This window comes from Scardinius erythrophthalmus, assembly GCF_964197995.2.
Source record: "Scardinius erythrophthalmus genome assembly, chromosome: 14".
Classification (NCBI taxonomy): domain Eukaryota; kingdom Metazoa; phylum Chordata; class Actinopteri; order Cypriniformes; family Leuciscidae; genus Scardinius; species Scardinius erythrophthalmus.
In genome coordinates, this window is record NC_138234.1 from 18,735,081 (window position 1) to 18,807,169 (window position 72,089).

Here is a 72,089-nt window from a genome sequence, read left to right on the forward strand (position 1 = left end):
TAGGAAGGTTTCCATACAAAGCAGGACTACAAAATGGAGGAATTGAGAGGCAGAAACCTGTAGGGATTTTTAGTGGAAGATTAATGTCTGACATCTTCAGGTCAATCTTTTTCAATTCCATTAACTTTAACAAGTAACATTGTCAATATGAAACCAAAATTGACTATATTTGCTGTTTTAATACATGCACTTGGTATTTTGAACAATTTAGTTTGGCACATCATTCCAAAGGAAAAAGAAAATATTGTCTTGTAATTTAAAAAAAAATAAAAAAAAGCAAGCCCTCTTATTTTTCAGGGGTCTCGGTTCACTTGTTTGGTGTGCACCAGGATTCATGAACCGCACTAACAGAGCAATCGCACCAGAGTTCATTATAATTTAACCAAACCTGCCAAGTGTGAACACACCCTTAGACTTTTCATGTGGTGACATTTTTCCTGTCATCTTGGGAAATCCCTCTGCAGGCCATTTCCATTCATTGAAACGCAGCCCCTATATGAGTAGGAAAAGATAAAAAACAACCAAATTTATGATCAAGAATACATTGATATAACATACATCAGAAACCAATCAAATTGACCTTGACTTACTGTTTTACTGCTAATGAAGGGCCATTAGTTTCTTCCCAGACCTCCACGTTGAAGAGAATGACAAAGGAGCCAAGGTTGCCCTTGAAATTCTGTTCATCAGCGAAGCTCACTTTCAATCATCTGTATCCGTGCATTCTCAGTCGGTGAAACAATCACAGTCTGTGAGTTTTAATTTCTAACATCCCTCACTGTCTAAGACTCGCAGAGTGAGCGGAGAGATCTATAATAAAAACTTTATTGCTCGTTGCCGAGGAAGGAAAGTAATTACAGGCTTTATAAGGTTATCAATTCCTTGGACCTGATCTTCATCGATCGCTCCAAGGAACATTTTACACGTCAGACAGATAATGGGCAGGGCCTCAAGGGTGTGTGTTTGCGAGTGTGTGTGTGTGTGTGCAGACATTTTCTTGCTGAGAAATAAAGAACTCTTGGCTTTAATCTTCTTTTCTTGACACAGCACTTTTCCTAAGCAGGTGTTACAAATCTCAACCGTTAATGATTCCAGAGCAGATCTAAAAATGTCTGGAACTCTTTAGATGATTATTTCTCAATTAGATCACTGTGATTCAACATCATTCATACAGAAACCTGTACAACTCATTGCAAATGAGTCTCACCCAATGTTAATAGATGGATGTTTTACCTTAAACGCATACCTCGGGTCTTTAGTGACCCGGGATGTCATCCACTCTCCCCTTCATTCATTTTTTAAAGTTAGACATCAACCTTCTTAGTGTTCCTCGATCAATTAATTATAAACAATATAACAAGAAAAAAAATGATAAAATTATAAAAGAATGCCTGTTTTCCCATTCATTTTATGTAAAAAATGTATAGGGTCGCTAACGACCCAAGGGTGTAACAGTGTAAGTATATTTTTCTGCACAACAATAATTGAATCTTTGATGAGTGAATAAGAACAATTCACCTTTATTCCACAAGGGGGCAATGTCTGATACACAATGATGAAGTGACGTTTCACTCATTGTTACCGCAGGCAGAAAACAAAAGAATAGGAAGTATCATCAGCAAAACTTGAAATGGCTCAGCGATTTACTGCAGAGCAAGTACTGAACACAATCCAATATTAGTGTCACTGTCACTTGGTGGATCTGGTGAAGAAGCTGTCAGCGATCAAAATATTGATTTTAAAGATAGTGAAAATTACAGTTTTGAGAATGTTTAAGATTGCGAATATGAGCCAGATGCTGAATGAACTGGGAAATGAGCTCTGACAAGGACAGCGATAATGGTATTGGTAACATCTGCTCAAACTGAAACCTTCCAAGCTCCAAAAGGTAACAAATATGCTTTATTTTATTCCTGTGTAATTGTTACTCTAATCAGGACAGTTATATATAATCGTGGCAGGTGGAGATCCATCCGTGTTAGATACAGTCGCTGGAGACCCAAATATGTAATAAGGATTGGCGAAACATTCATGCATTTAAAGCTGAGGTCACAACAGACTTAATGCTTGTGAATTGTCTTTGGACCTCGCAACAATTACGGAAAAGAAGATTGGATGTCACATGCTAGGAAATTTTATATGATTAAAAAGATAAAAAAGTTCAAATTGGTAATACAATCAGACCTGTAAAAGCATATGTAACTTCATGACCTACACAGGAGAACAAGTGCAGAGCCATAGTCTTTATACTGACACTCACATTCAATTTTTTCCCCTCTGACATATCTTTTCAATAACTATGATTTCTGAGATGGAAAAGAAAGACTCTTCTTTGAATTGTGCCATAGACATGGTGGTACTTTCGAGCAGTAATAAAAGACTTTTAAACCCCAGAGAGTTTTTTTTTTTTTTGCATTATGAAGGTATACGCACTGTACTCAAAGGCCAGGGGAGAAAAGGGAACGCGTTGTTCTTTCAAACTGCACACCACCTTTCCATTTCAAATGACATTTTGAAAATCCCATAAAGGGATCGAAGGCAAATAATTTCTGTGACACAAAGCACTGCATGTGGGGAATTTATGTTTTTTCCTCCAAAAAAGTTGAACTGGTTAACACAAAGTAGAAAAACTTGCTTTCTAATATTGCCATCATAAGTTTTTACAAGACTTTAACATAATTTTGGGGGGCATGTCATAAAAAGTTTGCCAGAAAGAGGTAAACCTGAATTTTCGTCACATCAGAGCGCCGCCAGAGTCCCGTCAGCGATCCTGAAGGTTCCTCTGGAGATCAATGGGATTTGACGTGCTGTCAGCGGAATCAAACGCTCATGATGGATTGCTCCGTTCGGTTTATTGTCTCCAGCTGACGTAACGCTGAGCGGCTCTCCTCTAGCCCACTTCTTCAAACCCTTAGGGGAACCAAGAATATGAAACAGAAATTTTATCTTGTCTCTTTTTTCACCTTATGATATGTGTAGTTCTGTTAGAAGAGTCGGGTTCTATAAAGACGATAGTCCCTGAAGACTTGAAGCTGTTTAAAGAAAATTTTGCATTATACCTCAGTCATTTAAGTCAGCCTGAACTGTACAAAATGCATATATATGATGTATAATGAAAGCACTTTTATAGTTCACATTTTGTATAGTTCAGGCTGACTTAAATGACTGAGGTTTAATGCAAAAATTAGCTTCAAATCTATACAAATTTAAGTTAGTAATAACATTGAGAAATGTTTTGTATTATAAAAAAAAGAAAAAGGTTATATAAATAGGCTACATAAAAACTTTGTGGTGAAATGTGGCCTGGAAATGTTCTTGCAGTTGCCAGGCATCTTTTCATAGCTAGCTAATAATTTTCAATCAATGTCCTCACTTTTCTCAGAATTTGTCAAGGGCTTATAAAACATGGTCTAGTTGGACAGTGTTAAAAAAAAAAAAAAAGTCTGGAAATAGCATCATTTTCACAAAGCAGCTAAGCAGTTTCCATGGTGGCCTACGCTAATGCTTTATCGCTAATTCTGACTATCCCATTTAGAAGAGGATATGTGGCCCGCTCGACCCCGGAGTGGGAATGAGGACGGAGGAAATTCAGGAGCATGGGAATACCAATGGCATCGATCAGATGATGAAACAATGATGGGATTAACACATTTTTCCTCACATCCAACCTGTGTTAATTTCTGATTAGCATAAACTCCCATGCCATTAGGAAGAGAATATTTTGGGGTGAATTACAGCTGGCTCCGCAGTGCTGGAGATGGAGAAATTGGATTAAATTCATGCCACTCACAACTGCCCTCTGGACTTATAAACACACACACGCAACTCTGGCATCATGAAAATAGAAAAGACTCAAATCCATGCTAAGCTGCTTTGCTAAATCACATTAACACATTATTTAAGGCTAAAAACCTTTACCCTTATCAACAGCTCAAACATCCAGATGCTCTGACGAATAAACTAACTTCTTTCCTTAGTAAAATTAAAATTTAAAGACAGTTGCAGGTTCTAATGAATGAATTGTGCTACTTAAGCTAAACAACACCTAGCACAGTAAACAAACAAATGTTTTACAACATAAAGCTATTCTAAAATAATATCTGTAATAATTGAGCAATGAGGTTGTTCCAAATCTGTTCTGTGATTATTTACTCACTCTCATGTCGATTCAGACCTGTTTGGGGTTATGGGGAGGTCACACTGCACTTTTCTTTCCATTGAATTCAGTTAATTCGCATGCGAACGAGTCAGACCGGAAAGTCCAAAGTTCACGTTTGGTAAACTCCGAGGTACTAATTCGACCATTAGAAGATCAATCGCGGCAGAATCGGACCTCTTGGCTGAATTAATAGAATATTTTTGCAGTTAAAGTCAAGTAGATTGTATATCTTTTACATTTTTGATTGTATTACTATATGTTGAATTCATCATGTTTATTAAAAAGACGAGAGTGTGACGTCATTTCACGACCGTTGCAGTGTCCGAAGAAATTTCGCTTGCTCAAAGTCTAGTGTGACTGCGGCTTATTCGCAAAATGTGGTGTCTAAAAGTTTGCCTGAAAATCCCCCAAAAAATTAGCTGTGCAGTCAGGGGCGTCGCGTCGGACTGGGAGGATAAAGGGTACCGAGGGCCCGAGGCAGGGGGGGGGGGGGGGGGGGGCCTTAGAAGTCAGTTTTCTATACATACATATACATGCACTAACATTTGTATAGCATTTATGTACAAATAAAACATTTCCTGTGCAAAACTAAACTTGTAGTTAGGCACTGGTTTGGTATAAAAAAGTCATTTTCATGCTGTGCAGGGCCCCACCACCCCTCTCGAATCAATGTAAATGGTACGACCCGCAGGTCAGGTGCTTCTGCTACGGACCCGCGGTTAATCAGTTGATGAGAGACAGGAGGAGCTGGAGTGATCCATGATAGGAACTAGGAAGACAGGGGAAGAGACATGTCTTTCCTTAAGAAAGGAAAATAAGGGGCTCAAAAACGAAAAGAAAAGAAGATTAAAGAGAGAAAGGCAAATGAGGGCAAGCAGTTGCTCACTCAGTTTTTTGAAAAGAAAGGTCCAAATGCATCATCGAGCATTGACATTGTTTTAACATAAATATCTACTCCAGGTAGAATAGCACACATTTATGTTCATACTCTGTTTGAATAATAGACCAATACTTTATAGTATCACACCCTACATACAGGGATGCAAATAGCGCGCTTTTCGGCGCCTCGCGCTTTTTTTCACGTCAGTTTGGGTGACAAAGTCATCTGAAGCCATTCCATAGCTTAATGTGAGGGACAGACGTCTATCTACATCATTAAAGTTTACGGAAACTCGTTTTCCCTCCTCTGCGACTGTCAATCTCCATTCAGTAACAGCTAACTAACGTTATTCAAACAGCGCGCGCGCCTCTGCCGGTTACAGCAGGATGCACGGTAAAACTCTCTCCAATATGATATATTAACATTATAATGCTTGATCTGTAGAGAAAAGGCTGTGGATTTGCATAAAATGACTTATGCAAATGCAAATGTTTTTTTGCATAAAAACTCCAACTTTGTTGGAGTTTGTTGCTGTTTTTAAACGACTCGCTACCGTGTGCCTGTTAGATCACAAACAGCACAAGGACTATGAATCGGCATCAAACGCACAATAACTGGAATTTAAAACTGAAGAAACAAATGATCAATAAACTGTTGGACAGATAAACATTTGTATTTGTGGGGCTCGACATGTCTTCGCTTTGTGCCGTGAACTTTTAAATGCACACTTGCTGTGACTCCATGTCGCTTTTAGCACATCATTCTGCGCCCGCGATGCGCATACGCTCTGTTTTGAAGCGTTTCATATTATCATGGTTTTGCGCACTGAAAGATTATTTGTTGAATATTTATTTATTGAATATTTATTGAAAAGATTTCTGGTACAGGATATGCAATCCTCTATTCCAGACTCTAAAAACACAAACAAATACATATATACCCAGCTAACAATTTAACGTTCTGGGAACGTTAGTTTTTGGTTCCCAGAACGTTCCCAAGAACATTCCCTATTGGTTAGCCAGGAAAGTTTTCTTTACGTTAATAGAACGTTCCCTATAGGTTAGGGGAACGTTCCCGGAACGTTGCCAAAAGGTTCCCAGAACGTTCCCGCAAGGTTCTCGTAACCCAGATAGCACACGTACGTCGGGCCGACGTTGGCCCGATGTACAAAGTTCCATCGGCACGATGTCGCTCAGAGATCGTTTGCTCATCGGCAATATGTCTCCTCGACGTCGGCCTTTGATCGCAAATGATCTCCGGCCGATGTTTGAACGATGCAAAGCTGTAAATCTTTTGGCAGCTCTGCATGGGTTTTATAGGACCTTTATTTATAGGTCGGACCTTTCGGGCTACTCTTTACATTAGACACCATGCGCTGCTTTCATTGACGCACGCACTTACGAACACACACACACACACACACACACACACACACTCAGAGCGGAGATCGCGCTGCAACACTCACTCAGCAGCACATAAACTGTAGTCAACATTGCCCCGAGACTTAAATTGATAAAATAGCTTTGATACTGAACACATGCAACTTTCATCCCTCAAAATGGCCATATTCAAGAAAAAAAAGTGGAGTAGTTTTACACTTCCATCTTACCTCGCACTCTTTCAAAGTTAAACTGATGAAACACATGCTCTGCTTCTGTGAACAGTAAACCCCGCCTTCTATGATTTGATTGGCTATCTATTTGGATGGTCTCTGTAAGGTAGACCAGCCTAAAATGTAAGTTTTAAACCTTTTTGCCAACCTAAAAACAGAGCGGAGCAAGAATTTCCAATATTGAATTTCCAGTTTGGCTATTTCTAACTATTGACATACTATTGTTATTATTGACGTATAATTATACACTGCAAAAAATGCTTTTCTTACTTAGTATTTTTGTGTTGTTTCCAGTCCAAATATCTAAACATTCTTAAATCAAGAAAAATAACATAAGAAATTCTATTTTGTTTTCAGATAAACATAAAGTAATTTTTGCTTAAAACAAGATAAATTATCTGCCAGTGGGGTAAGAAAAAATAATCTTGTTTTCCAATTGAATCAAGATTAATTTTTCTTACCCCACTGGCAGATAATTTAGCTTGTTTTAAGCAAAAAATTACTTAAATTACTCTGTTTATCTGAAAACAAAATAGAATTTCTTATGTCATTTTACTTCTCTAGTAAATGCTTCTTGATTTAAGAATTTTTTGTTATTTGGACTGGAAACAACACAAAAATACTAAGTAAGAAAAGCATGTTTTGCAGTGTAGGACTTGTCCCCCTCAATGTCTATGTACATATACAGCCCTGGAGTTACTTGACTATCCAATATGAAAAAAGTAGGCTATACTGACATTGGAAAATATCTTCTTAATTTTGTGTGTAACTGTCTCTAGTATAATGAACAGACACAATTCAAGTTAAGACATTTTAATGACACCAGAAAGAACTCCAGGAGAAAAGGGATCAAAAAGGAACAGCAACAATGTAGAGAAGGATTCTTCCTGGCAACCTGTAACAGAGTGAAAAACAATGAGAAAAAGCAGTTAGGACTAAAGCTAAGAATAAAATTGTCATTACACTGGATAATATAATTAAAAATCTAACAACAATCAAAGGTACATCAGCTGGCAAACCATTTAATAGTTTAATAGGTTTAATAGTCTATTTAAAGGGAATGATTGTTGTGGGGAGTTTGCTCAAACTATGGCAGCGATACAGCGAATAGTTGTGCTAAAAGACGGCGCCGTCCGCGGAGTGCTTTCAAAGGCCAGTGAAAGCAGACTGTCAGTTAAATTGTAAGTAGATGCTAACTGTTTCTCATGGGTTCGTATGGTATTTTAAACATTTACAGGGGTAAGTCTGTGATTTTATTGCCATCCGAATCCATAATGTCAGTGTTTATTTTCACCCAACCCGCGTACATTTCTTAATTGCTTTTATAAAGAACACCGCTTTCTCAGTTAACGCAGTGAAGCAGCCCCTGCACAAGTGAATAATTGATTCTCGAGCCATCGATATCAGCAGATTCAGCAGCATCGCCACGGGTAGCACTGGGTAACGTCACACGTAAGAAGGAATATCTTTAGCAGCTTTCTAAGGTATACACGCCGGAACACGCCTATAAATGGTATACCTTTAGTTAAGTTATACCTTAAGAGTCTTCGTAGCATGCTAAGAGACAACGCTATCGGGAAACCCAACCCAGGTGTTTATGAATGAGACACTGAATTAATTGGTTTTAAAAGTGTTTGAATTAATGATTCAATTGAGTATCTTTTTTTTAAATAGACTGAAACATGTTATTCTGATGTATGTTATCGTGGTCTCCATTTTAAACAAAACAAAAATGATTTTAAACCAAATAGATTCTCAGTTTATCCTGAATTAGGAGCCGTTCACATATCGCGTTTAAAAACGTGTGGAAAGCGCTCTCTCCTTTCTACAAGCTCTTGCGCTCCCATGGCGTCTGTCGTTGCTATGCAACCATGAACTGCGCTCTCCATGATGACGAGGAAGTATCAGCAAAGGATTAATTGATTTCTAGCCCTTGCATTAGCTTTACTACTAGATATATTTATGGAGATGAGAAATAAAAACTCGCCCTGTACAGCTATGATCGGCTGTTCGGCCGAGTTTTCCATGTTGTTACGGAAAGGCCAAAGCTGATCGGTTGGTTTTTGTCACATGACCTGCGGTGCGCTTGTGGCATTCTGAAAAGTTGAGATGTTTTCATCTCGCTGTGGCATATGCGTGCCTGGAAAAACGAGCACGCCGCATCGCATGCGCGTCACTTCTATTATGGTATTACACTTTTACTATGGTTTGTTTGGGTTCATTCCAAATATCAACAGTTTCCAACAGCGTTTTTGAAATATTGCTTACCCCACCTTAATATCTGGCAGTTTTTTTATGTCCATCTATAGTTGCCATCATCTGAAGTCTTCACAAGTGAGGCTGGATCCAAACTGGAGCTGCTATAATCTCTAGTGAACTTGCTGAGCATCCTGAGATAGAAACAGGGAAGCAACAGGAGAAAGATTAGCATAGCTGCAGTTCATATTATTTCAGGCAAAAGATGATCATGTGCACTTTTTACTATTTCATCACATATTAACTGTAAAACAAGATTATGAGATGTGTTAATTGAATGCTTGGCTAAAGAGTTGTGTCTTTAGTCTAGATTTAAATTGGGAGAGTGTGTCTGAGCCCCGAACATTATCAGGAAGGTTATTTATGAAAGTAAAAGAGTAGCAAAACTCAAGAGCATAAAGATGTGAATTTGAGAACTTGTCCCCTGTAAAATACAAGTCCAAAGTTGAATTTAGAGATTTGCACTTGCAGAACGTGACTTAACGCATAGACAGTGATATTAAAATAAATAAATGATAACTCTGTAAACACCATACTAATTAAAAATAGACTACTATGTACAGTTAAGCGTTTTCCTCACATAGAAAACTGGTAGAAAACACTTAAAGGTTGCATGGTATGAAAATTTCACTTTATGAGGTTTTTTAACATTAATATGAGTTCCCCTAGCCTGCCTATGGTCCCCCAGTGGCTAGAAATTGTGATAGGTGTAAAACAAGCCCTGGGTATTCTGCTACGCCTTTGAGAAAATGAAAGCTGGTAATAATCATACATTTTTCTTGAGCGTCAAATCATCAAATTAGAATGATTTCTGAAAGATCATATGAAGCTGTGATGCTGAAAATTCAGTTTTGATCACAGGAATTAATTACATTTTACAATATATTCACATAGAAAACAGTTATTTAAAATTTGTTATATTATTTCACAATATTATTGTTTTTAATGCTGTCTTGGTGAACATAAGAGACTTCTTTCAAAACATAATTTTTTTACCAACACAATTAGTGTATGTTTGACATTAGTGTATGTTTGAAGTTTTACTTACTAATCATATGGTTCATAGCGCCTTAGAGATGATGATCAGCCCAACTCTGCTACGGTGGAGGCAAGGGCATCAACACTGAAGGATCTAGGAACACAACACACCATTTGTCACAGAGCCAACAATATTATTATATAATGGCAGGTTTATTACAAGTAAGAAGCTATAGCTAAGCTATATTATATATAAGCTACAGCAGAGGTGAAATGCTTTTCTGAGATGAGTTTCTGAATCTATTTGACCTGCATCTGGGCATGGAGTACCTACGGCCTGAGGGAAGTAGCTTGAACTGGCAGGACAAAGGATGACTAGGGTCAGCTGCAATCATAGACTGTAAAAAAATATGGACGTAGTGTCCGTGACGTCACCCGTAGGTTTCTGAAGAGCATTTTTGAAGCCTAAAGTGGGCGGAGCCATCCGTCGCCATCTTGGCCTTGCGTCACTCCCGGATAACAGAAAATAGGCAAACAGGCGGGGCGTGAGTGGAGCTGAGGAGCCTGGCCTGGCCATAGATATGAGCCTGGCTATCTGAAATCACCTAGCTTGACGTGATCGAGTTAGCTGATGATGTAAAGCCAATTAAAAGTTCCTGTTTTTGCCCTTCGAAATATTATAATAGTTAAATACATGGCTACAAGTGAGACTGTGTATTACTTCGAGAGTGTTTGTGTGTGACAGTGATATTTATGTGCATAACGTTACATGTCAGTCACTCTTTCATGGTCCGTCAGCGCGGCATCGCTCAAGTTCGTAGAGAGCTTATTCAGTCCATTTTAAATTCTGATTTTGGCCGCCTCTCAAATGGGTTAAACCGTTAAACCACAGATATATTGACTTTGAAGTGCAAGTAAATGCGCTAGAAAATCCGCGCTCATTCATGGATCGATGTGCATTTATTGCACGGACGGAGAAAGCGCCGACGCCTGCATGATTTCATCTGACGGTCACGGTACATAAGCATATTATAATCTATCTGTTCCGTGAGAGCAGAACAAACGAGCCTTTATTGACGTTTTAAATTTGAAAACCCCAAAAAGCAACGGAATTGTCTGACATCCATTAGTGCATGTTCACAGAGGAAAACAACTGAAATACAGCGCTGGTTGTTCTCTCAAACGATACTCGACGACAACGAGTGAATCCAAAGACGTGGGCTTTGTACCCAAGTATTAAATTGTATGAAATAATCCCGAAAAAAAGCACAAACACCGCAGAGAAGGCAAGTTCAGCAGCTAACATTTGCTGAGGTGAAGTGACGGCTAGTAACAGCAGACAAACGGCTAGCATTGACATCAGCGGGAATCCACCTGTCACTCAAGTGGCCACACCCTTAAATTTAAATATTAATCAACTAAACGGATGAGTTATAAATAAATTCACCCCCCTCACAGTTGTTATGAAGGGCAAAATTAGCTGTATAGACCAAAGCCACAGAGAGAACCAGGCTGTAAACATGTTTTTTTTCTGCTGTAAAGTTGGTAATTTTAACATGAGGGAGATACAGATTTGACTCACTTCTGCAGCCAGGCCAAGCGGCCAGTTAATGAATTGCAGTTTAACTCACTTCCGTGTTGGTTTCAAGAGAGAGACGGGGAGGTTGCCGCTTGGCTGCAATAGATAGTGCCTTCTTTGCCACTCTGTTGGAGTAGCTGCTAAATGTGTGAGAGAGGGGGAAAGTTAAAGCCTGCAATCTTGCTACACGTCCTAACTCTCTAATCGTTTTTTGTAGGAACCAAACCAGCAGATAAAACAGAAGGTTAAAACAGACTGAATAAAACAAGAATAAAACATTCTCATCAAAGTGGGGTCAATGTTAAAATTCCTCAGTCTACGGTAAAAATACATTCGCTGCTGGGCTTTGGCACAAACAGCATCAGTGTGTGATTCAAAACATAGCTTACTATCAATTATTGTGCCAAGGTTGTATTCTTGTATTATCTCAATAGGTTATGATAGTAAGGGGAAGAGGGGGCCTCTGTTTCCTAAAATCAGTAATTAATTCTTTAGTTTTGGATTTCCTAACGTTACCTACCTACCTGTATTCCCTACTTCTCCAGCAGTAGCTTTCTTCAGAAATGTTGAAGTCGTGGAGCTTTCCCTCTGTTATGGGTTATTTTGTTGCTGCTGAAATCACAGAACATTTTTTTTAATCAATATTTGTTTACCATTGATCTAGTTTCAACCATGTAACTTGTGTAAGTGTAAGTTCTCCATGTAAGTGACGTCACCGATTACATATGTTTATGTTTACGTTTGTGTAAAATAAATTAGCTCACTTCCAAGTAAAACCTTTACAAAACCTCTCATATACACATAAGAGGTGATTAAAAGCCCAAACTTTCATAAACAAAAGCTCAACCGAGTTAACGTTAACTTAGCTTAACCAGAGACAATTTATATGGCTTAACTTAGCTGCTACCTTCTCTGAAAACGGTTGAGATGCTAACGGACTTTTTCCGAAGACACAAAGCCATGTCTATACAAGTAAATATTCAACATAAGCGTATCAATTACAAGTAAGAGAAGTGTCAAGAACAGTTGTGTGTATTATCCGTGTGATTTTAGAGACTTATATCACCTGAAAGCAGTGAATTTGAAAACAACAGCGAGAGAGGGAGTTTTCCTGCTTACCAGTCGCAGTGGTCCCGCGGCGTTTCCATGGCAACTCTGCGCCGCGGCCGCTCCAGTGTTTGAAAGCGACTTGAAAGTTCACAAGCACAACGCGACATCGGCCTCCCGTATAGTGGGCCGACCTAAAGCCGACGTAACGGAGCTGGGAAATAGAGCACTGACTGACAAGAGATCTGCCTACGCCTGCCCGACGCCTTTGCGATGTTATAGGGAGGGAGGCCGACGCTCGATGTTGGGCCAACGTCGGCCCGACGTACGTGTGCTATCTGGGAACGTTCCCGGAAGGTTAGGGGAACGTTCCCGGAACGTTGCCGAAAGGTTCCCAGAACGTTCCCGGAAGGTTCTCGGAACGTTCTCCTAACGTCTACACATCCTGATATGCCTGTACACAAATTATAGGTCTACAAACATATTCTACATTGTTTATTGTTCAAACACTTAAGAATCCTATGAATATATTATTACAATAAATTGAATTTACAGAAACTATCATTAATAAGTAAATCAATCAGTTTGTATTAAATAAATAAATCAGCACACAATCCATGTTTTTGTTGATTCATTGTTTAATTATCAACCTAAAATAAGTCATTAAAAACAGCGTTAGCAAAATGTATTCAGGAACAGTAATTTACATTTAATATTTCAAACATGAAAATATTTCAATAAATAAAACTGCACAAACATTTTAATTAAAACTATCTTTTGCAAACTGTAGCCTATAACTTTGGCTAAAAAGTTGAAAAAGTATTTATTTATATACAATATACATGAATGTGCCAATCTTCACACCGCTCAAAACATTTAAACTCCCAACACCATCTGCAAATTTAACAAGAAAATAAAAAGACAACGTGTTACATGGACACACAATCCCATGCCAAAATTCAAGCCCTGTAATGGCATTAATATTCATCTGGAGCAAATGAAAAGAGTGAGGTGGGATTGTGTGTCACAAGCTGTAGGAGATATGGGAGCACGAGCGCTGCTGGTATCATGTATTTATTCAGATATTTCAGCATCAATGTGTATAGAAAAATTTATATATTTCAAAACACTACATTGCATTTATTTATATTGCACTATTTATTATTTCAGACTACAAATCAAAAAAGGAATGTTTAATATAGGGGTAAGGATACCCATTAAGCCTCTCTCTCTGAAGTCAAATAAAAAACAGAGAAAATAATATTTAAGTCTAGTGAACTCTGACCTGCGAATTCGCTCTACCTTTTATGTATAAGTCTCACCTCCAATGAAGAATTTGAAAACCTGTAACTGCTGTGTTGTTTATGAGAAAGAAAGTGAAAAAAAGTTTGAAACTGCTATCAATTTTTTTTTAATCTCTGTGACTTTACACCTACAAATTCCACTGTCACAGGTGCTCAGTTTTGCTATAATGAAACCCTCACAGAACATGGTAATAATCAGCCATCCATGCAAAAGCAAAGGTCGGTGTAGTTTACAGGTACATCTGTCCAGGCCAACGTCTGATGCCTTGATGCCTTCCGCTGGAACCTGAAATAAAAAAAATAGTACAGTTCAAAATCTATCATACATACATCTCATCTGGTATCACAAATTATCATTCCAGGTTCACTTTAAGATATGCTCAATATTAGTGCTGCACGATATTGAAAAATTTAGAGTTTATTTAGAGATATCAGCCGTATGGTTTAGTGCATGCGCTAACGGCTCCAGGTTTGTATCTGGTAAATTACCCCACTAATAATGCCCAGAATGGTACCAAACTTCTACAGTAGTACAAATAGGTTCTGTACTCATTAAACGAGGCATTGGAAAGTTTGTAAGTACATCAGGAGTTTATTTAAATAACACTTGCCTGACGGCGAATGCTTCTGCTGATGTTGACGTCACTTTATGAGTACAGAACCTATTTGTACTACTCATTTTCCCCGACATAGAGCAGACCGGCACACAACAAAAACTGCTGTTCGGATGTTCCCTTTTCTGATATTTTAGCCTTCGTGACATTTTAATTAAAACAGAAGTAAGAATTTTAGTGTAATAAGCAAAAATTAACAGTAAACTCAGAGATCACCCACCGCTGCAGATGTGTACGGAAGTGAAAAGCGGAAATGCTTAGACCTCTTTCCGGTTCAACCGCTGGGCGCTCCGCATAACCCCTATTGGGGGGATTTTGTAGAGGAGTGAACCTGCATAGAAAATTACAATAGATAACAAGCATAGATAAATACAATAGAAGAAAAACACAGTTGAAATAAGCAGTGCATTATGTTTTTCAGTTAAATCTAACTTATCAGGTACAGAAATTGATTTATCAAAATATAAAATAAGTCTTCAGTGTAAAAATAAAATAACTATAAAATTAATGTATCTTTGCTAAAGCTACAAGTCATTTTCTCTTTTGATGTTTGATCACCATTGGCGACACAAACAGCTGCGGGTACGTTAGGCTGCTGTCCCTTTAAGACGAATGCGCAGAACTAATATAAATGACACGCATCCGTTTTCTTTCTGTTTAAATCACAAGACAAGAGGAAACTCGCCATTTTGACTTCATTTTGCGTGCACATGTCTGTAAAAAAAAGTGAAAGAGAACTGAATTCGGCTAAACTCACCTTCTTCATCTACTGACTGTGGATGGCATCAAGGTCTTGTCCTGAAGAATACAGGGCCAAACAATAAGGATTTTATCTCATCTGGTAAAAAGAGCAAAGCCATAACTTTAAGAACTCTACTGATATATTTACCCCCTGATATTGCATTGGGGATATCAATTCAAACATTTTTAAAGGCTAAGAGTATGAGCCACAGCTGCCCAAGATATCAAGGGGTTGCAAATTAGTCATGGCTATAAACCTGTATGCATGGCATCTACTTTGTATTTTTTATAAAGCAATGTTCTATGCATTTGTCCCTGTCAAATAAACATTAAATAAATAAATCTGTGAAAAATAACTGCCTAAAGTTGTCGACCCCCTGAACCGCATTTAAAAGTACAAAGAATTTCAGTATTGATCAATAAAAAAAATACATAAATACCTTTGAGTTGGACAGTATGGTGTCAGTCTCATTGGCCAACATAATTCAAAACAGACCTAAAGAAATAAAATAAAATAAAATATAGTAATCATCAGGATATCATGTTATCATAATAGTTAAATGAATTATTATAACTATGACCATTATAATATTGTATTAGTCGCCTATTATTTAGCTGATTATTTAGCTTACAGGCTTCTCAAGGACAATCTCACTGAAAAAACTTGGGGTTAATGATTTTAAAATGTGAGACTTATTTCAAAAGCATACATCTTACAGACCCCAAACCTTTGAACAGCAGTGCACTGCATGTTTGAGGTGGTTTTGCTTACTAGTCATATGGTTCATAGAGATTTTCTTGGACAGGGAGTGCAGCAGGCCATCACAGCATGATGATCTAGGAACATAACATGCTGTTATGCTGTTTGTGATAGGTTTATTACAAGGAACCAAGCTAGAACAGAGGTGAAATACATAAAAGATAAATATATACAAATCTTAAGATAATATATTGTGAAATAAATGCATATGGAATTATCATCATGATTAAACAATAACTCACCCCTTGTTGTAGAGTTTTATTTTTTCTCTCGCTATTCTGAAATCACATTTTAGCAATATTGGTAAGTGACGTCACTGATTAAGTTAACAATACAGTGCATTCTTTTAGGTTAGCCTAAATAAATTAGCTTACTTCCCATTGACAAATTACCAGCAAAACTATCAAAAACTGTTATCTACACTAAATATGTGTTTAAAAACCCAAACTTTCATAAATATGACCTCAACTTAACGTAACTTAGGCCTAACGTTGTCTTTTGAAAACGGTTAGCTAGCGTAGATGCTAACGGACTTTTTCAAAGACATAAAACCATTTTTTAAAAATAAATATTTAACAGAAGCGTGTCAATTACACGTAAGAAATGTGTCAGGGGCGTTTGTGTGTATTATTTGTGAGATTTTGTTGTTTAAACTTACCTGAAAGCAGTGAAACCAACAGCGAGAGACGGGAGTTTTGTTGTTTGTCAGTTGTCGATGACGTTTCCATCTGCTCTCGCGCAGCGCACGTGCTCCAGTGTTTGATCACGCGCATGCGCATTAAAACACTTCAAAGTCACGCAGCATTTAACATATAGAATTAAAATATATAACATAATTTAAAATATCATTAATAAAAAGTTATTGCGAATAGATCTGAACGTTGTTGGTTATCTTATAACCTTAGGGGACCGTACTGACGACGTTGTCAGTTGAATCTGCCTGTTAGTAAGTGATATTAAAATAATAACCTGCAGAGAACGTTCTCAGAACGTTCTCTTTAGGTTATAAAAATAAAACCTAAAACCTGCAAGGAAACGTTCTGGGAAGGTTCTCTTTAGGTTATAAAAATTAAACCTAAAGATAACCTACAGGGAACGTTCTGGGAAGGTTCTCTTTAGGTTATAAAAAATAAACCTAAAAATAACCTACAGGGAACGTTCTGGGAAGGTTCTCTTTAGGTTATAAAAATTAAACCTAAAAATAACCTGCAGGGAACGTTCTGGGAAGGTTCTCTTTAGGTTATTAAATAACAACCTGCAGGGAACGTTCCCAGAACGTTCTCTTTAGGTTATAAATTTAGACCTAAAAATAACATACAGGGAACGTTCTGGGAACGTTCCCTTAATGTTATAAACATAGATCCTAAAAATAACCTACAGGGAACGTTCCCAGAACGTTCTTGTTTGGTTCCCAAAAAAATAACCAAATGGGAACCAAACGGGAACGTTAGGGGAACGTTCTGTGTTTGCTGGGTATATATATATATATATATATATATATATATATATATATATATATATATATATATATATATATATATATACATACACACACATATATATATATACATATACATATAAAATTCAAATATTAACATTTTATAAAAACCCATTAAATTTCATAATTAACGTTTTTCCTAACAATCATAACTAAATTACATAAATTAATTACATTAGTTACTAACAAGCTTTATAGTTATACATAACATCTTTTGACAGGCAAAATGCATCCAACCTGTTCTTAAAGGAATAAATAGAAGGGGAACACACAACTTCTTCTGGAAGCTCGTTCCATGATTTTACCACACGAAGTGTAAAAAAGTTCTTCCTCTTTTCAGACAAACATGTTCTAGGGTATAGTTTTAAAGAATTTCCTCGTGTCTCGTACCTATTGTTCCAGAACTGAAGAATAGGCTCAACTGTAACATCGTATATTCCCCGTACAAGTTTATATACCTGAATCATATCTCCTCTATATCTCCTAAATTTGAGTGTTGGCAAACTTAATTTCCTCAATCTATCTTCATACGACATATTTCTCATTCCTGGAATTAATTTAGTAGCTCTTCTCTGGACTCTTTCAATTTTTTCTACATATTTTAATTTATATGGACACCAGACCGAGCTTGCATATTCAAGATGTGATCTTACCAGGGATTTATACAATGGTAAAAATATATCCTTTCCTAAATTTTGAAAAGTTCTTCTTATTATTGCCATTATAGATGTTGCTTTTTTAACTTTTTCAGAGATATGTGTGTGGAATTCGAGTGAGCCATCCACCACAACACCTACGTCCCTCTCCTCACGTACAGAATTCACCGTTATATCCCCAAATACATAATTGGCTATAGTGTCATTTTTTTTCCCAATATGTAGGTGTTTACACTTTTCAGGATTCATCTTTAATAGCCACTGGTCGCACCATTTACTCATGCTACCTAGATCTTCCTGAAGATAGGCTCGGTCTGTGTCACTTGTTATTCTTCTAAAAATTTTAGTATCATCCGCAAAAAGGTAAACATCAGACTGCATCATATCTGGCAAATAATCGTTTATATATATTACAAATAGAACAGGGCCCAAGACTGATCCCTGTGGGACCCCAGACGTCACCGGCTTCCAATCTGAGGCAACACCATTCACTACCACCTGTTGTTTTCTATTGTGCAAAAAATCCTGTATCCAATAAATAACTCTTTTGTCTAAACAATAAGATTTTAACTTTGATAGTAGTCTTTTATGAGGGACAGTGTCAAAGGCTTTTTGAAAATCCAGATAAATACAGTCCATGGCTTGTGGCTTGTGCATGGCTTGTGACCATTTGTCAAAAACTGTGAGTAACTGAAGAGAGGTTGACCGCCCAGATATGAAACATATTGTTTACTACTAAATAATTTATTAATTTTCATGTGATTGACTATATATGTCCTTATCAATTTTTCCATTGTTTTGCAAACAACTGACGTTAAACTGACTGGTCGATAGTTTCCAGCTAGAGATTTATTTCCTTTTTTAAAAATTGCACTAATTTGAGCCTCTTTCCAGTCATTTGGTAAAACGGAGTCCTCTAATGATTTGTTAAATAGTACTGTTAGCGGTTCAGCAATCTCAGTCGCCAGTTCCTTCAAAATCCTAGGATGTATCAGATCAGGTCCCGGGGATTTATATACATTAGTTTCCTCTAAAAGCCGTTTTGTATCTTCAACTGTTATTTCAATATTTTCTGTTTGCTGAACTTCTAACCTTGGTACCTCGGGTATCTGCCCATCAGGCTCTTCAACAAATACACTGCCGAAGTATTCTGACAATATATCTGCCTTTTCTATATCTTTCTCTGTTTTTATAGAATTAGTATTATTCTGATTGCAGTATAGGTCACCCACTGCCGTTTTTATTTTTGTCCTTTTATTTATATAATTCCATATAACCTTTGGTTTATACTTAGATTGTTTGGCTATTCCTTCTTCATATTTTCTCTTTAAATTTCTCGTTCTCATCCTCACAATGTTTCGAACTCTCCGATAAGCCTGCCGTATTTCTGGTTTTTTATTTCGTAATGCTTTCCTTCCAAGATTATTTTTTTCTTTTATTTTTGCTTTTGTAATTTCGTCTAATGGAAAGAAGTATTTTTTATTATTATTATTATTGTTATTAGTATTATTATTATAGGGCCTAATTTTAACAATCGGTACAAATTTCTCCTCTATTTCCTTTAACTTAGACTTTATAAGTACCCACTTTTTATTAACATCATAATTGGATAGATGTACTTTCCAATCGAAATTTTCCAGTTCCCTGCGTGCTTCATCGTAATTGGCCTTATTGTAGTTCCTTCTTGTGGGTACATTATTTAACATTTGTGTATAACAAGTTACCTTAAACAACAATACAAAATGATCACTCTTGCCTAAAGGGCTTAGATATTGAATGTCATCTATCATGTGTTCCTCATTTGTTACAATAAGATCCAATACATGTGGTGTATCACCACCTCGCCACTTGTTGGTTCTAAAACATGTTGGAACAACCATAGATTTTGAATACAGTCCAAAAACCTGTTGTCTAATGATATGGGGTTATTTCCCTTCACTTCTAATAATCTCCAATCTATATTTGGCAAATTAAAATCCCCCATAATTAATTTGTATGAATGTTTTATACTCGACACTTCTTCTAGTAAAACCAAAAGGTTATCATTATTGCTCTCTGTTCCACTGTCTGACCTGTAAATTAATCCAATAATCACATTCTCGTTATTGCTACATTTAGTCTTAACAAAAATACTTTCTTGGAATTCTGAAACAGTTACCATTTCTTTTGCTTCTAAAGTTTTGTGTACATAAAGCAATAAACCTCTTCCTATATCATTCTCTATATTCCTTGAAAACATATTATAGTCCTCTATATCACCCAAGTCGAATTCTGTTGGGATCATCTGTTGCTTATGACTCTTTGATTTAACTTCTGTAATTCCTATAATATGAATAAGCGGGAGTAATCTCAAACGAACAGCAAATTCTGGCAATTATTGAAAGCCTATATTTTTTTGTACCTAGCCTGCTCAATGCATTTAAAATAAGCATAATTTAATTGTGTATTATTTCTGTGTAGTGTAGCGTAGGCTATATAAATACACTTCTAAATTCTTTACATTAATATATTTATAAAATTGAGAAATGTATGATTGCCTAATTTAATTTTATAAGAGTACTAATAGCAATTTGTAATAAAAATACATAATAGTACATTTATGTAATATTTAAAGGTCTAAATATAAAGCTCAATATCTAACACCCGCAAAAACACCGATCGCCTATTTTACCGCATTGCTATGCAAATTAGCTCGCGCACGCTCTTACATTAAGTACAGAATTGTTCTCAGTTGAATGCACATCTTAATGATTGAAAATGACTTATTTTAAAAACGTAATTCAAAGACTGAATGTCTAGTTTGGCGGTTAGTGTACCCTGTGATTCTATAGTCTGCATTTATTTTAAACAGACAAATAATCATCAATTAACTTGTACTTTTGACAATAAAACAAAAATATATTAATCAGAGTGTGGCTTATTTTGTTTACATTTTAGGTGTTTTTATGATAAAAATGCAATACCCCACCCAGTGGTATCACTATGGTATTTGGTACGGGGGCCCAGCAAAATGGTTTGTACCCAGGGCCCAAAATTTGGTGCTACGCCCCTGTGTGCAGTGTGCACACAGCACATGTATAGCTTAAGAAGACTTTGAAGTCTAATTTTTTGAGACATGTCATATAGCCCAAAATAGTATTTTTGGTCTATTTGGCAAACATGCTTACTAGGACATCAGATGGAAAAAAGTGAAAATGCTGTGTATGTCCTTTTGCATTCCACTGAAAAAAGACCAACATAAGGGTGAGTAAATGACACAATTTTCATATTTAGGTGAACTATTCCTTCATTCTTATGACGAATGACTTGTAGGCATCGAAATAAGTACACTTCTTTTATTCCCTATGTGGCTATGTGCGATATGATCAGCATAATGCGTCTCACAGTGTTATTCAGACTCCTCTGACAAAGAAACTCGCTCTGTCATATCTGTCGTTTTTATTCCCTGTAATGGTTTCCTCAGAGATGAGAAATCAATGCGGATTGACGCTTTTGATGATGATTAACGTCCAAACAGAGCTGGATCAAACTGACCCTATTGTGTCGCCTAGGAAAAAAAAAAAGTCTTCGTTCGGGTTCATTTGCTGCGTGTCCACAGCAGAAAATTGGCGGAAATTACTTGATGATCCATCGCCAGGGATATCATTAACCTATTTAATGCAAATAAACAAATCGGTCGCTAACACTTTGGGAAAGTTCATTTTCGCATCTAGCGAAGCTATTATATTTCTGACATGTTTTTGAGGCATCACGTCACCTCAGCTGAATCAAACATGAGTTGGCATGATTAGATGTCGTTTTTGGCGTCAGGGTTTACTGGTGGTCTGAATGCTGTACGTGGTTTAGCATCTCTGGAGAGCCTCAATGCAGAGCAAAAAGCTCAGAAATAACCCGTATCGTTTGATGTATTTGCCCAAGCGCTCTTTGTGTGAGCTTCTCCCTGCTAAATTGTATTTTGCATGGTCGTATAATAGTCGCAAGCTCGGGAACGGGCTAATTCCCCTAGCACGTATGCTATATCGGAGTTTTTCTTTGAAAGTTTCCTGCTGTTGTTGACACTTTATTTCAGCTCAACTCTCTGAGGGGGCGACGCTGTTCACCGCTAATTAGAAACTGTTTTCATCCAGCCCTAATCAGGTCACTGGCTTCCGTCTTATAGCGAGATGTACCAGTTTCCAACAAATTGCTGTAGACAAAGGGAGAGCTGTGTGTTTGGGCTGTTTGGTTAGTTTCTCGTATTCTGGGATGTAGCTTTTGATTTGCGCAGCCTGCTATTTTTGAAACTCTACAACCACAGTTTTTGTTTGTTTGTCTTTTGTTGCCTACGTGGACCGTCACGCACTGTTTACATTAGCATTAGCTGTGTCTCTTAAATGTGTGTATTTTTAGAGCTCTAGCAAAGTATTACTGTATCCATACCACATATACTGTAGGTCAGCAAACAGATTTTGCAGGTGGTTCAGATTGTATAAATATCAAGCTGGATTCAAAATGAAGCAATACTTAGTTTTATTTAATTGGATTCTTCTTAGCAATACCCTGAAACGTCTATATTAAGAGAGTCTATAAAATTGGCACTCTTTGTACAATCACACACAGCTAGGCTATATGACACAAATCAAAGGTCAAATCATGGTCCTTATATATATTTTTTAGCTCAAAAGAATGTTAATAAGTGTCTATTTATGTCTGTTCACTTGCAAAACTTTGAAGGATTATTTCAAATGTCATTTTATTCAAAAAAATCATTTTATTCATAATTGAAGCAAAACATAGCTTGAAATTGTTTTTTTTCTGAAGCTTAAATAGATTAACAAACATAAAAAAGCACAAAAATAATACAACATTTTTTGTTCTTTAGTTCATATTAAAAATCCATAAAACAAACACACACACACCCATTGAATTTTATACTGAACATTTTATATGTATATATACTGTATATATATATAGACAGACACACATCTGTTCCAAAGTTTAGGGACAGTGTCTTATTATTATCTTATTGACAGATATACATGCCAACCAGTCACTAAAATTGGTGTAAATTAAAAAAATCTATGAACTATAAACTCAATATTAGCAAAAGAACTTCATATTATGTTCATATGAAAGATTATGCAAATATTACTAAATAGAGACATTGTGTTAATTTATTAGGGTAAACGTTAACAGTATAAAAAAAACTCACATTTTAATGTCATTTAAGAATTCTGTAACACTCAGAGTAAAATAATTAGCACACAAGTGCTTACGCACATGGGAACCTATTTTAGTGGAATTTTTGGAATGGTTTGAGTGTAAAGCCATCAGAAAAGGACATCTGTTGGAAAAGGCATATGTGATTGGAGTGAAAAGGAAGAGGAGCCGCGACAGATCCTTCTGTCGCTCGCAGTGATCCATTTCACACAGGAAACGTCCCAAAGGCTTCCCGCCAGAAGATACTAAGGCTCCTCTGTAAAAAAGATTTTCGACACCGTTACGAGAATAAGTTGATAAAAACTTTTTAATAACTTAATGTTGATAACTTTTTAAGCAGGAGGTGTCCGTTTTCAGTTTTGAATCCAAAGAGGAAAAATGGTGGAGGTTGACTCTTACCTTGTTCTGGATCTTCTGGATCTTCTGGATCATCTGGATCTTCTGGATCTTCTGGATCTTCTGGATCATCTGGATCTTCTGGATCTTCTAAGACATTCTGCACCTCTGGGTCACTCTTAAACGCTAAGTCCTCCTCATTGGTGTAATATGTACCTTTCTGATGGGCAATGTAGCGGAGAACCATTACCATCATTAGCAGTATCATCACGAAAACCGCTATTACAGAGACTCCTGGGTGACGGAACAATCACAAGAAGAACAGAAACTAATGAAATCAAGTTGATTATACACTCTTAAAAATAAAGATCCAAAAGTGGGTTTTCGCAGTGATGCCACAGAACAGGGGTGTACAATCCTGCTCCTGGAGGGTCACTGTCCTGCAATGTTTAGTTACCAATCCAATAAAACACACCTGAACCAGCTAATCAAAGTTTAGCTTGGCATACTAGAAACAATGTTCTCACTGTCAGTCCAAATCTGATTTTTTGTGCACATCCAATTGAAATCCAATCACACTAAAAAGTTATATGATCAACAAGCTATGACAACATATGTTTTTACATTGCTTTAACTCATCAAAATAAGTTAAACTATTCTTTTCAACTCTTTAAGTTATGCAAGATTCAACTTATTAAGTCAATTTAATGTAATTTATGTTGATTGTGCTTAAAAATTTAAGGTAGCAACATTGTTTTACAGTAATGCAATTTTTACAAACCCGATACACAATGTGGACTGACAATCGTTTTTTATCAGATTCCAATCGGGTACACAAATGCTCGGATTTGGACTGACCGTGTGAATGTAGCCTTTTTTTTTGTGTGTGTTAAGAATGTTTAACGAATCTAAAGAACCTTTTGTGGAATAGAAACCGTTCTGTGGATGTTAAAGGTTCTTCATGGAAAAATGGATGCCAGTAAAAAATCGTTTTTTTTTAAAGGGTATGTTTACACGACAACAAAGTAGTAAAAACTGAAACGTTTTTCCTTTGCGTTTTTCGCGTACAGACGACAACGTTGTCAAAACTATTCCCGTTCACACGGATCCGCGAATTCATGCCAGGCCAGAAGTGGGCGATGTCACTTTGTAAAGAAACACTATGCACCTATAGACTGAACACGTAATATGCATGCACATGATGTCACCGTTTTCACAAATTCACGTTTTTGTAGTTTACTCAGAATTCAAAAATTCGCACTTTGAATCCCGTTTTCAAAAGCCTGCATTTCCATTCCCCCAAAACAGCCTTGCCGTGTAAATGAATGGTAAAAATGCATTTTTTTTGTTTTAGTTAAAACAAAAGTTTTTGTTAAAAAATGGTGTCGTGTAAACAGCCTCTAAGAGTGTCTCTAAAAAACAGCGTTTTCTTCAGAGAGGGCGGGACTTTTATCCATTGTAAATTGATTGGATGATGAAAAGTGGGCGTGGCTGTGAGTAAAATGTGAGGTTATATAACATATAAAGCGAATTTATTGAATAATTCAGCCTTAAATATCCATTGAGACACTCATATTATCAGTGTGCCCTTGTATGATTCAAAGAATTGCAGATGAATAGATCATCTTTTGAGTTTGATTGCATTCTTACCTGAAATAATGAGATTCACTGATTCGTCTGCAATGGGAACTGCATCTGAAACACAATCAAAACATTCAATGTTTTTTTCATTGAATTGATTCAATGATTTTTCTACCCCGCCTCCAGGAACTTTGTGCTTTTCATAAAAGTCTCACAAGCTGCACTTGAAAACCATCTTAGTGTTGTATTTTCAATGGAGGGAGAACAGATCTTGGAGGAAGCACCATGAAGAGGATAATTTGGGAAATGAGGATGTCTATCTAAATCTGAGTGCAAACATCTGCTCTCCACTCCACAGAATGCCACATTTTCTCATTGCAAGGCTTCCCGGAGGACAGAAAAATGTGAATGTGAGCTCTCTGAAGGGATAGTTCACCCAAATCTCATCATTTACTCACCCTCGTCTATTTTGTAATGTAGATTGGAGATGTTGAGTATAAAAGAGGTTCATACCACTTGTGCGCTACAGTTTTCTGAAGTATAGCTTTGTGACAAGATGAAATTTCAGTAATTATTTGCATTAAAGTAGCTCTTAAGCCTCATTCAAACATGGCACGTTTGGGACACAAAAGAAACCATATATGTTTAACAGAAAGACCTGGTGCTGATTTGGCGTTTAAATTACATTTTGGTGAAGCTATTGTATGGCTTGAGAAGACTTGAGAAGAACCAACCTTTAAATATCTCAGAAGTTTTCCAACATTCTCCAACATTAATTATCATATTTTTTCAAGACCAACCAACCAAGCTGAGTTGTTCCATTAACATTAATATAGTTCTGTATTCTTTAAGGCCCATTGGCACCAAGAGAACTATAACTATATTAGCACCCACACCAACACACAATGATATTCTGTTTATTATAAGTGACACTTTAAATTTACAAGCTCTTCAAAGTTGAATAGTTTCTGTTTGGCTGTCAAGGATTTTAGAGTTCATCAAATCTTCAACTATATCGTATCGTTATCATTACAGTAGACTTCCCTATTCTCATAGAATTAGAACAATGTTTCAAAACTTCATCATTATCATTTTTAGTGAGAACAAGACTTTTACTATTCATTTTTGGAGGCGAAATCCAGTCACACTGTAAAAATGTCAGTTTAATGTAATTTTTAGTCGACATGACTTAAATATCCAAGTTGATTATACTTAAAAATGTAACTTTTTTTAACATTGCATTTCAATAGGAATGCAAGAGATTTTGGAGTTTAACATAAAGGCGAACATTTTCCCACACAGATTCATTAAGTTGATAAGTTGGTTACAGTGACTTAAGTGTGAGCAATGCTTCATACATCGCTACGCTATATTGACAAAAGACGGCCATTTTCGGAATTTTGCAAATGCGATCGCACCTTTACTCCACATTAGTGATTGTCTCGTTTCTCATTTCTTCTCCAAAGCAATTTTAAAAGAAACATCTGAGACAAGCTTCATTAATGAACCATCAATAAGATCTCAATTAAGTCTCCTGAGAAATGGAGGAGCAACTTTCAAGCAATTAAAGCCCTTGGCGGTGATGTGTGGCTATGTGTGACCGAGTCTCTGTGTGTCTGAGTGCTTTTGCACAGCTCATTGATGCTTAATTACCTGCTACATCTAGGTGTTAGCCTATCATTACTGCTCCATTAATCAGAGCTTAAAATGCACTGCCCACTCAGAGCCATTAAACAACAAGCGTCAATAAGAGAGAGAAGGGGGCGGATAGGAGAGGACATCATGATAATGAAGCACCTTGAATTGAAGAGGAGAGAGATACTGGCTCCGTTCCAAAACCTAGTGAGATAACAACGTAGGAAGCATTTCTAGACATCATAGACACTCATGACGCAAAGGCTGTTCCAAAGGTAGGTAGCTGTCAATTTAACGTTTACTCAAAAAAAAAAAAAAAAAAAAAAAAAATACACTGAGCATTTAATAATGACTTTGTCCTAAACAATTAATAGTAATAAAGTGATACAAATTAGCTGTTTTTATTATGTCCTCTAAACTTTCCAAACATCCAAAATTAAATAAAAAAACAAAACAAAACAAAACAAAACAAAAACAAAACAAAACAAAACAAAACAAAACAATCATTCAGAATGCAGACTTTTTCGGAAACGTTTTTCCAAAAAACTAAACAATAATAAAAATAAAAACAAAAACAAAAAACCAAGCAAAATCACTCAGAATGCTGAAAATGTCTGCCATGGTTTTCCAAACAAAAATAAAATAGAAGAATGCTGAAAAAATAAAATAAAAATAATAATAATTTTATATATATATGAAGAGTTCAGATGCAAAAACCACTAAATGCCATCTGAAATTTCCTCCTACATTGATCTTTTTTATCAAGCTTGTATTTTAAGTTCAATAATTTCACTTAAATTTTCATTGCCATTTAAGTGAAATTACTGAACTTAAATATACAAGCTTCATAAAAATGATCATTCTAGGAGGAAATTTCAGATGGCATTTAGAGGTTTTTGCATCTGAACTCTTCATATATATATAGGGTTTATATTAACATTTCTTTTATCCGTGCATTTAGAGATTTATCATTTGGAAATCGCACACAGTGACTTTAACTTCTTTCAGGAGACATATCACAGGATTTTCTCTGTCTTCCTTTTCTAGTTGCTGTTTAATTCCTAAAGTTAAACTTCTAAAACTTTCTTGAGACACGCCAAGTCGCTCATGTCGCCTCAGATCACCAGCTCTCACTGAAAATGAATGGCTTCCGGGAGCTTTGTTGCTGCAAATGAGCTTTTGAGGGCAGCTGCCTATGTAGTCAAGCAGGCGCACTAGGTTTTGGAACACAGCCTGTGTGTGCCTGTGTGTGTGTGTGTGTGTGTGTGTGTGTTTGACTGAGAAAGCTCTGGAGCTGATTAATTCTGTGAATAAAGAGCACAAATGCAATTCTAAGTGAGATGTTTTCCAGAATCCTTTCTTTTGACCTCCGTCCATCTCTATTTCTTAATTTATCTGTCTTTATCTTTTTTTTCTTCTTCTTTTCTATTCTCTGTATACCCACCCCACACACACCTCAATTCCAAGCCTCATTAAATCCCTCGTCAGCAGCTCTACATCTCATCAGTCACTGCCTCATTTACACACGTCCATCTGTTGGATGCAAGATCACACACACTCTCTCTCTCACTGCAGAGTTGCATTACAGACCCCGTGCATTGTTCCTGTTCCTTTGGTGTTTACGGTTCTGCTAAATTAGTTAAAACTCAGCTGCGTTCAATTGGGAAAAGGTTATGTGAGCTGAATAAATTGCTTTAAGTATTTTCATACCAGAATATATTTATATGATATGACATGACATATGATATGATACAAATGATTACATCACAAAAATAAAAAAGTGCTAGAATGAGAAACAGGGTTACAAATTAATCCTAAACAAATATTAAGTTTAAAATGTTTTATTAATTCCAGCAGATTCCATGAAAAGAACTATAATATAACATAAAATATTAGCTTTTATTTAAATAAAAAAATGGAAAAAAATGGAAAAAAAGAGGAAAATACCAGAATGATTTGGTTTTAAATTAAGCCTAAATTATAATATAATACATTATTAAAATAAAATATGTAAAATAAATAAATAAAAAATGCCAGAGTATCATCTTTATAAATGAAACCTAAATTAAATTATTTGATTAATTCAACCAGATTCCACGAAAAGAAAACAATTTGACTGAAGTTGATAAATGTTTTACTTAACTTCAGTATCAAAGCAGCCCCTGACATAAGAAGTACCTGCTTTCCTTGGTTTATTTTGTAAGCACATGCACACAAACTCAAAATGATCACACATAAAAGCATCGAATCCATGCTGACTTTGAATCAAAGCAAGGCGAGGCTTTTCAAAAGGAAACGTTTCTCATTTGAGTGTCGAGTTAAGTTGTTTTGCAAACCTCTCTTTGATGCGGAGTAACAAATACAGCCGGCGTTGATCTTTACATCCCTACAGAGCCGGGGCCCTTCGCTCTGTCAGTCGCTCTATCACTCCAACCCTGGCCCGCATTCAGGCCGAGTAAACAAACAAACACACAAACACCTGGAGCAGTTTCGCTCCCGGCCCACCTCTGGGGGCCCCTGCTTTCAAAAAGGTCCCTAATCTGCAGGCAATTTGTCAAAATAACGTCTTTTGTTTGTCAGGCCCAAACAGCGCTTGTCTCTTTAAGACAGGCGTGCTGACAGACGGCTCGCTTGGGTCCTGATGAACGCTCTCTGATGGATTTTGCCAGATTAATGGAGCTGAGAGATGGTTCTGTTTGGACGGCTGACAGACAGTTTTCTGATTGCAGAGCCTATTGGTGGGAATGGGCCGGTCTTTAACTAGTGTGAAAAAGCTCTCCCCAATTTGTGACCCTGCTGTTTTATTCATAATTAAATTGGAATTTGGTTTTAATGCAAACGTTTGCGCTGAATCCTGCATTTCAGCTTTTCAGTAATGCTTCTGCATTTTTACCTTTTGAGACAAACAAAAGTTCCTTTAGGGATAGATGGACAATAAAAAAAAAAAGAAAAAAAAAATATATATATATATATATAACATAATAATACTATAACATAATAACAAAAATTATAAAAATATTAGATCATTAAAACATTTAAGGCAAGACACCCCTGGTGAATTGGGTAAAAAAAAAAAAACTAATAGTAGATATCACCATACTTCACCAGTTGATTGATTACATTCAGAATTGCAAAAAAAAAATTGTATGACAAATTTTCTGAAATGTTGTTTAAATATGCAAATGAGCCATTATCTAATTAAATACGCACTAATTTGTATACATTTTTTTTAGAACAAAAATCTGAACATGGGATAAAGCCAGGTTCAAAATTCTTGTTTCATTTATATATATATATATATATATATATATATATATATATATATATATATATATATATATATATATATATATATATATATATATATATGAAGAGTTCAGATGCAAAAACCTCTAAAAGCCATCTGAAATTTCCTCCTAGAATGATCATTTTTATGAAGCTTGTATATTTAAGTTTAGAAATTTCACTTAAATGGCAATGAAAATGACCTATTAATTGCCATTTAAGTGATTTTTTTTTTAATTAAATATACGAGCTTGATAAAAATGATCATTCTAGATGAAAATTTCAGATGGCATTTAGAGGTTTTTGCATCTGAACTCTTCATATATATATATATATATATATATATATATATATATATATTAGAGTCAAAGGTTTTTACAGGGCAGGATTTTGGATATCTCTTTTTATTACTCCATAAATCAGAAAATACGGTCAACAGCCAAAAATAAATACATTTTCAAAAAAAATATTTGTAGGAATAAAATGTTACTAAAATGTTAAAATGATACTTGAACAATCCCCTCTGTAAAAAACATTCATAATATAGATAAGACTAAAACTGTAAAGTTTAGTGTATGTAAGCGCTACTGAAGTGGAGATTTCATGGTTTAATGTAGGAGGAAAAACTCATTTTGAGAAAACGGCCTTTAAAGATATATACTGTAATTGAAATCTACAGACGCAAATAGATAAAGTGCTCTAAAAGATAGTTAAAATTGTATTTTGGATGTTTTCTTTCCACTAGTCTGAAAAAAACACTTGATGAAAAGCCAAAAAGGGCCGAAGCATGAAAAAACTGTTTTTGATTGTAGTGTCTCGTCATAAATTATAAAAAAACAATGTTAGAATATTTAAAAACACATACAATTAAAGCAAAAGAGAGACAAACGAAAAGCACAAAGCAAAACAATTCAAAACAAAAGCAAAGTAAAGCAAATAAAGAAAAACAAATCAACAAGAAACAAAATAAAACTAACGTAAAGCAAAACAAATCAACAAGAAACTAAACAAAATCAAAGCAAATAAAGCAAAACAAATCAACAAGAAACTAAAAACAAAAGCAAAGCAAAACAAATCAACAAGTAACAAAACAAAAGCAAAGCAAAACAAATCAACATGAAACGAAACAAAACAAAAGCAAAGCAAAAAGCAAAACAAATCAACAAGAAACTAAACAAGCAAAGCAAAACAAATCAACAAGAAACGAAACAAAAGCAAAGCAAATAAAGCAAAACAAATCAACAAGAAAAGAAACAAAACAAAAGCAAAGCAAATAAAGCAAAACAAATCAACAAGAAACAAAACAAAACAAAAGCAAAGCAAAACAAATCAACAAGAAACAAAAAGCAAAAGCAAAGCAAAACAAATCAACAAGAAACGAAACAAAACAGGGAAAAAATGATGGCAAGCCTAAAATAAGCAATTTTAAATGCATGAAATTACCATTGAACAATTAACAAATCAAACTAGTCTTCATGGTATTCATTATTTATTAAATAATGAATTAATATTCATTAAAAAATAGTATCAAACATTGTATAGGTCTAATAACATAGAACATGGGATTGGGATTGTATGTTTAACACACACTGTGCAGCCCAGTTTATGATGACTGAAAGATGTTATTGACAAGCTAAAGACAAGCTAGCATTTATTTTATTCCAAACAATACATCACTAATGAAAAACCCCACACGTCCTCGTAAAAACGTCTACAAACTCAGGCCTCCAGAGTGCATTGCACCATTTTATCCTTGTGCTTCAGGAAGTTAGATTCCCCCCCCCCCCCCTACAAAAGCTGGGTTGGTTTTTATCGGCACATCAATATAAAATGGCCCAACATTTACAGAATTCGAATCCTCTGCACTGAAATTGGTTGCATTCGTTTTTAAGGCTTTTTTTGTATTATTGATGCATTTTTTCCCGTTAGCGGGGAAATGGTTCCAAATGACTTTTAAGCCTCTGCGTCTTTCCATTTCTGGTTATTCCATTTCTTACATAAGAGTTGAAATGGAAAGATGAGAAAAACATATTTCTTATTTATAAAGTGAAGTAGGAATTGATAGATGTAAGAAATGAGAATGACAGTGGCCGTGCGGTGAGTAACACTTACGGGCGACTAACAAAAATATCCCTCACTGGGACCACTGACCCATATGGAGTCTAAACCTGCTGGGAAAAAGCCTTAAGTGAGCTTTTTTTATATGCTAGTTTTCTTGCTAATGCACTATTTGGAGTACTTTCCTCTTCAACTTTGTTTTTTATTACTAGCTAGTTGTTTTAGATGGCAAGAAAGTCCTTTAAGTTCCTTCTGAGGATAATTACAACTAATAACCATACTCGGATGTTTTTACTTAAGTAAACAAAGGGTTTACAGTCACTGGAAACGCTAATATCGAACTGCAAACTGAGTCGATGCTGCAGGTCAGCCGAAAGTACAAAGTTTTTGCTTTTAATTGTTCGGTTTAAAAGCAAAGAGACGGTTGCGGGCTGCTGCTGCGGTGAGATCACCACTTCTCTGACTTTAGTTAATGAGCTCAGGCCGCAGTGTGTCATGGGAAGCGTGTGATGTTAGCAGGGGGTTCCTGGCACATGGGTCGGGAACCGCCTGTTATTGGCATCAAGGGTAATGGAAGTAAACAATCACCCATCCGGAGCACACAGAGAATTTTAATGATTATGAGTATAAGAGTGCGATTGAATATGTGTGCAGACTGCATTTAAAAGAATGGTCCGGGTTAAACATCTGCGACAATTACACAATTATCTCTTAACTGATAAAAACAAACAAACATTGCATAGGCTATGAGGTAATACATTTACAATAGCAATTAAGAAATTCCAAAAAGTTTGCAGCTCCTCATTTTGTTGAAAAGAGCTGATTCAGGTCAAATTTCTTACGTACTTCAATGTACTGTAAACATAAAAACTAAAAAAAAAAAAAAAGATAATTCTTATGCACAAAAAAAGTGTTATAAGCTTATAAAGTATTTTTTTTAGTTTAGAATTGAAAAACTCCTAAGGCAACAAAAAAACTGTATACACATTTTGCGTTCCCGGGTCTGATTAGACCCTATGGAATGTAAGCTTATAAAATAGTCAAAACTTAATATTTTTTAACTAAAACCATACTGTATCTGATCAGTAACTTCTCATTGATGAGTGACTGTGCAATATATTAAATATAAATATTTAATAATACTTAAATAAAAAGTTTTGAATGTTACCATGCTGAAAATGTCATATGTGAGCTGTAAAGTTAAGTTTAATGCTTAAATTTATTGAGAAAAAAACACAACAAAAGTGTTAGTCTAGAGCACTTTCACCAGTTTAAAGAGCTAATCCAGGTGAATTCCCCCTGTACTTCAATTTTTACCTAAAAAATTTAATTAAAAAGTAAGAATTTTTTTTTTCTGAAAAATAAAGTTTGCCCTTGTTACAAAATACTTTTATATGCTGTTTATCTTCATTATATGTAGGCAATGTAATTCCATATTATACAAAAGATAGTGGACACAACCGTACACAGACAAGGCTAGTTAGCAATATTAGCACGCTAGTAGGCTATCAAGTTTACATGTATAATGCTCAAGTAATGTGGTTGTACATTCAAATTAAAAAATAAAAAAGTTTGCAGGTTAATATGGCGGGTCATAACAGGATTTAAAATCTTGGACAAATTCTCACAGACAAGGCTAGCTAATTTTAGCATGCTAGTATCAAGTTTACATGTAAAATGCTTCATTGGTTATACATTTGCGTAGGGCAAATCCACTAAACAGTCACTCTACTTTAGCATGCAGTATGTAAGTAGTAAAACCACCCGCAATTGAGCTTAAAATAGTAACCTCTAAAATAGCAGGTGATGCAAGTTGTAGTCAAGCACACTTTTGTCATTTTAAAAAGCTGATTCAGGTGAATTTCCTCTGTACTTCAATGTTTACCTGATACAATTCCTCACCCCACAGACTGTAAACGAAATTTTTGTTGGATTTCGGTAAACTGAGGTACAAAATCCAATGATTTTCAGTGGTAATAGAGCTTAACTTGTTAAAAACCCGTAACATTACTAAAAGAAAGTGAATTTTGGATGTAACGATATTAAAAGAGACAGTTTGTAAACGTTTGCATTAGCATTAATCCTATGAGAAATTGACCTGCGTGTGGTAATTGTGGGGTCTTTACTGAAGTTGCTTATATAATTTAAAGCGTATTAATGCGCAATTTCCACTCTTACTCACACAGCGAGAGAGATGGTGAGAAATTAAATAGAACCATAAGACAGAGCCATAAGTTCATCCTCCATGGAAGTCATTTGTACCCCCTCCGTTCTCCTCATAAAACGATCACCTAATAGTCTCTCGCTCTCCCTCTCACACAAACACACGCAGGGAGATACACAATTCAGATACATCAAAATGACAAGATGATTGGTTGGGGGAAAAAAAAAAGCTTAAAGAGGCTGTAATATTTTCCTCAGAGAGATGAAAGTGACTTTTTCTTTCCACACTAGCGCACACACACACACACACACACACACACACACACACACACACACACACACACACACACACACACACACACACACACACAACAAAACACACATACATTATAACATACATACATTCTGTATATAAATATTCATTATCGACCCACTCTCGCTCAGAAAACATGTCGTGAGGCTTGCTACAAAGATGATGGACATATCTTTTTGTGGTGACTAAGGGTATGCTAACATGCTAAGCACACTGTTTTTATTAGCAGTGTTTTCAACTGCATAGAAATGGATGGATGGATGGATGGATGGATAGATAGATAGACAAAAAAATGTCCCAAACATGTGTCAAATAACAAGTCTTGAACTACAGTGTCCAGCTTGAAATAGCAACGCCTGCACACTTCTTGCATCTCTGCTGCCAAATGCCAGCGCAAACTGTGCTGGTTGGGTTTATCTGCCGACCACAGCATGGGTTCTAACGCTATTATTGTAGCCCTCACAGGTGTGGACCGGAGTTGTGATTTTTCTATGGCACGCTCTGTTCAAATACGCAGTCGCACTGCAGGTTTCAACAGGAATATGAGCGGGAACGATATCAGCTTGGAATAACTGGCCAGGTGGTGAGCATGAAATTAACTTATATTTTGAACATTTTGAGATATTTGGTGGCTTTAGGGTTCTCAACTGGAGCTTCTGGAAACCATGGATGTCCTGACTAAGATGTGCATGAATTGAAGTATTGAAGCATTTTCAAAGTCATATAAAAACATTACAGATTAAAATCGCGTTACTTATTTTTTCACTTCAGTAACTTCTAAAACTGTCCGAAAGCACTTAAATAGAAATTTTGATCTAGAGTGGGCTATTTTCTATGGAAGCTTGCTTCAGCCACAGAATAAAAAATACAAAAGGTAATTGCGACTTTTTATCTCGACTTTTAATTACGAGAAAAAATCTGAATTGTGAGTTTATATCTCTGACTTTAAAACACGCAATTGCGACTTTATATCACGCAATTGCGACTTTATAACACGCAATTGCGACTTTATATCACGCAATTCTGACTTCATATCTCGCAATTCTGAGAAATAAAGTCAGAATTGCAAGATGTAAACAAGCAATTGTGAGATTAAAAAGTCGCAATTATCTTTTAAAATGGTTTATTCTTTGGCGGAAACAAGCCTCCATAATTTTCAGTATAGCATACTACCTTAATACTCTTGGTGCAGTATACTAGTATATAAACTATGTGCCGGTGTTCTGAATACCCAAATGACCAACAAAAGTTTGCACATTGCGTACAACGTTGCATCCCATAATGCAATGCGTACTGATTAACGTTCCTTTTTCCCCCACACATTTTAATTCTACATCTCTTTGCTAACTTGTCTACTACTATGCTTAGATATTTTGGCTAAAAAACATTACTATGAAAACAAGAAAATACTGATTAAGGATCTTTTTTGCAGTGTTTTGGATAAAATAGGCAGTATACAGCATTCAAGTGATATCCCCAGTGACTTACATTCTGTAAAAAAATAAATAAATAAATTCTGGCCTCAGAATCAGTCACTTTAAAAGCCCCTTTGCACCCATGACATCACCAGAACACAACTGTTCACTTAGCCGAGCTGAAAACCATGACGTGAGCCAGAGCTGTGTCTCCAATGCAGAAAATGTCTTCAGAATGACATACTCCCCGATGACTCCTCCCTAGACTTCAGCTGTTGTCAAATATAACAATATAATATTCCTGTCTATGTCGACACTGTCAACAGACAAGCTAAAAGATACTGTGAATCAGTTGTTCACAACAAAACCAAACCCTCAACTCTCATCCCAGAAACTGCAGTGGCTTGATCTGATCTTAGCAGAGCATTAATCAACACAGATTTGAAATCATGGCTGCCTAAAATAAATATAAAATATTCAACAAACCTTGTGGGTGGTTCACAAACCAGAGTGTTGCTTGGCGGTTGTTAGGGTGTTCTGAGTGGTTTTTAATACATTGCTATATGGTTACTTGTGTTTCCTAAAGGATTTAGTGCACTGCGATTGCTAAGGTGTTCTTTTAGCACATTGCTATACAATTGCAATTAAGGTGTTCTGGGTGGTTTTAATGCATTTCTATGCGATTGCTAGTATGTTAGAAGTAGATTTAGCTTATACACAGCTGCAAGTGTGTTTTGAGTTGGTTTATTGTATCAATATTTGGTTGCTACTGTTTTCTGAGTGGTTTTAGCACATCACTGTGCGGTTGCTAAGTGGATTTAGCGCATTGCTATGTGTTAATCAGTGTGTTCTGACTATTTTTTTACTACATTAGTATTTTTCGAGAATTTTTACAGTTGCAAGATGCAATTGTATTTGAAGTTGTTTTAGTGTAATGCTATGCGGTTGCTACTGTATTTGAAGTGGTTTTAGCACATAAATGTGCAGTTGCTAATGTTTTCTTTAGGGGTGGGACGAGACACTTCTCATGAGACGAGACGAGATTTTTGCACAAAATTTTATAGAAATCCTCGATGACAAAATTCATGACTGGAAAAAGACTGGTTTGCAGGTGCATTTTGAAATGTTTTAACTAATAATCTTGTAATGAAAGTCATTTCAGTTCTACTTTATGAGTATGATATATCATATGAATTGAAAGACAACAATATACAAGCACTGTGAAACGTTTTGCCACAAACTCAACTGACTGGCTTTTCTCCTGTATGATTTCACATGATTCCCTTCAGACCTCACTGTACATGAAGTATGAGCTTCCAGAACTTCTGATTGAGGCTGTGTGTGACCTCCTAATTGAACATAGAAATAAAAACAGTATAAATGACCAAAATATATAACAGTTTGTTCTTCTTCTTATTAAGTGCAAACAATTAATGCAAGTGCAACCATAATCAAAGATATTCAATATTCAAAGTGAAAACAGATCAAAGGTTTTGAGCCAGCTTCTTCTTCAGCTCCGACTTCGCGTGCAGCCGTACACGAGCACAAAACGTCACAACACCCTCCCCCTGTCGGTGATTGGTTGGAACACTATTTGTTTTGGTTTTGAGTGGTTGGTGAAACCAATTGTTTTTGTGTGCAGATCTCAGAGCCTAGGCTGCCTACAGAGACGCGTTTTTTTGACGGCATGCTTATGGGGTGGGCAGCTAGCGGATCGTTAGGAAAGATTAGATGAATGTGATCTTTTTTTTTGGGCCTGAAATCAATGATACAACCTTTAAGTGGTTGCTAGTGTGTTCTGACTATTTTTACCACAGCAGTATTTTCAGAGTAGTTTTAATGCACACAGCAAAAATGTCTTGAGTGTTGTAGTGTATCGCTATTTTGTTGCTACTGTGTTTGTAGTGGTTTTAGCACATCCCTATGCAGTTACTAATGTGTTTGAAGTGAATTGAACGCATAGATATGTGGTTACTAGTGTGTTCTGAGTATGTTTACCACACTAGTGTTTTCAGAGTAGTTTTAATGTGTCTTGAGTTGCTTTAGCATATTGCTACGTGGTTGCTACTGTGCTCTGAGTGGTTTAGCACATCGCTGTGTGGTTGCTAATGTGTTTTACCACACTGCCATGCGGTTGTTAGTATCTTTTGAGTATTTAGTACATAGGCGGTTGCAAGTCTGTTTTAGCTTACTGCTAGGTTGTTCCTTTGCGGTCCAAGTAAAAACAAAAAGAGCTACCTCAAGTAATTTCTCACAAAAAAACATGCTCGCTACATACACTGAGAGAACAATTCACCGTAGCCTTACTGACAAGTGTTATTTCTGAAAATAGTCCCCGAACATGTTTGAGCCATGTGAGTGTCACAAGCACAATGTGTCATTGCTGCGAAATCTAATTTAACACAAAGAGCAGTGGCAGGAATCATGTTCTCAGGTTCACAAGTGTTCGAGCTAGCTAGCGCTAACAATACGCTTCAGCTATGTTTTGACATGTTTAAATGGGAAATGACAATTAGAGCGAGTTGGTGAACGTCCTCAGAGTAAGGCGCTGGATACGAGACGACATGAGTACTGGGAGATTTCATCTTCTATTCTGAATAGTATCCCATGATTCCTTGCAGCTGAAAACAGCAAAGAATCAATGAAAAATGTATGTCTGCCTGTGATTTCACACAGATATGAACCCGAAACCATGGATAACAAACTTGTTTCTCCCTGCTATCGCTTTAAAGAAGAGTACAGTATGCTTTTAATAAAGCATATAAGCTCATCATACGAGGCATGGCCTTATTTAGATAGAGCATTCTCTTTCTTCTCCTAGTTTATTAATTTATCTAAGCCATCATTTTCCCAGCAGTCATCATGACATGCCGAGGCGTCTCACTGGCTCTCTGAGGGCCCCATTCAGTGGCGCTATGAGCCCGTGTAGAGACCTTGAAATCTACAGCTGGTCTTATTGGGGCACAGAGCTCGCACAGGCAAACATACTCATTTACACACACATATAGACACACATTGGCGGTACTTCTGGGGCACCGAGCTCCACATATCTGACAGATGCTCTCCTTTTTCTCATTAACTCTGGCACAATGTGAAAGAAAGAGACAGAACAACTCACTCAGGCTTTTTTAAGTGGACTTACTGTATACGCGGCCCGAATTAGGACGATTATTTCTGAAGTAGTTCAATTAATAATGAGACACAATGAGTACATTTTCACATAAGCAGATGTGACTGAAAAGGTGCGGGCTAACCTGATTTAGCACCTCTAAGTGACCTCAAATTGAAGTTGTAAAAAGTGACCCCAAACTGGCCTCCATTAACTGAATGAAATGACTCAAAGACCCCCTTAAATGACTCAGTGACCACATAATTGACTGTGCGACTACCTGTTTCAAATGGTTCAAAAAGACCTCCTTGAAGAACTCAAAGTGACCATATAAAATGATTCAAATGACCCCCTTAAGTGACCCCATTAAATGATTCAATGTTATCGCTTAAATGATTCAAAGTTAATGAGTCAGAGACTACCTTGAACAAACCACACTGAATTATTAAAGATGACCCTGATAAATGGCTCAAACTGATCTTATTAAATGAATCACCTTAAATTATTAAAAATAAACACCTTAAATGACTTTCAATGGCTCAAAGTGATCACTTTAAATGATTCAATGTGATCGCTTAAATAAAGGAGAACTTGGTAACTTTTTTAACTTAATAAAACTGTCTAGAAATCATTTGGATGGTTAAACAACCTGTTCTGGTGATATTGGTGACTTTCCCCGCTCCCCCCAGCGTTCCCAGGCGGAAAACCAACCTTGCAACTTGGGGACTACTGTCCCGGCAAGATAGAAATGGGAAGTCTCGTGAGAAGCGAGAACGAGCGCGAAACACGAATTGCTTTACGGCAATTCGACATAAACACACACGCATGTATGATGTATTACCAGATTACCCACCTCGGTAGACAAAGCTCCACACGATACAGTTGGCTTGTTCCGATCAAAACAAACGCACATGAGCAGCGGTAGAGAGGGGGAGGAGGCCGCCGCAAGTGAGTTTTTTACGACCGTGTTGTGAAATATACGCCCCCCCACAGCTGTAGGGGGAGCTCGTGGGGAAAACATGCGACAACAAAAGAGAAAATCAGCGAGGAAGTGACTAGAGTTCGCTAGAGTTGCCGAGTTCTCCTTTAAATAATTTAGAGACTCCCATCTCAAAGTGGCTGCAATGGTTAAAAGGGTTCACTTAAATGACTCAAACTGACCTCTTTCAGTGGTTCAAACTGACCACCCTAAAAACTCTATACGAAAGTCTTGTTCTGGTCGAAGAGTGACCTCTGACCCGACGCATGACATAGGTTGTAGCAGTTGCGTAAGCTTAGGTGAGAGTAGACACCTCTCGCGGTTCAAACAAATAGAGCTGGGCAACAAACTCGTGTCTCTTTAAAAAATGTAATTTTAGACAATTAGAGATGTTTTGTTTTGCTCTATCCACTGTGCTTTCGCGTTCATACGTCATGCGTCGGATCAGAACTCCGGAAGCCAGTCGGTTATAGTTCATAAAGTTATAAATGTGGATATTTTTCATATAAAAATGCATAGCTTCACCTCAGAAGGCCTTTATTAACCCCCTGGATCCATATGGATTACTTTTATGATGGATGGATGTGCTTTTTTGGACTTCAAAATCTATGGTACCATTCACTCCCATTATAAAGCTTGGAACAGCCAGGATAATTTTACATATTGTGTTTGGCTGAAAGAAGAAAATCATATACACCTAGGATGGCTTGAGGGTGAGTAGGCTAAATGATGGGATAATTTTTGGGTGAACTAACCCTTTAAAGTGATCACCATCAAATGATTCAAAGGAAGAAAGAAAATCTTGCAGGTTTGGTGTGTAAAAACAGGTGAACTGTTCCTTTAAGACCGAGACAGCACTTAATCAGAGAGCTCTTCTATGATAAATTGCAAAATGACTTTCTGAGTGAGTCTACGTCTGCGCGTTCAACCTGTCAAAGCCCTTCCAACCTGGCACGAAAAACAACGAGCCGAGTCAACAGGAGGCATGCGGCACTTTCCCAGAAAGAACGGACACGCCAGCTCGCTTTTTCATTACAGTACCCACCCACTCACCCACACACACACACACACACACACACACACACACGCAAACGTACACCGTGATCAAACGTACGGATCAAATGCATGGCTGCGTCAGAGATGTCAGACATAATCGTCAACGCAGACGTGCGCCACAAGCTTTGATTCGTCTACGTGCCCTCAGTAGGGTGCTATCGCAGTGAAGGAGACAGAGAGAGGGGGTAACAAGGGCAGAGGAGGCTTCAGGTGGGTTGTTTGGGTGTTTTGCGGTATTACAGCATTACTTGCGGCTGCCGTTGTCAGATGTGACTGGAAACTTTTCTCTTAGTGAAGCTATAAGCATATCAAACTGTCTTCTGTCAAACGAGAGCTACGTTTCTATCAAAGCAACTTGCTATAGTTGGCCAACTCATTTTTATAAAACTTTATAAGACAAAAAAGTGAACTTTTTATAGCAGGCTTCATTATGATGGAAGACAGGGTTTGCAGCTCCTTTAAAATAAGAATAATATATTAAATATAGGGCTGTCAAAAGATTAATCGCGATTAATCGCATCCAAAATAAAAGTTTGTGTTTACATAATGAGTGTGTACTGTGTATAACTATTTTTTATATATGTGACCCTGGATCACAAAACCAGTCTTATGTTGCACGGGTATATTTGTGGCAATAGCCAACAAAACATTGTATGGGTCAAAATTATAGATTTTTCTTTTATGCCAAAAATCATTAGGATATTAAGGAAAGTTCATGTTCCATGAAGATATTTTGTAAATTTCTCACCGTAAATATACAAAACATTTATTTTTGTGAATAGATGCAGCACTATCGCCAATAGAAATGGACAACTTTAAAGGAGATTTTCTCAATATTTCGATTTTTCTGCACCCTCAGATTCAAGATTTTCAAATAGCCGTATCTCGGCCAAATATTGTCCTATCCTAACAAACCATACATCAATGGAAAGATTATGTAGTCAGCTTTCATATGATGTATAAATCTCAATTTTTAAAAAAATTACCCATAAGACTGGTTTTGTGGTCCAGGGTCACATATAAATACACACACATGCATGTATATATTTAAGAAATGTTTGCATACATATCCTGTATATATTTATATATAATTTATATTATATATAAATATATTTTTTTATATAAATTACACATTTTTCTTAAATATATACAAGCATGTGTGTGTATTTATATATACAAATTTAATTATACACAGTACACACACATATATTATTTAAACATAAACTTTTATTTTGGATGCAATTAATCGCGATTAATCTTTTGACAGCCCTAATTAAATAATATATGATATTGAAAAATAAATGTCATAAAATGCATAAAAGAATGAAAGAAAAAACCTACACGTGTGTGTGTATGGATATATATATATATCAGTATATATATATCAGTATATATATATATATATATATATATATATATATATATATATATATATATATATATATATATATATATATATATATATAGCATTTTTTCTTTGAATGAAATAAATGTTTTCCTGATGACAAAATATAAAATGTGACTAATTTTTTATCATACATTTTTAAGATTTTAAGAAATTATTATAAAAAGATATGTGTATAGCGTATATGTGTAGGTTATATTTATGAAATAATTTTTTTAACTGCATATATTTATTTACATTATTATATTATATGTAGGCCTATATGGAGAAAATTAGGTTTGTGTCTATTCCTACCTAAATTTCACATATCTGCTCTGGATTTATATGTAACATGAAAACAAACTTAAAACCCAATCCCAATATTCACACCCTGGTTGCACGTTGGTTACTTTTTGAAAAGCATTATAAGCAGCCGCCTCAGTACTGCATGGGTTATTACAGTTTGGAAACTGGTTTCAGTGGCGTGTCGGTGATCTCCAGGGATCCGTGGACCGCCAATGTGCGTTTCAGCGAGGGGCCGTGAGCGTGAACACTAAATGAAATTACATTCCTGCAAAACAATTTTTTCTGCTGCAGCTGAAAAAAAAAGCAAAAAAAAAAAGCTCTAGGTCTGATAAGAAAGCTTGTCGTCAATATTCCCTCAACACCCAACGCATCTGCTCGAAAGAAAAAAAAAATTTGATGATGTTCTCCGCAAGCTATTTTGACAACTCAGCTTTTTCTCTGAAGCTACGGAATGATAAATGAAATGAGAAGAAAAGAATTGTGTTCTGTTAAATGAACATATTGCAAAAACTTTATCTATCTATCTATCTATCTATCCATCCATCCATCCATCCATCCATCCATCCATCCATCCATCCATCCATCCATCCATCCATCCATCCATCCATCCATCCATCCATCCATCCATCCATCGTATATATCTATTTTGTTCCCAGCAATTTATCATATTAACAATATATCATAATATTTTTGAAAATTTTCCTTGATTTTTTTGTCCATTTTATCTTAAAAATGAGTTTTTTAATGAAAGAATTTACAATTATATTGCCTATTTAAAATGATATAATCTATTGTAAAATTGTTCTGTCAAGTATCAAACATTGAGTTGAACAATAATAAAAAAAAGAAAAGATGTGAATTTTCCACACCACTTATAATACAATATGCAAATGCATATTTTTGCATATTTTATTAGGTGTAATAAGTCCCAATATAACAAAACAAATATGTATTTTGTAGATTTGATTTTGATTTCATTTTTGAAGGACCTCAAATGTAATTACTGTAGGTTACCTGAAGTTAACGTTCTTTTCACAAGGGAGCTAAAAATAAAACTATGTAGCTATCAACTGTATTTATTCTCTTTGTAAATTCAAAACAGAACAATTAAGATGCACATTTCAGGGAAGAAAAATTCCCAGGACTAAATTGGAAGCAGAAGGTAAAGAATGTTATTATTTCTTGTGTGCATTTGTGAGAACATTTCATTAGATGTCAAAGCTGTAGTGGGACCAAACCACACTGTAATTGCACATTCCATATTTAGCTAATGAAACAAAGAGATTGAAGAAAGGGTTTTGTATCTTTTCAATAAGGTATTTCTCATGTGGGAGTTTCATTCCTGCATGTTGAGAGCTGAACTTAATGCCATGTCTATATAAAGCATAAATGACAGCTATTCACAAAGATCTCAAAGATGTATTTATATGTTGAACTCAGTGTCTCAGGGAACATGTAAGTGAAACATTTGGTTTCTATTAACGGGCCCTTATTATGCTATTTTAAAGGTTCCTAATTTTTTATATTTTTTTGGAGGTCTCCTACAACAGGTTTACGTGCATCCAAGGTCAATTCAAAGAGTCTGAAAACGGTTCTTTCAAAGATTCAGTCTCTCTAAACCTCTCCTTTCCGAGAGTTACTCTGCTCTGATTGGTCAGATGACCCAGTCTGTTGTGATTGGTCTACTCTGCTCTGATTGGTCAGATGACCCAGTCTGTTGTTATTGGTCTACTCTGCTCGGATTGGTCAGATGGCTCAATCTGTTGTGATTGGTCAGATGACCCAGTCTGTTGTGATTGGTCTACTCTGCTCTGATTGGTCAGATGACCCAGTCTGTTGTGATTGGTCTACTCTGCTCTGATTGGTCAGATTGCCTAGTCTGTTGTAATAGGTCTGCTCTGATTGGTCAGATGGCCCAGTCTGTTGTGATTGGTCTACTCTGCTCTGATTGGTCAGATGACCCAGTCTGTTGTGATTGGTCTACTCTGCTCTGATTGGTCAGATGACCCAGTCTGTTGTTATTGGTCTACTCTGCTCTGATTGGTCAGATGACCCAGTCTGTTGTGATTGGTCTACTCTGCTCTGATTGGTCAGATGACCCAGTCTGTTGTTATTGGTCTACTCTGCTCTGATTGGTCAGATGACCCAGTCTGTTGTGATTGGTCTACTCTGCTCTGATTGGTCAGATTGCCTAGTCTGTTGTAATAGGTCTGCTCTGATTGGTCAGATGGCCCAGTCTGTTGTGATTGGTCTACTCTGCTCTGATTGGTCAGATGACCCAGTCTGTTGTGATTGGTCTACTCTGCTCTGATTGGTCAGATGACCCAGTCTGTTGTTATTGGTCTACTCTGCTCTGATTGGTCAGATGACCCAGTCTGTTGTGATTAGTCTACTCTGCTCTGATTGGTCAGATGACCCAGTCTGTTGTGATTGGTCTACTCTGCTCTGATTGGTCAGATGACCCAGTCTGTTGTGATTGGTCTACTCTGCTCTGATTGGTCAGATTGCCCAGTCTGTTGTGATTGGTCTACTCTGCTCTGATTGGTCAGATGACCCAGTCTGTTGTGATTGGTCTACTCTGCTCTGATTGGTCAGATTGCCCAGTCTGTTGTGATTGGTCTACTCTGCTCTGATTGGTCAGATGACCCAGTCTGTAGTGATTGGTCTACTTTGCTCTGATTGGTCAGATGACCCAGTCTGTTGTGATTGGTCAGATGGCTCAATCTGTTGTGATTGGTCAGATGACCCAGTCTGTAGTGATTGGTCTACTCTGGTCTGATTGGTCAGATGACCCAGTCTGTTGTGATTGGTGTACTCCGCTCTGATTGGTCAGATGACCCAGTCAGTTGTGATTGGTCTACTCTGCTCTGATTGGTCAGATGGCCCAGTCTGTTGTGATTGGTCTACTCTGCTCTGATTGGTCAGATTGCCCAGTCTGTTGTGATTGGTCTACTCTGCTCTGATTGGTCAGATGACCCAGTCTGTTGTGATTGGTCAGATGACCCAGTCTGTTGTGATTGGTCTACTCTGCTCTGATTGGTTAGATGACCCAGTCTGTTGTGATTAGTCTACTCTGCTCTGATTGGTCAGATGACCCAGTCTGTTGTGATTGGTCTACTCTGCTCTGATTGGTCAGATTGCCCAGTCTGTTGTGATTGGTCTACTCTGCTCTGATTGGTCAGATGACCCAGTCTGTTGTGATTGGTCTACTCTGCTCTGATTGGTCAGATTGCCCAGTCTGTTGTGATTGGTCTATTCTGCTCTGATTGGTCAGATGACCCAGTCTGTAGTGATTGGTCTACTTTGCTCTGATTGGTCAGATGACCCAGTCTGTTGTGATTGGTCAGATGGCTCAATCTGTTGTGATTGGTCAGATGACCCAGTCTGTAGTGATTGGTCTACTCTGGTCTGATTGGTCAGATGACCCAGTCTGTTGTGATTGGTGTACTCCGCTCTGATTGGTCAGATGACCCAGTCAGTTGTGATTGGTCTACTCTGCTCTGATTGGTCAGATGGCCCAGTCTGTTGTGATTGGTCTACTCTGCTCTGATTGGTCAGATTGCCCAGTCTGTTGTGATTGGTCTACTCTGCTCTGATTGGTCAGATGACCCAGTCTGTTGTGATTGGTCTACTCTGCTCTGATTGGTCAGATGACCCAGTCTGTTGTGATTGGTCTACTGCTTACAGTGTGGTTCGGACACAAAACATGTATTACCATAACTCAATTTTAGCTCTTCCTAAACACTTGATACACAGTAATGTGCAGGAAGTGAGACTGGAATTACTGACAACTTTGGGAGACACCAACTCCATTTGTCACGAAATATGATCTTAAAAACTTTGCAGACCTTTGACATTCACAAACAGTATATATTATAAAATCATTATGACATCGAAATTGATTCTTTTTTGTTTTAATAAATGTCATCTAAATAAATCTTAGGCTAGCCAACATTATTTCCTACTAAATTTTCTTTTTTGATTTAAAAAACGTCACATTACATTTATACAGGTTAAATGTGTTGCAAAAGCCATTTGTCTTTTAAGACAAACAGTGAAGATTTTAAGAGCCTCCAGAACGCCAATGAAGTGCTTGAAGATGCACAGCACAACCAAACTGATAATTACTCCGAGCACCCCTGTCTACTCACATCCCAGAATGCAACGGAAATATGCCACTGTCTCTTGCTCCTGCTGTCACCGCTCTCATTGATGGAGGAAGACAAGGGAACAGTGGGATTCTGGGTAAAGACTCTGAAACAGATTATTGTAGGCACAATATCAATGTAAGGGAAATGAAGACATGTACACAGCTCTAAATATTTGAGACCACATCAAAGCCAGATTCTTTTTCCATAGAAAACGCAAATTTACCATTTAATTCATGATGTCTACTATAAAGGATGGAAGTATTTTCACTTACATAAGGTAAACTATAACATATAGCGATAGCTCAATAAAAGTGTGCATTAAATATTACTCTATTGAAAAATGTGGTTTTGTTTCCTCCTGAAATAAAATATAGAGGCTGGTATTCTACAAGTACTTGGTGATTCACTACTAGTGTTGTGGTATTTGATTCATCCTAGTGAATCTTTTTAACGCATTCACTAGAATGACCGTTGTTTACTTATTCATAACTTTTGTGTCTTTTTGAGTCATTGTATCACTCATTCAGTCAGTGACTCAATTTAATTAAAAGATCTGTTCTCTTAAAATATCTGTTGACTTAAGATTTGTTCACCTAAAAAAAAAGTTCACCTAAAAGATTTGTTCAAACATGTAGCTATTCACCATAATGAATGTTGACAAAATGCAATTTATATATAATATTTTGATTCATCTCAGTAGAATCTTTTGAACCAACTAAAACTAAAATTCATATTTGTTTACTTATTCATTAAGTAACTTTTTAAGTCATTGAATCCATCAATGACTCGGTCAGTCAATGATTCATTCATTTAAAAGATCCATTGACTTAAAATATCCATTAATTTTAAAAAGATATGTTAATTTAAAAGATCTGCTCACTTAACTGATCCATTCAGAGGGGGATATAGTAAATACTAATACATATTTCTATTCACCCTTTCACTCACATGATGTCAATAAAATACTTTTATTTTTAAACAAAATAAAGTCTATTAAATTAGACAAATGCAAACAGAAGTATTTTGGCTGGTGGTCTTGGGACTTTTGGCAGAGTTGAGAACGCTGCTATCAGGCCTGCAAGACACATTGTGTGAGTCCTGTAGCCCAGCGTCCGTGACTCCCTGAGAGCCTATGATAAACCGGCACTCCCACTTAATCAGACGCAGTGTGTGTGTGTGTATATCAGAGAGAGAGTCTGTAGCACACACACTTACAGTTATGTCCATTTTCTCCTGTAGCATGTTTGCGTTTCCACTTTAAAGCTTTAGGTTATTTCTGAGGCTATTATTGTTCCCGAGGGAGTGTGAACACACACTACCAGCGCACTCATGTTGTCCGGATCGCTCAATGCCAATTATTGTCTGCCTGTACGGCAACAGAAAAATTGTGACTAGATATCTACTTCCTGTCTGCATCCCATCTCTCTTTCACTCAGAATAAAATGTGTGTGTGATGCTCTCACTTTAAGTGAGAAGAATGTGGCGACAGTACAGGAAATCACAATCCACACCTCAGTTTTTCACTCCTTTTTTAGTTTTTTGCTAGGATCGTGCTAAAGTGAATGTTCATGTCATCTAATGCCTCAGGTTTTCTTTCAGCAGACGTGTGAACCGCTTTGCTGTGTTCTTAACCCTTAACCCTGTGTCCTTCCAAGTTCATGTCAGCGGTGGAATTGGTAAAGTCTCTGGGGTTTTCTTCTAATCTTGTCCTTCTCAGTGGAAAATTGGCGAATTTATGGACATTGGTCCAATGTCAGAGACGCTTCTCAACCTCATGCCTTGAAGTCAGACTAGCTCATGGTTTTACATGACAGCCCTTATTGGCTCTAACCAAGTTCACCAAACATGGCCTAGCAGGTCAACCAAGGAGGTCTAATGTCTTCCAATTCCTTTGTTAACAACTGTCTTGAGAAGTCAAAAGCCAACTAAAGTTCCAGACAAAACAGTTTGTCATTGGTAGACATCTACTGTGTTGACGAAATGCGGCTACATTTTGAATGGAAGTCAATGGAGAAAGCAGAATGCTTTTTTTTTTTTTGGTAGCAGAATGCTCATCAGTTAAACGTTGACCCCCTTGAGGTCCACCCGCTCGTAGTCCACTTTATTGACGTTAGATCACCTTAGACCTGTTAATAACCATGAATGACATTATTAAAATCAATGCAATGTGATCTAAAACAGGATGGTCAATGAGAAAAAAAAATAGAGCAGGATTTAATATTACCCATTGGGAATTGGTTGGATCATAACAGCCTTAAAGGAGAACTCCGGTCAATTTTAACATTGAGCTCATTTTTTTGTACATTTAGAGTGCTGTCAATACAGAGAACAACGACAAAAATCGGTGTTGCCTACACCGAGTTATTCTATTTTTAAAATTTGCACCCTGTTGACTTCAATGGGGCAAGTACTAAACCTGCTTTTAGCCTCTTAACATCCTTGATGTGTCATTACAAGTGCACAGCTAATGTGAGTGATTCCTTCTGAGTGAACACGAGTGAATCTGACTGCAGTAGATGTGAAAGATATGTATAAAAATGATGTTATTTAAGCCAGCGCAAATACCTGTGTTTACATCCTGTTTTCGGTTGAAGTCCAAAGTAATCGATTGCCGAGTTCACGCGCGTGATCATAGGTAACTAAACCTATGCGCGTGATGTACAAAAAATGTACAAAAAATGAGCTCAATGTTAAAATTGACCGGAGTTCTCCTTTAAGGCCAAAGTATACTTTGTTTCTTGACTTGACTTAAGCACATGAAAACAAAAGTCCACTAGATAGTGCGCATGGTGCGAATGCGTCTTTCCGCACTCACGGCTAAAGGGGAATACTTTAAAAGATGGAGCAGAACGCAGTAAATAAAGAATACCAGGGCCTTGAATATGATACGTTGTTGGTATTAGTGTCTAATTTGTTAAAGAATCGTTCATTTGAGTCAAATTTTTTCCATGGTTCACAGAACTGGTCTGAATGATTCATTGGCTAAACAAATTAATTGATTTACTCTCTTAAGTCAGACTGAATAACTTGTTGGCCAAAACAATAAAACAATTCACAGAACCCGTCACAGAACTGGTCTGAATAGTTAATTCATCCAACAAAATGACTGATTAATTTTTAAATTGGTCTGAATGACGTGATCATGAAAAAGAAATAATGATTCACAGAATCAGTCTGAATGATTGACAGAACTGGTCTTAATGATTCATTCACCCATCTAAATGATTGATTCACTCACAACTTTGACTGAATTATTGAATAAATAAAAGAATGATTCACACACAACCAGTCTCACCAAATTAAATGAAGATTCACTACATACAACTGATTTGCTTGTGAAATGGACTGACTGATACATTCACAAACCGGATTGAACAATTAATTCCCGAATCACGAATTTGACTGATTTGGTCCGATTGGTTCTTGAGTCGACAACTCACTGAATCACTGAACCATTATCACTGAATGAAATCTTTAAAAACAATACTCATGTGAAACTCTTGAACTCTTGAAGGGATGGGTAGTACGGCAAATTGTTTAAAAAACCATAAAAATACCACATTCACATTACATAAATGAGTCTTCATGAAGTCAACATCCACTCACATGTAATCTGAGCCCATATCAGCAAGGATGCTTCTCTCATCTGCCGTCTCCCTGGAGACAGCAACCATGGAAACCATGACAGGCCCCATTGACTGCAATCCCACAATTCCCTGTCCATTCGGCATGTACGGTAAAAGCTTTCGTCTGGAGGGCTTCTTTATTCAGGTGACTTCAAAGGTAGATTAGTTTACCTGCAATCGATTTGGCACACGAGAAAAAGACGAGGACGCCCTCCAGATCTAAAGAAGCAAAATAACAATAAATCTCAAAATACATTTTAACAACAGCCTGGAGATGAAGCACAGTCTCGTTATGAATTCCGAAAAATGTTCCGTTACCTGACATTAAGGTAGGACAGACAAGCGAAAGATCTTAAGTGCTATTCAGACGGTAATTGTTTAACATGGATGTGAGGTAATATCAGCATTATCAGGATCTAGTTGGAATAGGAAATCTTAGTGTTTTTCTACCACTACAAAAGATTCGACTCAACATTTGTGAACATTTCTATCAATCCATTTCATGACCGAATAGTCCAACTGAGAACAAATTGATCAGCTGAATTCCTGAATGAATCATTCAGACCGGTTTTGTGAACCTGTTCAAATGATTCTCTGACAAGATTTGATTTAAAAATCAGACATTGATCAGTAATTTTTCCAGAAGTAAATTACGGCCATTTTTATGGATGAGATACGGCTACTTTTTGACAATTTTATCATTAGAATTTGGGTATTTGGCACAATTGAGGCTTGTGTCAGAGAAATGCTTTGAAAAACATGATTAAAAACATTTGAAAATTAATAGTTGTCATCATCACTTTTCAAACTTTGCTATAAGTGGTCTCAATTATTGATAATATATTATATAATATATTATTTTTTACGCATTGGGTTGCCTAATACTGAAACAACAGTTCGAAGTTGCTTTTTTTTTGCAAGATTTATGTTTAATTTTATGAGTAAAAAATGTATGCAAATAGACAATGCAACTAAATCTTCTAAATGCTAAAAATCTCTATTTTGAGTCAAATAATTTTAGTAAACAATGTGAACAGGTTCGAAGAACTGATCTGAATGATTGGCTGATTCACTCTCAAATTGGACTGAATGACTTGTTCACAAAAGCTATAGAACAATTCACAGAAACAGCCTAAACGTATGATGGCTGAGAAAGCTCAACGTGCTGCAACTACAGAAAACACATCTTCATCAGTTTGACAACACATTTACTGCAAATACAACACAACCAAATATGGAAACTTGCTGCAAATACTCACAACCAGATACAGAAGCAAGCTGCAAATACTCACAATGCAAACAAATTTAGAAACACACTGCAAATACTCACAATGTAACCAAAAACAGACGCGAGCTGCAAATACTCATAACGCAACCAAATACAGAAACGCACTGCAAATACTTACAATACAGAAAAGAGCTGCAAATACTTACAATACAGAAAAGAGCTGCAAATACTTACAATACAGAAAAGAGCTGCAAATACTTACAATGCAAACAAATTTAGAAACACACTGCAAATACTCACAACGCAACCAAATTCAGAAACGCACTGCAAATACTCACAACGCAACCAAATACAGAAAAGAGCTGCAAATACTCACAACGCAACCATATTCAGAAACACACTGCAAATACTCACAACGTATCCAAATACAGAAAAGAGCTGCAAACACTCACAACGCAACCAAATACAGAAACAAGCTACAAATACTCACAACGCAAACGAAATACAGAAACAAGCTACAAATACTCACATCGCAACCAAAAATGTGTTGAAAACACTCACGACGCAACCAAATACAGAAAAGAGCTGCAAATACTCACAACACAACTATATTCAGAAACACACTGCAAATACTCACAACGCAACCAAATACAGTAAAGAGCTGCAAATACTCACAACACAACTATATTCAGAAACACACTGCAAATACTCACAACGTATCCAAATACAGAAACAAGCTACAAATACTCACATCGCAACCAAAAACATGTTGAAAATACTCACGACGCAACCAAATACAGAAACAAGCTACAAATACTCACAACGCAACCAAATACAGAAACAAGCAGCACAATACCAGGCTCAATAAGCAAACAAATTCAGAAACACATTGCAAATACTCAAAACGCAACCAAATGCCAAAACGAGCTGCAAATACAAACAACACAACCAAATATAGAAACATCAATACACCATCAATACACATCAGTGCATTCAAAGTACATCAAAACTCAATCCAAAAATTTTGACATTTTTCAAAAATAAAAATAAAATATCTGGCAAAAATTATAATCAGCAGGAATTTTTGCCTGGATGATGGGAGAAAAGACATTTTCAACTCAAACAGCAATTTTTTAAACAATTTTTACACCTGTAAATGACAAAGCAATTACCGCCTGAATAGGGCTTAAAAATCTATTTCTTTAAAAGCAAATATCTCCCTTTGCTCTGAACTTTGAGCATTGTAACTTTGCAGATGTTGTTTATGCTCAAACAGCAACATTACACAATAACTAAAGTAAAAAAAGTGATATCATAATCAACCACCCCTTTAATAAATATATAGATATTTAAATTATAACTGTAAACCTTTTTTCTTTGTTGGTCAATGAAAATATTGCATCTCTCCTCAGTACTTTTGTGTCCTATCTCAGAGTCAAAGTGAAAGGCAAAGATACTGATTCAATAGGCCTACCTGTCCACACATATTCGGCCATCTCTTTAGATGGACTGTGCTTTGACTGGCAGGAAAGTGGAGTGCCTGTATATTTTGCTGTTGTCTGAAAGATCTCCATGTTGGAGCAATAAAAGGCTTTTCTTCCAGTTGCGTTCCTCCCTTTAGCCATTAAAGAGTGCCCCTCGCTAAACAAATTGCACATCTCTCCAGCGCGCGGGCCGACGTAGAGCGAGCAATGTTTTGAAAGCTTGAGATTATTGGGCTGCCATACATGCGGCAACTTAAAGAGAGAGATGGAGAGCGTTGTATAACAGTTATTGTGCGCTCACAAAAAGGACCATAACAATACAGTATGTGCTAAAACCCCATTTGGCCAGTAATTGTTTCTCAAGGGAGCTTCTGTAAAATAATGTTTGTATGGCTTTTTTCCGTGATAAAAATGAGTTTTGACAGCTATTAATTAATTCAAGGAAAAAATGTTGTCCAATAAAGTTGCCTCATATGTAGTCAGTCACATGATGATATTTCAGCATGATATTGAGTGAACGTGCTGAAACCTTTAAGGACTACAACAAGGACATTCCTCCAGGGTTAGTGACATCACCAACCCTAGAATTTACATAAACCCCGCCCCCTGAACACTATTTATAGATTATCAAAACAGAATATGCTAATCAATGACTAGAAGATAACTACACATCAGCTACATAAATTCATCAACTAACCATTCAGAAATGTCCTGTCACGTTCTACATGTTGTCACTTCTCCATCATTTGTCTGAATGCGGTTTGAACATAAAAGGCTTTTGAAATGTTCAGTGTATGTGTGTGTGAGGTAAAAGGACAGGAGCTCTTGAAGCTCCGCCCTCTGTGGCACAGCAGCTCATTTGCATTTAAAGGAACAGACAAAAACGGTGCGTTTTTGCTCACCCTCAAAAAGTGACAATTTTAACATGATATATAGAAATTTCTGTGGGGTATTTTGAGCTAAAACTTCACATACACATACACACATACACATCAAAGACTTATTTTACATCTTGTGAAAAGGGCATTATACCACCCTTTTAATTTACGGCCTACAGCCGTGCATAGCGCCATATTGCACTGCTACTCGTGTGATATTGCTTATTATATTAAGAGGTTATTTAGTGTTACTCCAAAAGGAGATCCAGTTTCATGACCCTGAAACACAATCCAAACACAAGGAGTCTAAAGAACCAAAACACACTTCGCCAGCCTTGCTGTTACATTCATTACATGAAAAGGCCTTGAGTACGTACACCAATCATGCACTTTTCAAAGGCACCAAATCAGAGGCCAACCTAAATAAAGCACTACAAGACCAGAATCACAAAACACCATACGTATTTACTCGGTTTTCCTGTCGTCCTACTTTTCCCGTCCTTTCAGATCTCAACATCTTAAGATTTTTTGAAGAATGTTATGAATATATAATTATATCAAATATAATACATAATACATGTAATATATCAATGACAACAAACAAATGAAATAAACAAATAAATCAATATAATTTCATGACTGAAACAAAATGAAAGTGAATAAACAATTATCTAATGTTGTATTTATAATATAGCCTACAATAATACAAGGCCTATAATACATTTATAAAAAAAAAATAAAAAATAAATAAATAACAGGGATGAAAAAATGAAAGTGAATAAACAAATAAGATTTTAGGGTAAACTATCCCTTTAAATACATTTCAAGTAAGGGAAATTAGAATTAGCCTACTCAATCACTAAAGATTTCGTGAAAGAGTGAATAAATTGCTCTATATTTGTTCAGAAATATGAGAAACACACTTACATGTGGCATTGTGTAAAATCCATGTTGTGGTCTGTGGAGCTGGATCAGCTGGGCTTATGGATGAAGGGATGTGAGTCACATGCCCGATGTCTGACTTGGTTGAGTAGTCTGACACGGTGGATAGTTCGACTGGTCTAGTAGTCATTTTAAATCAGTCTTTAAAATACAAATACATGTTCAAAATCAAATGTATGTACAATCATGTTTTTAACACTGTATTTGCTTCAATACTGGTGCAAATACCAAGAAACGGCTTGCATGAGACTCTCAGTTAGCTCTGACACATCAGCTGCGAACAGAAAGTGTCGACAGTTGTCCGATATCAGACTGTGAAGCTGTTGGCTGCGGCACAGAATCTCCAAGCGTGATCTGGCTTCTGATTGGCTGCCACTGCACGCATACAGTCCCACGCCCTTATTTTTAGAAAATTAATCATTGGATGAAACACTGGTGAGCGTTCAAAGTTATCAGTCAAAAACATATGAAACTGTTTACTGACGATCTTGGGCAGTTCACGTAGCCTAAGTACATGCTGCCATTTTCATTTGGCTTTGAAAGAGTTTCCCTCCCCTATTTAAGAACGATTTTTACACAGTCTCGGTTATGATAACCAAAAGGGTCATCTTCAAAAGAGGAGATTAGCAGTAATAGATTCACATATGCACATACAGCTAATTAAAGACATATCAACTGTGTTTAAAGATAAATGATGTTACCTCAATCTACTTTAAGGCAATATAAACATGCTCAAAGTAATTCCATTCCTGCTACAATACATTTTTGGTACACATTTTAAGGCAGTACCTTATGTAACCTTTACAAGAAGGAAATCCAGAATCTAGTGCAAGCTCAGTGAAAAAAAATCCAAGATGGCGGAAGACTCAAGAAATGTTGATTATACACTTATAATTGATAAAATACTCAAAAAGTATCAATAAAAAAGTGTAGGATAATAAACAACAAATATTTTACTCAATATTTGTGTGTAAAGTACTTCTCATGCGTATTAAGCTACGTGAAATGTATCCAAGATGGTGGACGAGTCGACTAAAAATTCACTTCACAAAATATCTATTAAAAACATTCTCATAAAAAGTATTTTATTCAATTTAATGGGTGCTATATAATTTTTATGCATATTAGAATATGAGGTTGATAGCTCAGCAACAAGCTAACATAAAATTTTACTGGAATCAATAAGAGACAATTCTTTGTAATTAAATGGCAGATAAGTGCTAATATGTTAAACCTTGAAAATTATCGTTTAAAAAGTATTGTAGATTTTTTTCGCAAAAAAATCACAATTTTACTCAATATTTGTGTGTGTACTGTACTTATGCTTCTTTAATAAGCTAGTCTACGTGTAAACAAATGTAAGATGGCAGATGTGTCGACTAGAAATTCACTTAATTCAATACTGAAAAACATCAATAAAAATTTGAATCTACTATAAATACTATTTTAATCAATAGTTTTAGTCATATGTACTTTTTATTAGAGTATCATGTTGTTAGCTTAGCAACATGCTAACATCAACTACTGGAATCTTACTCAATTTGTGCTCTTTAGGCCCGTTCTAAGGACAATACCTATAACAATAATTATAAAGCTCTAATAATCGTTCTATGAGAATAGCGGAGTCCTAACAATGACACAGAGGACCAATATAGCTGAAATCACTTTCAGAAAGCTGATGAATGATAAAAACATAGACAGCCAATCAGAATCCACCTGACTTTGATCCTGAAGCTGACTAGATATTCACTTATCATTAAATAATGAAAAAGTCTAGTCTAACAAAAAAATGTTTTACCCAACATTTAAGAGTGCTATTTACTTTTTACGCTTATTAAATTTTTGCAATGTTAGCTTAGCAGCATGCTAATCCTAAATTCAACTGGAATCAGTGAAGAGTTTGCCAACTATGTTTAACATTACAAATCAGTCAGCGAACAGCCAGTTTTTGTCCTAAATCCAGCATAAAGTCACATTGAGGAGGAATACGTGCGTTGGGAAGCTAATTAAGGTGTTGTGGATTATTTCAAACTTTTCCCAGGAAAAGGCAGAAATGACACGAAGGACCAGGCGCCTGTGATGAGTCTTATTTGTCAAATTCGAAAGCATCGCCGCTGACAGAATGAGACCGACAATTAGTTACATTGCAGGTGTTGCCTTGCAGCATGGATCTAATGTCCCCACCTTCTGTCACAGTGAAAGGGCAGCGTGTCCTTACGAAGCTACACGAGGGTCTCACGACAGCAAAAAAAACAACAAAGTGGAGTGAATGACAGAGCTGAAACTTACCAGGCCAACTGCAGCAGGTTGTCTTGCCTCGTTTCACCAGTTGACGTCCACTCACTGGAACTTAGTCTCGAGTTTGATAGTGTATGCAGCTAAAGGGCCATGTGCTCACCTCTTTATCTGTCTGTCTGTTGGAATGTCTCTCTCTGGTGTTTTTCAGATATGAGCCTCACATTTTCTCATGTTGGCTATCTGAACTTGTAGCCCCACCCTTTGAATTCAAACAAGCTGCAGTTGCTCCCTGGACCAGATATGAAGAGGGGCTCTGGAGAGAAAGACCCACACCCATAAACACGTGTGTTTGGAGAAAGTTGGCTGTGGAGAAACTGGTGAAGTCAGCACGCAGATGTTAGGGCCATGAATCAAAATAGTCAAAAAAGTCAAAATAGTTCCATTTACTATACTTTTCAAAAACATGGTTCTGCTCTTATTGTGCCTGATTATATTCTAAAAGAAAATGAAACAAATCTTTAACCTAATCTTAAAACCAAAGGAACAACTTTTCTTTTTTTCTGAAATCACCATGCACTCTTTTCAACCCTTTTCCTTCAACCATCTGCCTACATTCTGCTTTGCAACACCCACTTTTCATTATCCAGTCAATTCCCAATGGACAGAATACAATTTTCTCATTGAATATCCAGTTCCCTTCCCAGAAAAAATTTGATTGCAGAAGTGGGTTGCAACCTCTGGATAACTTAGTCTTGGCGCATTAAACTGGATTGTAGGTTATACAACTTTTAAACTTGACAATTTAATGGAAGTAATGGTAATTTAAAACTCATCTGCTTTTATTACCATCTCCAAAATCATCATATTTGGTCATATTCTTCAAAAACCTGCACTCGTACTGCATATATTCATACTTTTTCAAGGCCTGAGTTTTTGGATCAAGTTTTCATCAAGTGTTCTTCTTTTACAATCCCTCTGTTACTGTCAAAACACTTGGCTGTACAAAGTTAAATTTGTCATTTCACACAAAAGTAATACAAATCTTATCCAGTTCTATCTGCACTGCGGTGGAAAAGAAATTCAGCACCTACTCGCCTACGAAGTAACACGCTTGATATAAATGGGTTGATGTGTAGTGAAATTGCTCCAAAAATGGCGAGGGACAGAATATATTACTACATAAAACAGAAAGTGTGAGACCTCAATAATCTCTGGAGTTAAAATAAGATCCAAATGTACAGTTACATAATCTTCTTAGATATTTATCTACTGATCATTCCCAAAACACCCCTAAAGTTCAAACAAACGACTCCAAATCAGAGTATTCTAACGTTTACACATAGTTAATAGCAAAAAAAGACTTTTTTGTTAGTGTTTTTGTGACTTGTTTCCAAGTAAAAATATCTAATAATCCTCAAAATGAGATAAATTCACTTAACAACACTGTATAAGATATTAAGGCATGATTTAATTTATTTTATTTTAAATATAAATGTGTTTTGTCTTACTGCCCTTCAGTGTATTATACTACAAGCAAACTGTTCTCATGAGAAAACATAACTATTTTACGAGGTGACGATTTCACATGAATTCCTACGATATGATTCATGCGGAAACATGTTTTTAGGAAGAAAAAATATATAAATGAAAGTCCGCCCCAAACCTAACTGTCAGTGGGGCGTAATCAGTGATGCTTCATTGGTGAGCTCTGGCTATGACGCAAGGTGTTGTTGATGTTTGTTAAATGGGCCAACCCTAGTCTCGCGTAGCCAGACCTTGAGAATGACGGCAGAAGGACTGGACTTCATAGCAGCTTTCATTGGCCAAGGACCGCCATGAGGCCTTCTGACTGACATGTAAAGCAACCAATCACAGTTTGTTTTGTTCCGTGGTGTGTAAAACTCTTGGACTAAAAACTCTATACCGTAGACTTTACAGATTTCTTATACTGCTGAAAATCCAGCGTTTAGTTGATCCAGTAAGCACGTCATTGTCACAGTTGTAAACATGACGCCGTTCTTCTTCCATGAGGGGGTTTGGCGCAGGCCCGGAGTGGGTAATCGGGAGAATCGGGAGAATTCCCGGTGGGCCGCTTCACTTTTGGGCCGGTCGAGGAATTATTATTATTTTTTTTTTTTCTCACATTTCACTGTCACGTTAGTTACATAGGCTACACACGTTTCACATTCTGACACTGCAGCGCGCAGCCTCTGCATGGGTTGTACCATGTGAGGGAGTTCTCCCCTCCCCTCCTATAGAGTTGTTTGGGTCCATAGTCCGTTTTTTCCAAAACGTTTTCTCAGGTAGGCATACCGCGGCACCGCCAGCGCCTACCGATAGCTGGGCTGTCCCTACCGTAACGCGTCAGGGAGGATGGATGGGAGGAAGAGGCCAGGAGGTATGGAAGCTTTTTTAAGCCACAGAATAAAACATTTTAAAAGATAATTGCGACTTTTTATCTTGCAATTCTGACCTTATTTCTCAGAATTGCAAGATATAAAGTCAAAATTGTGTGAAATAAAGTCGCAATTGCGTGTTATAAAGTCAGAATTGCGAGATATAAAGTCAGAATTGCGTGATATAAAGTCGCAATTGTGTGTTATAAAGTCAGAATTGCGAGATATAAATTCAGAATTGTGTGAAATAAAGTCGCAATTGCGTGTTATAAAGTCAGAATTGCGAGATACAGAATTGCGTGATATAAAGTCGCAATTGTGTGTTATAAAGTAAGAATAATTGCGAGATATAAATTCAGAATTGTGTGAAATAAAGTCGCAATTGCTTCTTATAAAGTCAGAATTGCAAGATATAAAGTCAGAACTGCGTGAAATAAAGTCGCAATTGCTTATTAAGTCAGAACTGCAAGATATATAGTCAGAATTGTGTGATATAAAGTCGCAATTGTGTGTTATAAATTCAGAATTGTGTGAAATAAAGTCGCAATTGTGTGTTATAAATTCAGAATTGTGTGAAATAGTCGCAATTTGCTATAAAGTCAGAACTGCAAGATATATAGTCAGAATTGTGTGATATAAAGTCGCAATTGTGTGTTATAAATTCAGAATTGTGTGAAATAAAGTCGCAATTGCTTATAAAGTCAGAACTGCAAGATATATAGTCAGAATTGTGTGAAATAAAGTCGCAATTGTGTGTTATAAAGTCAGAATTGCGAGATATAAAGTCAGAATTGTGTGATAAAGTCGCAATTGTGTGTTATAAAGTCAGAATTGCGAGATATAAAGTCAGAATTGTGTGAAATAAAGTCGCAATTGCTTCTTATAAAGTCAGAATTGCAAGATATAAATTCAGGACTGCGTGAAATAAAGTTGCAGTTGCTTATAAAGTCAGAACTGCAAGATATAGAGTCAGAATTGTGATATAAAGTCGCGTTATAAAGTCAGAATTGCGAAATATAAAGTCAGAATTGTGTGAAATCGTTATTGCTTCTCATAAAGTCTAAGTGAATTATTATTTAACTTTTACATTATTTGTTAACCCATGGTATTAATACAAACTACACAATAGTAAGAGCTGAACTGTTGCTTCATTTATCCAATTTAGAAAAAGTGCTAATTTGGAATTCCACCATGGAAAAAGTGGGCCGGTCTTGGGCCTGAAACTCCGGGGCTGAAAAGGGGCCCCACTCCGGCCCTGGTTTGGCGTCACGGCATCTTTGTTTCCAGGCGGACTGTTAAAGAATGCGACACACACGTCTCCCGGACATCCTGTAGAATTCAACCAATCAGATGACGACTTCTAGTGTTTCTAGTTAAGTGTGCTATATGCATCAGACGTTTATCAGTGGTTCGTCTGAGGCTGAGACTAGTCCAACGCTAACTTTAAGTATTAAAGTTGTATTCTAATGATATATACTACAAATGACGGAAAGGAGACATCAACTTTCTGTTCACGGCATTCATCCAGGGGGAAGCTCTTGGGGCGAGAGGCAGAAGGCGTTAAGGGATCCGGAATGGCTTTTTAATTGCAGCCATTTTCTGCTCAGAAATGAACTGATGCAGGCTGTCACTGAGACACCCCCCCGCCCCCCCCCTGCCAGCTACAGCTGGATCATATGGGCGAGGATATTAATTACTGAGAAAACACATGCACTGACCTGCTGTATTCTGTGTGACTAACAGAAAGAAAAACAATGATCGTAGTGACTCGTTACATTATTTATGACTGCCTAATGTTTAGTGCAGACTTCGCTAATTGTGTTTTCAAACAAACGTATTAGCAAAGAAATAATTAGCGTGTGTGTGCGTTTCTTAGTGCAGCAGTTAATCAATGCTAAGATGGGCAACTCTACTCTGATAATGTTAACGAACACTTCAGCCGAAAGTGGAAATACTGTTGTTATTTACTCACCTTCATGTCATTCCAAACCGGTATGATGTTCTGTCTTCTCTGGGACACAAAAGGAAAAGTTCTGAAAAACTACATTACAAAACATTAAAAATGACTAAAAATATATATAATATGACCCATTAAGTACTTTAGGCATTTAAATGTTGCGGACAAGCCTCATCAATTTGTATATGATGTTCAGTGAAATATCAAGGAGGGAAAATGTGCTTAGTCTGAATACAATATAGATTTTGCACGGCTCAGAAGAGGATTATATTGACAGGCAAATTCATGTTTCACTGACATATTTAGAGATTTTTAATCATGTTTTTCTCATACAATGTCTGTAAAAGAATAATTTAGCAAAATGTGTTCTTTTTTTTTGGCTAACTCAGGCATCCTCTGAGAAATCCAACACAGTCCGGATAGAAATGTCTCCAGTATGTTATCTTTTTCACAATGCTTCTCCTAATTTAACCTTCTTTCGAATATCGTAACTACAGCTAAATTTGTCATTGGACCTTCATTATGGATTTGGACCCTTTTGCCAACTTTCCGACTAAAATAACAGTTGGTTCAAGTACGGCTGGCATCTCACTTAGCGTAAAAAGAGAGCTAAATCAATAAGGAGAATCAGATCTTCTCAAAATGTGCAGATACTGTAGTAGCAACGTCAGTCGTTTAACTCTGGTGCGCAGTGCAATTTTTTATGTCCATTGTTGTTTAGGATTGTACAATGTGATCCAGGGAAAAATCCATGGATTGTGTGACATCAACAATATGTCAATATGTCAGAATGTATGACCTGCATTAGCTAAGATTATGGTCACCCCCTGACAGAGTTGAAATTCTGTCTGATACCGATAAGCAGAAAATTATTTTTATATTATGGCAGGTTTACTGATACTGGCCAATTTATAATTGTATACTATTTTGTCTAAATAAATGTGAGCATGACTGTAAATGCAATCTAAATGTAATCTAAAATTAGGGGAAAATAAGAAATTAAATATCCAATATTGGCCGATACAATAAATTAAAATCTAGTCAGAACTAGTCGCCATAGGCTAAGATTCATCGCGGAAGTAATCATTTGGCTACAGAGCCCCTATAAAGGGACATGGTAAAGGAGAAAAATATGAGATGGGAGGAAAAATATGTCATAGGTGCTTTTGGGTTCGCTCGCAAAATGTCTGCATTCCCCTAAGAAATTTAGCTTTGGCTTGCAAAACCTTTGAGTTTCCACGAAAGTGTTGCGAGTGAATGCAAAGGTTTTGTAAGTGAACGCAAAGTTTCTCAGCGAAACGCAAAACATTTTCAAACGAATGCAAAAGCATTGAAATATATTTTTTTGATCTCATGCATTCCAAATTGAATCTTTACTAAAGAGTTTTGAGGAGAAATATCTGAGACAAAATTTCTCAGGGATGATACTTTAGTAGCCCACATCTACAGTATATGAAAATTCACATGATCTCACTTGTTTCTCATTGTCTGCAATAAGATTAAATGGAGACCCTTGCTTTAGTCTCATGTTGCTCAGATGTTTCTCCTGAAGAAAAGACCCCAGTAATTGCAAATGTTTTGCAAGGGAACGCAAAGGTTCTGTAAGCGAACGCAAAGTTTCTCGGCGGAACGCAAAACGTCTACGACCGAATGCAAAAGCATTGAAATATATTTATTCCTCATCACCATGTCCCTTTAGGGCCTCTGTATTTGGCCGGTCGAAGATAAAAATCTTTTTTGATCCCCAAAAATTGCCTTAAATGCCAAAATAGTGAGAAAAATTGGCTTTGGAAAATGAATCCTGCTTTACTCATTCAGAGAAAGAACTGGGAAAGCCTCTGATGATAACCTCTCTCTGTCTCACACTCTGTCGTCTAGACTCTCCACATTTTTTGCCATAATTTACACTGATATTCAACGAGGGTGTGTGTGTGTGTGTCTGACGTGATTGTCCGAAGCCTTCCGAGTATGCCGAGGGAACGAAGAAGGGAGGGAAGGGAAGATGGAGGAGACATGTGACGACATTTAACGAGGCAGATGCTCGTTCCGAATTTGTGAGCCCTACATACTGAAATGCGATCCTGAAGGCAGAAGGAAAAGAAAGAAAGACAGATAAAGGCCAAGAGAAACAGTAGTAGAACAAAAGAAAGTAAAAAGAAACCATGAAAATAAACTACGGTGACTTGAAAGAGCTCCCGAAGGAAAGTGAAAAACACAAACAAAATCTCTTTCATTTCTCAATTGTTTCTCCCAGAAATCAAAATTGAGAGCAAATTGAGACTTTTTTTCTAGTGATAAAAAGGGAAACATAACCCAAATAAGCCTAAGTAAACCTTAGGGATGATACTTTAGCAGCCCACATTTACATGAAAATTCACAAGATCTTTTTTATATCTCACTTGTTTCTCATTGTCTGCAATAAGATTAAATGGAGACCTTTACTTAAGTCTCATGTTGCTCAGATGTTTCTCCTGAAGAAATGACCTCAGTAATCTCAAACTCACCTCATTTAAAGTTTCAGAAGAGATCTCAACAAAGTATTAAACTGTGCTCCGTTCTGAATCCAAAGTCTGTAATCGGAAGTCAGAGATCTCAATATGAGCTCAGACATTTCTCAAATTCAAATAACACATGATCTTATGCTATCCACATTTATTTGTTTTTCTTCACATGGAATTTCAGAAGCAATATCTACCAGTGACAATATTTGGAGAAACATATGAGACAAAGATAATACTTAGGTTAAGTAAAACATGAAATAGTAAGTTTCCTCTTAAATGATATCATAATGAAAAGTTACCAAAGAAGTCTCAAACTGTTCTTATCACTTGCCTCAAAATTTTCTCTTCACAAGGAATTTTAGGAGAAGTTGCAATTCAGGAATGCAATTCTCCTGAGAACGGAGAGTTTCCTCTGGTTTGGACACACATGCTGCATTGCCACAGCTCATATTTCTCTATCTGTGTGTGTGTGTTTATGAGCAGAACGAGTGCGTATCCACATCTGACCCACATCATAAATGCAACTGAAAATCATCAGAGAGCCATTCCAGCTCACGCCAAACCACACACACCTCGCTTGTGAAAATCCTTTTATTTGTGATATAATTCATTTGCTGTGTCTTCCACCACCCACTGCCTCTTCATGTGACTTCTGACTGCTCGTTACCGCATCCCGAATGGCCCAAATTAATGATGAAAAAGGACAATTACGAGGAAACCGCAATTAGCTAACGAACAGTGAGCCAATTATCTCTCTCCCACACAGTGGGCCAAAACTCAACGGCTGCGGGGTCAACCCAGAGGATTTTTACAGATCCAAACATGCAGAGTTTTTCCCTTCTTTGATCACTCCGATGAGGACTGTGGCGCGGGTTTAATTAAACGGAAGCTTGAGTTCGCCTCTGAAGTGTGAAATTTAAACCAATCGTTGTTTTTAAACCGTTGTTGTTGCACGCTGGATAAATATTTTTCTTCTGGAGATAAAAGGGGATTGCGTAAGTCGGGTTTTAAAAGGAAAGGCTCGGATTGCATGCAAAGGAAGGAAAAAGTACAAAGTATGTCAAAACAAAGCCTCCAGTAGGTGGTGCTGTTGATATCTCACCAGACAGATGAAGTCTCCAGGTTAAAACAGACATGTATCACCACACCCTTTCCTCTCATTCACTCTCTCCTCGAATTTACAGTCCCTTTTTCTAACCACAGGGGCTCCCCTTATGATGGATGATGTGTTTATGGAGGATGCAGAGAGGAGAATTATGAGGACAGACAGGAGTGGCTAGAATACAACAGTTTTGGGAGAGAAAGACCTGAATTTGGAGACGCATTCCTTTTGTTCTGTCCATCAAAGCTCTTCTACTGTAATAAATCTTGGTTATTAGGTCCTGCAGTCTATTTCTCTCTATTCAGCTCCCTGCTGTAATGGGAGAGTAAAACCTCACGGTTGATCTCGTCTCGGCTTGTCTCAGCTCATCTCTTCTAATAGGCAAACTCGCAGTTGTTCGGTTCTCTTCTTGATTCCCTTCTCAAGTTGTCTCATCTCTTCTGCTTTCTTCTTAAAGGAAGGGTAAACCTCAGTTATTCTCATCTCACCTTGTCTCATTTAGTCTCTGTTAAATGGAAAGTTCAGTTCTTCAGTTGTTCTTTTCTTTTCTCGTCTCGTCTCTTGGCTTTTCTTCATCCCTCTTCTTATAGACGAAGCTGACACCTCAGTTATTTTTATCTCACCTTGTCTAATCTCTTCTCTGCGAAGTTCTCTGCTAATAGGAAACTTCTCAGTTATTCTCACCTCATCTTGTCTCTTCTCAAATGTAAAGTTAAACTCAAAGTTGTTTTGTTCTTTTCTCATCTTATTTCCATTTTCTTCTGAAACATCAGTTATTCTCAACTCATATCACCTGATCTCTCTGTTGTTCTCTTCTCATCTCTGTCTGTTTGCTTCTCTTCATGCCTCTACTAATAGGAAAGGTTAGCCTCAGAATTATTTACTTATCTTCATCCCTGTGCTAATGGGAAAAAAAGAGTTAACCTCACAGTTAACATCTTTTCACCCCTGTGCTGAAAGAAACAGGTAACCTCAATTATTCTCATCTCGACTCATCTCTCTGCTAATAAGAAAGGATAAAAAGGATAATAAAATAGTTTTAGTCTTTTTCTCTCTTCATACAAAAAGAGAACCTCATGGTTGTTCTTGTGTCATCTACCCTCAAGTTTATGATTGAAATTACACAAGATAAACTCTCTTTTTCACCTCACATCATCTCGCCTCTTCAAAGAAAGGATAACCTCATGGTTTTATTGTCTCTTTATCTCTCTGCCACAAGGGAAGAGGAGAGAACACTGGATTATGATTGAAATTACACAAGATACAGGTCATGGTTATTATCCTGTTGTCTCATTTAGTCTATTCTCACATCTTCATCTCTGCTAATAAATAAAATGAACATCTCAGTTGTTCTCATCTCGTATCCCCAGCTCTCACTGTAAAAAATTATCGTGATTTTAACGGTAAAAGACTGTAAAAATGCTACAGTGAAAAACTGTTAATTGGTTAACAGAAAGTTTCCGTACTATATACGGTAAATAACTGTGATAGTAATTTTACTGTAAAATACCGTTAAATTTACCGTTAAATTTAAATTACCGTACAGTTTTTGAAAGTGAAAAAGAACAAATTGTATAATTTACAGTGAAAAAACGTAAATTGACATTCCCACAATTCCCTGCGTGACACCACATTTGATCTATTTTTGTTAAAATAACTGTTTCTTCATAGTTTTCTTAGTTTTTTTCTAATCAGTTATGTACATTAGGGTTTTATGTTACATTTAATGTTGTTAAATTAATGTTTATTGCATTTTTAAAATTTCATGTGTGTTACCATGATGGTGTTTAATGTTTGTGTGAATGACACTGTGCAGTTTCTATTATATTAGTATTACATTTTTTGTGGAAGAGCTGCTTGTGATGAGCTTTGATTGATCATGTGACTCTCATCACTGCTGTGATTGTTGGTTATCAGTGTATTACAATGGTACAAAACAGATATTAATACTTAAATAGGACGTTAAATATGTACTGTAGGATGTACTGTAAATTTCAAGTTAAGTCTGTAAAACCAATAACGTTGCTACCGTATTTTTGACGGTAAAGTACTGGCAACCACAGCTGCCGTTTTTTTACCGTAAAAATCATGGTTTAATTTTTTACAGTGTAGGGTTTGTCTCACAGTTGTCCTCTGTGTTTTATCTCATCTCGTTTCTTCATTTCTCTGCTAATAGAAGAGGTTTGTCTCACAGTTGTCCTCTCTTTTCACATCTCATACTGTCTCATATGTTTTTTCTTATCTCCTCATCTCTCTGCTAGAAAAGAAGAGAACATGGGATAATGGACAACATAATTACACAACATAAACGTCACGTTGTTCTCAACTTGTCTCATTTCTGTCTCATCATCTCTCTGCTAATAGAAAAAGTTAACCTGTCAGTTGTTCTCACTTCATCTCATCTTGTCTATTTATTCTCTTATAGAAGAGGTTTGTCTTACAGTTTTCTTTTCTTTTCTTGTCTTGTCTCGTCTTGTCTCATCTCGTCTCATCTCATCTCCTCATAGAAATGATAACCATATGGCTCCTCTTGTCCTTCACTGTAAAAAGTGAACAGTTGGATCAACTTAAAAAAATTACTTCAATTGGTAACACCTAAAAAAAAAAAAGTTTTCTCAACTTAAATTCTCACGTTTTATTGTGAAAAACGTGATAATTTAAGTTGAGAAAACTTAATTTCTTTAGGTGTTACCAATTGAAGTAATTTTTTTTAAGTTGATCCAACTGTTCACTTTTTTCAGTGTTCATCTCTCTGCTAAAAAAGAAGAGAACACATAATTATTACTCTTTGCTAACACAAAAGAGTTCTCAGCTGTTCTCATTTCATCTTGTCTCTTTAGCTCACTGTTAAAGGTTTGTCTCAGTTTTCCTCTCTTTTCACCTCACCTTATCTCTTCTCTTCATAAAAAAGGATCACCTTTAACTTCTCTTGTCTCTTCATCTTTCGATTACAAGGAAATAGGTTAACATGATTACGAAGAAATGCATCTCGCTTGTTCTCTTTTCATCTCATTTGGTCTCTTCTCTTCTCTGGATGATTCTTAATTTTCCTGCACAAATAAGGCCACAATCAGGACACGCAGAGGAATCTGAAAGGAGCGAGAACTATCAAAGGGAAGTTCTGGAAACTTTGCACGCCTGAGCTCTGTGGAGGAATACAGGGAGTATAATGATATTCTCTATTGATCGCGAGGAGGAGAACAAATGCTGGTAGTTACGCCGCTGACATTTCCATCCAGCTCACTTGCTCTATAAGTTCCAAACAAATATAAAGATGCATTTCTCACAGCTCCACCATCCGAATATCAAAGATATGAGGGGAAAAAAAGGAAGAAAGATGAACGGTTTCTTTGATGGTGAATGCAAATGAGTTCAGAACTTCAGCCTCAAGAAGCCTTCTTTTTTCACAAATACAAAATTTTGAACAGCATGCATATCCGCTTAGATTTGCATGACCTTTATAACCCACAAAACATTACCTTTAGCTGTTATGCTAATGATGTCGAGCTATAATTAGCAGCATTGGCTTTTTGTAGCATTAGCACTTTTAGCTGATGGCTATACAGTAGCTAAAGTGCAGTTGTATTTTTGCTGGTTTAAAGTCGCACTGGGAAGATTTAAAGCCGTAGTTATGGGTTACAAATGCATACGAATGAAATTGTACCATCAATATTCACAATTCTCAATTGTTTCTTGCAGATAAGATGTGTGATATGTACATAAGAGCATACTTGTGTTTATATACTGATTACTGCATGCGATTTTGTTACAATTTTATAGCCTGGCAAGCCAGACCTACATCAAGATGTTAGGTCTGGAAACTCACCATAGACGTGGTTTAATCCGAGGGGCGGGATAAACGGCAGTCTTACAAATACCCTCTGCACGCAATAGGACAGCGCGTCAACCAACCAGAGCGTTTTTCCAACAGCGGAGCTAACGATAGATTCAACTTTTGCCATATCTGGCCGGCAAAACGACGAACACATCTTCCTTTTTTTAAGAATGACTTCAGTGCCGTTCTTTGCTCTTTTCTCAAAGAAAAACTTAACTCCAAGTCCTCCAGAGTCCCGTCCAAAGCCGATTCGAAAGACTGTTCTCCAGAAGCAGCCGTCATTCTTTGTTTTCAAGTAGCAGGTAACCGTCGCAACTCTGTCGTGTATGTTAAGCCCGCCCCCGCCTACTCTATAAGCGACATGATTGGCCTGACCCAATTTAGGTTTTTGCAGCTCGAAAGTCTATGGAGAGTTTCTAGACTACCCTGGCTGCAAAATACATTTTGCTGCCGCTAGGGTGCGTCTAGATTTCTAGGCTAACAATTTTATGCAAAACAAATAAATAAATAGTATGCTAAGGATATCTCAATCTCATTTGTTTCTCAAGAAATCTCAAGTAAAGAGATTTAATGGAGATCAAATTGATACTTTTGCTTATATATCCAGCATCTCAGATTTAGACCATAAAAAACACAAGCAATTTCACATGCGTTTCCCGACACGAGTTTCAAAAGTTCTGAACGATGACTCAAATTGTGATCAGATTTGTCAATAAACTGAAGTATAAAAAAAAAGTGTAAATGTAGCCTCAAATATTTCTAATTCTCAGTCATTCAAAGGCCTCATCCATTTGTTTCTCACTTAGATGTTTCTCTAAAAATCTTTTGGGAAAATACAAGACAAAGATAATGTCAAGTTAGACACTTGATCTCAAATGTGTCTCCTCTAGTTTAAAGCTAGTTTAGGCAAAAAACTTACATTAGCATTAACAGTTAAATACAAAATTAGACCAATGCCAATTTAAACCATGATTTCTTTACCTGAAACCCTCAAACTTGGAACCCCTGGGAATGAAAAGTTTCCCTCTGGCAATTGCACTGGGGTTCATTCGAGTTCTTCTCATAAATGCAATAATTCAGACATGGCTTGAAGGCAGCTTTTGGTCTCTGGTGAGACACTAAGGTAAAATATAACCATGATATATAATGAGAAACCTAAGCTGAGTCTTCTCACAAGGCAATGGCAGGAGGACACACACAGGAGGGCCAAGAATGAATGGATGAAGGGGATTCTCTTTCTTTTATCTCTCTCTCTCTCTCACACACTGTCCTCCTGATGTTCCTCCTCTCCTCTTCCTTGTTTTTTTTCTTGTTTTACTCTCTCCGAGCCGCCTGTCAGAGGGTTATAATGAGGAGACTATAACTAGAGCAGCTCTCAGTCATGATCAGTGACCACCTGTGGAATCGACAGGGGTCTTATCAGCGACTCTCATCCTCTGACACCGGCGCACACTTCTTTCCGTCTGTCGCCTGCTTTCTCACACGGGCGAGCCAATGGGATACCGAAAAGAGAGGAGCAGCAACCCGCAAAGGCTGCTGGAAAGGCTAACAGCAGTGGGATGTAAGCCCATGTTTGCGTGGTTGAGCCCCAGAGGTCGGGCCGCTGCAAATGCCAAAGCTGTTCCTCTGAAACAGGAGGAGAAAAGTGGGATGAATAACAGGAGAAATGCAAGCTGAGTTAGTAGAAAGAGAAGGTGTCAGTGTTTTTGATGGATCCAGTCAGGCGTTAAGAGAGGCTTCACACCATGGGCCCTCTATTGGGAGCGAACGCACACCTGCAGGGGATTGAAGATGTGATCCAAGCCAACAGGGGCCAAATGGATGTGTGTGTGTGTGTGTGTGTGTGTGTGTGTGTGTGTGTGTGTGTGTGTGTGAGAAATAACTCAACATGGAAGAGGCATATTCTGACCCTCTGTAACACTGTAAATGTGTCACAGCCACATTTCATTGAAAAAAAATGTCAAAAAAAAGTTTGGGGAAAAAAGAACTAACCAAAAGTAAGAAAGTATATTTAGCATTTTTACTATTTTTTTTTTTTTTTTTTTTGTGTGTGTGTGTGTGAAATTATATGAATGAAATCGATAATATGCTAATTTCATTCTTATTACTCTAACATGATAAAAATGATTTATATTATATTATATTATATTATATTATATTATATTATATTATATTATATTATATTATATTATATTATATTATATTATATTATATTATATAATTTGTAGTAGGTTGTACTGCCTTTAATTATGCTGACTTAAATGGAAAAAATTATTCTATTCAAAATTTTGTTCAGTAAATTGATTATAAATTGTAAATATATGTAATTCAAATGTAAGTATTATATTATATTATATTATATTATATTATATTATATTATATTATATTATATTATATTATATTATATTATATTATATTATATTATATTATAATATTATATTATATTATATTATGAATATGTTGTAATGCCTTCTTTAATTAGAATGAATTAAAATGAAAAAAAAAAAAAAAATTTGTGATTCCGAATGCCAGTTTCCACACCGATGAGGCGACTGACAGCTGCACATTCTCCTCAAAATATTGGATTCATCCGCGCTGTGCCGTGCCAAGGCACAACCCACGTAAAGTTGAGAATTCCGCGAAAAACTGCAATTGCAGATTTCGAACAGAGGTGGCGATAAAGATGAAAAACTACGGACTGCAGCTTTAATAATGCTGAATTACTGTATAATCATTCTATTACAGTTTTTCCATAAAACAGAAAAACTCTATTTCAGTAATGATAATTAATTTATAATGTTAACAATAAACAATACTTGAGTTTTAGGGAGCATTTTCATGCAAAAAA

The 72,089-nt window shown here is 36.6% G+C and overlaps 1 protein-coding gene and 2 long non-coding RNA genes across 4 annotated transcripts; all 3 read right to left on the bottom strand.

The window, feature by feature from the left end:
- Positions 1-7,448: 7,448 nt before the first annotated feature.
- Positions 7,449-12,768, bottom strand: LOC308701382. The gene is made up of 6 exons (XR_014031429.1): positions 12,584-12,768; positions 11,989-12,076; positions 11,517-11,604; positions 9,956-10,039; positions 8,925-9,041; positions 7,449-7,546 (listed from the first exon to the last, which is right to left on the bottom strand). It is a non-coding gene; the product is annotated as an uncharacterized lncRNA (long non-coding RNA).
- Positions 12,769-13,139: 371 nt separating this feature from the next.
- Positions 13,140-16,518, bottom strand: LOC308701383. Its single transcript, XR_014031430.1, has 5 exons — positions 15,943-16,518; positions 15,611-15,666; positions 15,187-15,227; positions 14,650-14,760; positions 13,140-14,101 (listed from the first exon to the last, which is right to left on the bottom strand). It is a non-coding gene; the product is annotated as an uncharacterized lncRNA (long non-coding RNA).
- Positions 16,519-22,577: 6,059 nt separating this feature from the next.
- Positions 22,578-57,692, bottom strand: LOC308702264 (uncharacterized protein). 2 transcript variants are annotated; one of them, XM_081384972.1, is made up of 6 exons: positions 57,502-57,692; positions 55,198-55,353; positions 50,661-50,899; positions 25,270-25,314; positions 23,683-23,913; positions 22,578-23,539 (listed from the first exon to the last, which is right to left on the bottom strand). In XM_081384972.1, the coding sequence occupies exons 3-6, from the start codon at positions 50,776-50,778 to the stop codon at positions 23,529-23,531; spliced, it is 405 nt and encodes a 134-aa protein (XP_081241098.1). In that variant the 5' UTR covers positions 50,779-50,899; positions 55,198-55,353; positions 57,502-57,692; the 3' UTR covers positions 22,578-23,528. The 2 variants fall into 2 exon arrangements, with proteins under 2 accessions (XP_081241098.1, XP_081241097.1); XM_081384971.1 differs by lacking the exon at positions 50,661-50,899 and having other exon boundaries at positions 57,502-57,671.
- Positions 57,693-72,089: the final 14,397 nt, after the last annotated feature.

Excerpts from the sequence above, each read along its gene's own strand:
- LOC308702264 (XM_081384971.1), bottom strand. The coding sequence starts at position 55,342 with ATGACTACTAGACCAGTCGAACTATCCACCGTGTCAGACTACTCAACC. Across the intron at positions 25,315-55,197 it reads GATTTTACACAATGCCACAT|ATGCAGTTCCCATTGCAGAC; the intron begins GTAAGTGTGTTT and ends ATTGTGTTTCAG. Across the intron at positions 23,914-25,269 it reads AGTGAATCTCATTATTTCAG|GAGTCTCTGTAATAGCGGTT; the intron begins GTAAGAATGCAA and ends TCCGTCACCCAG.